The 62,418-nt window shown below is 36.3% G+C and overlaps 5 protein-coding genes across 6 annotated transcripts; 3 read left to right on the top strand and 2 right to left on the bottom strand.

The window, feature by feature from the left end:
• The first annotated feature begins 11,589 nt into the window (after positions 1–11,589).
• On the top strand, positions 11,590–24,759 carry LOC109010941 (kinesin-like protein KIN-UA). 2 transcript variants are annotated; one of them, XM_035687461.1, is made up of 19 exons: positions 11,590–12,119; positions 12,890–12,990; positions 13,081–13,203; positions 13,739–13,924; positions 14,072–14,293; positions 14,422–14,575; positions 15,496–15,645; positions 16,532–16,620; positions 16,868–17,071; positions 17,863–18,009; positions 19,011–19,145; positions 19,270–19,401; positions 20,438–20,573; positions 20,673–20,765; positions 22,842–22,967; positions 23,072–23,197; positions 23,915–24,058; positions 24,302–24,430; positions 24,512–24,759. In XM_035687461.1, the coding sequence occupies exons 1-19, from the start codon at positions 11,927–11,929 to the stop codon at positions 24,658–24,660; spliced, it is 2,739 nt and encodes a 912-aa protein (XP_035543354.1). In that variant the 5' UTR covers positions 11,590–11,926; the 3' UTR covers positions 24,661–24,759. The 2 variants fall into 2 exon arrangements, with proteins under 2 accessions (XP_035543354.1, XP_018847470.1); XM_018991925.2 differs by lacking the exon at positions 17,863–18,009 and having other exon boundaries at positions 11,591–12,119.
• Positions 24,760–27,803: 3,044 nt separating this feature from the next.
• LOC109010953 (AT-hook motif nuclear-localized protein 24) lies at positions 27,804–29,666 on the bottom strand. The gene is made up of 2 exons (XM_018991937.2): positions 29,441–29,666; positions 27,804–29,165 (listed from the first exon to the last, which is right to left on the bottom strand). Exon 2 carries the CDS (start codon positions 29,103–29,105, stop codon positions 28,191–28,193), a length of 915 nt encoding a protein of 304 aa, XP_018847482.1. The 5' UTR covers positions 29,106–29,165; positions 29,441–29,666; the 3' UTR covers positions 27,804–28,190.
• Positions 29,667–34,786: 5,120 nt separating this feature from the next.
• On the top strand, positions 34,787–38,168 carry LOC118347704 (protein FAR-RED ELONGATED HYPOCOTYL 3-like). The gene is made up of 8 exons (XM_035687741.1): positions 34,787–35,096; positions 35,199–35,431; positions 35,594–36,283; positions 36,350–36,662; positions 36,793–36,980; positions 37,102–37,203; positions 37,311–37,385; positions 38,076–38,168. The coding sequence occupies exons 1-8, from the start codon at positions 34,787–34,789 to the stop codon at positions 38,166–38,168; spliced, it is 2,004 nt and encodes a 667-aa protein (XP_035543634.1).
• A 15,695-nt stretch (positions 38,169–53,863) lies between these two features.
• Positions 53,864–55,858, top strand: LOC109010960 (protein DETOXIFICATION 56-like). Its single transcript, XM_018991942.2, has one exon. The coding sequence runs from the start codon at positions 53,897–53,899 to the stop codon at positions 55,412–55,414; it is 1,518 nt and encodes a 505-aa protein (XP_018847487.2). The 5' UTR covers positions 53,864–53,896; the 3' UTR covers positions 55,415–55,858.
• On the bottom strand, positions 55,503–60,358 carry LOC109010968 (ATP-dependent Clp protease ATP-binding subunit CLPT2, chloroplastic). The gene is made up of 5 exons (XM_018991954.2): positions 60,024–60,358; positions 59,913–59,951; positions 59,688–59,797; positions 56,974–57,153; positions 55,503–56,052 (listed from the first exon to the last, which is right to left on the bottom strand). Exons 1-5 carry the CDS (start codon positions 60,263–60,265, stop codon positions 55,895–55,897), a joined length of 729 nt encoding a protein of 242 aa, XP_018847499.2. The 5' UTR covers positions 60,266–60,358; the 3' UTR covers positions 55,503–55,894.
• Between the last annotated feature and the right edge of the window lie 2,060 nt (positions 60,359–62,418).

Raw genomic sequence — 62,418 nt, forward strand, 5'->3', positions numbered from 1 at the left:
CTGTAGTAATGATAGAAGATATCTGGACTGATGTAAAAATAAATCCTCACTAGTGCGATTTACCTGAACCCCGAGAAAATAATGTAAATTACCGAGATCCTTCATATGGAAACCAACTAATAAAGTTTGAACTAATGCAGCCATGGAAGAAGGAGAACTGCCGGTGATGATTATGTCATCCACATAAATCAGGAGCATGAGTACTTCAGTTTTATCATGCCGAAAAAATAAGGAATTATCATACGGACACATTTGAAAACCCAATTGCAGAAGAAAATTGCTAAATTTGAGGTACCATGCGCGAGGGGCTTGTTTAAGCCCATACAAAGCCTTGTGCAATTTACAAACATATTCTGGATATTGAGGATCTACAAATCCTTGTGGCTGAGTTAAGTACACTGTTTCTTGCAACTCACCATGTAGAAAAGCATTACTAACGTCGAGTTGTTTGAGAGGCCACCCTTGAGATAAAGCCAAGTGAAGAATGAGTCGAATGGTGGCAGGTCGAACAACAGGACTAAAAGTTTCATCATAGTCCAAACCGTGAAACTGTGAAAAACCACGAGCTACAAGTCGTGCTTTGTAGCGTTCGACAGAACCATCAGCTTTTGTTTTAACCTTAAAGACCCATTTGCTTGTGACTAAATTCATGTCGGGAGAAGGGGGTACTAGACTCCAAGTTTTATTCTCATGGAGAGCATCAATCTCGGACTGCATTGCCTGATGCCAGTTGGGATCATGCTCAGCTTGTCTAAAGGTTTTGGGTTCCAAAGGTGTTGTTGCTAAATCAACTGCAAAGCAAACTGGAACTGGATGCCGAGTAGAGAAAAATATTTTTGGCCTTCTCGTACCATCTTGGGTACGTGTTATCATTGTATGGGTCCTTGTAGGTGCAGTTTCACCAGCAGATGGTATATTTGATGCAAGAACATCTGGAGATTGTTCGTCTATAGGCAATGGAGCAGAGTCAAGAATTGGACTTGTGGTTTCAATAGGTGGTGCCGAGGATTCAATTTGTGACTCTCGTATGATGGCTTTAGGTAAAGATCTATTAGTAAACCACGTTGGTTTCAAAGGAATAGGATCCTGCTGAGAAAAAGGAAAATTTTCCTCATTGAAAACCACATGTCTAGAAACATAGATGCGTCCCGTGACTAAATCCATGCACTTATACCCCTTATATTGAGACATGTATCCGAGAAAAACACAAGGGGTAGACTTATTTTGCAGTTTGAGCCGGCCAAAAGGAGATAGAAGAGGATAACACATGCAACCAAAAACTCGAAGTGACTCATACGATGGAGGAACTTTAAAGACTAATTGATAAGGAGTAGTTCCCTTAAGGACTGAAGTTGGCAACCTATTAATAAGAAAAACAGCTGTGTTAAAAGCTGCAGACCAAAACTTTGTAGGAGTGGAAGAGTGATCCATGAGGGCAAGAGCAGTCTCAACTATATGGCGATGGCGCCTTTCAGCTAGACCATTTTGCTCGGGAGTGCCAGGACAAGAGAATTTTTGAACAATACCACGAGATGCAAAATAATTCTTTAAGGTATGGTTGACAAATTCTCCACCACCATCACTTTGAATGCATTTGATTGTAGTATTAAACTGATTTTCAACCATCTTAATGAAGTTTGGAAATATGGAAAGAACGTCGGATTTATGTGCTAAAAGAAATAACCATATGTATCGAGAAAATTCATCAATTATCACTAGATAATAACCATAGCCATCAAATGACGTTATAGGAGCCGGCCCCCATACATCAGTGTGAAGAGTGTGAAGAAATATGGGAACATGGGAACTACGATTTTGAAATGGTAATTTGGAAGACTTTCCCATAACACAACTTTCACAAAAATCCACTTGTTTATTTGTAAGAGAAAGACATGGAAACAAAGCATGAAGAGTTCGAATGTTGCGATGTCCAAGGCGAGTATGCCATGTATTTCCTGAAGCTTTATTGGTGAGGAGAGCCATTGGATTTATACTCTTAATGGATGAAGACAAGGGGTATAAGCCATCATGCACGGGTCCTTTAAGCATCACTTGGTTCGTCCGCAGGTCCTTGATCAAAAAACCCCAAGGATAAAACATGAAACAACAATGATTGTCAGTGGTAAACTTTGAAACCGAAAGCAGCTTTTTCTGTAAAGTTGGCACAATCAGAGTATTTTTCAACTGCATTGAGGAATTAGGAAGAGTAAAGTTTGCAGTTTCAGATATAGGTAAACTAGACCCATTTCCAACCATTACCATATCAGTTCCTATATATGGTTTAATACCTTGAGCTTCATTTGTTGTCGGGGCCATATGATGATTTGCACCAGTATCTGGAAGCCATGAGTCATCAACCTGATCACCAGTTTGAACAGCAAGGAAGGCGTGGTACTGATCAGCCTCTTCATCTGAGGCACAACATGCATCAGCTTTGTGATTTGGGCTACCACAACGAAAACATGTAATGCGCGAACTTCGACCACCTCGGACAACATGTCTATCATTGTGTCCTCGGTGTGAAGGTTGTGAAACACGACCGCCATTCGAGCGTTCATTTGAACGTTGACCCCCACGATAACCTCGTCCACGATTGTAGGAAGTTCTGCCACGATTATATTTATTCCCAGTGGACTTGGGTCCAGAGGATCTATTTGTATACAAAGCAACATGGGAGGAATTTGTGTGAGAAACAGAGGAAATGCGCAACTCAAAGTCTCAGAGCTTACCAATGACATTTTCCAGAGAGGGAAAATTATCTCTAGCATTTATAGCTGCCACAATAGGATCAAATTCGGATCCAAGGCCACGAAGAAGACAGTTGATGAATTCATCATCATCCATTGGTTTGCCAGCACCACGGAGAGAAAGCGCCAATGACTTGGCCTTGTGTAGGTACTCCTCCATAGACGAGGAACCTTTGGTGAGAACTTGCAGCTCTCCACGCATCTGTTGAACACGATCACGAGTATGTCGACCATACAATGTTTCAAGAACTTCCCAAGCTTCATGCGACGTCTCACAATTAATCACTTGTGAGAGAGGTGCTTCGGATAGGGAGCTGTTGATCCAACTGAGGATCAACTGATCCAAACGCAACCATTTCGTTGCTGCTGGATTGGATACTAACTGATGAGTAGCATCAGAAACCATTGTGGGTGGGCAAGGCAATTCATTTGTGAGATAGCCTAAGAGACCATGGCCTCTTAAAACAGGAAGGACCTGGGCTTTCCATAATAAGTAATTGGTGGATGCAAGCTTGGTTGGTATATCGGGTAGGTGTGTTTTGGTGAAAAAGAAGTCAAGAGAGTCCAAGGATGGAGCTTGCGAGGTAGAAGACGACGACATTATTCAGGAAATTTCCCTTGGCTCTTGATACCATATAAATGTGTAAAATGCCCACACATTCTTGGCTTGTGTATTGACATATATATAATCTTTACAGAGTAAAAGATAGGAATAAACATCTAAGGAAATATACAATTGGAAAGGAAACTAAAGACTGAAATGGAAACTAACGTAAACTAACATAAATACAATTGAGGGAATACGGGAGGGAAAACAATTAAATGCTTGGCGTGAATATTCTCGTGATGCTTGGCGTGAATATGGGATGTTATCCCTATCAAAATGATTTAAATGAAACAAAAGAATGTATGCATGAAGACATAAATGAGGCGCCAAGTGAATGTTATGAAGTTTTGGTACCAAATAAATTGGTAGATTGCAACAACGGGATGACTCACAAGGTGATTCATTTGGTTTCAATAAGCGGGCTTGCAATAATAGTATCACAATTTTGATTAAGTCAATTATAAAAAGGAAAATTTCAGAATATGTTACTACTACAACAAATTTCATCCATAAAGTAAAATAAGGAAATTCCTGGAAATATATGATAAATGTATTTGAATTAATAAATAAAATGCTTAAGATCCACCAACATGCATGCTAGCAAATTGCAAAACTAGCTAGAGTTCTACTTGAGCTTGACTCTAGTATAATCAAACCGAGCTTGAATCATCAAATATTAAATTGATACTCAACTTGTTTACATCTCTAAACAAGCAGTCAATCTCTCGGTCCATCCTTATTAACGTGTCCCAATCTTACTCCCACTTTCCTTTTTTTATCATGTTTGATTGCAATTTGCTAGTAAATTCAATCATACTTTATGCTCCTAATATTTGACAGATCAGCAAAACGTAAATTCAAAAAAAAAAAAAAAAAGCTCCGAGTCCTACCTTTCATTACTTGACAATGCATGTGAGTGATAAAAGTTGCATCTTTTACAATATTAATTTACCTCAAGTCAAGTACTTCATGTATGCATTTTATGGTTGCAACTTAAATAAAGAATCCAAAATCTACAGTAACACCTGCTGTTTTGTAGCTCCTTTGGCATCATAACTATGATTTAACCATCCATCATTTATGAGTTTGAAAGCTTCATCATGGGACAGAAAAGAAGCAAAGTACTGGGTCATATGGCTACATTTGCTTGTAAGCACCACTAGTCTATGGCTACATTTAATTGAATATATTTTCAAATGATTTATTGTTTTGCAGGAGATGACTGGAAAATATAAAAAAGAAAAAGAGAGTAGAAAGAGAGGAGATGAACACCATGTCAGTTCACACTACTTCTATGTGACAAACCAAATAAATCACAACATGGAAAGTTATAGAAATGCTAAGCATATTCCTTAAAATAATAAAAAAGAAAAACCTAAAATCAAGATTAATCTCTAACCAAAAACCAAATGCAATAAAAAATAAAAAAGAACCTAAAATTATCAACGAGACACCAACCAACACTACAATCCACTGGTACAAACCCTAATTCTCTGTTTTCATGAAACTCTATCAAAAAAAATTTCCCAAACATGCTAAATCAATATAGTCATTGTATAAGCATTTCTATTGTATAAAATCAGATTGATAAATACAAGAATTCATGAAAAATAAACTTAAAAGGATAAGTACTATAGAGAGACGAACAGAGAGAGACAGTGAGACTAATGGAGAGAGAGAGAGAGAGAGAGAGAGAGTCACCTGCTAGGCGAGGCGGCAACAACGTCGTAGGGCACAGTGTGGGAAGGGGTGGCAGTACACAGCACAAGGGAGAGAGAGAGACATGAATGCGCGGATACAAAACACAAAGTATTGGGATGAGAGAGAAGAAATATAAGGGGAAATTTTGAAATCATTACCTTTTGCAGCGATTATAGTTGACACAAAAGATTTCCATCCCTTATCAGCAGGTGCTGTTGTGGCGACAAAACAATCATTGCAAAAACTCATAGCTGTGGTATTTTTCCTTTATTGCCGCAAAGAAAACCCACATATAGTAAAATTCGCTTTTTTGCGACTAAATTTACATCACTAGAAATGAATTTAACCGTAAATACTCTAAAATCGTCATAAAGATAAAAATATTGCCGCAAAAAGTTTAGAAGCTGCTCATAATGAAATAAAAACCAAATTTGCTACGGCAACTTTGCTTGCGCCGTAATAAAGTATTATTAGCAACGATTTCTTTTACAATGAATATAAAATCACTGGAAAAGAGCCTTTTTCTTGTAGTGTGGGATGGGAGTTTGCACATCGCATTGAGCCAAGGTGGGGATGGACTTCTTTTGGGTGCGAGGAAAAAATGCTGCTTAAATAAAGCAGGTGATTTGAATATAGAAGCTTCATATCTCAGAGGAACAAAAAGTTTCTGGCAGAGCAGACAGTCAAATCTCTGATATATGAGTAGAGTTAACAATAATAGGCAGAAGGAAGGGACGCATGCGTATATATTTAAAAATGCTAAAATCCTCAATTGGTGAACATCGAGGATTTTAGCATTTTTAAATATATATGCACATGTATGGGGTAAATGAAAAGGAAAATGAGCGGGGCTTTTAATTTAATTAGCTTTTTGCAGCGAGTGTACATCGCCGCTAATAATACTTTAAGTTGCTGTAAATGTTTTACGGCGACAATTTTGCCGCAATAATTATCTATTGTGGTCCTTTTTGCATTCGATGGAAAATAAATTTCACTACAGTAAAAAGTCGCCGCAATAGATAATCACATCTCCGCAAAACGTAACAGGTAATTTCTCCCTCTGTGTTTTCCAAACTCGTGTTTTAGTGACATGGGCGAAATTTAAATCGCCGAGAATAAGTATTACTTTCGTTAATTTTTTTTTTGCAAAAATTAAAAAATCGTTGAAAATAATTTTTTCAGCAATTTTTCAAGTTAAAAAATTGCTGCAAAAGTCCACATTCGCAATTGCAGCAATTAACGAACCGTCGTAACAAGGTTTTTAATATACCAGCGAATTTTTTTCGTTGTAAAAAATGAAGAATCACTGCAAAAGACCAATTTAATATTTGTGGCGAATATTATCGTCGCAAAAAGTGAAATAATCACTGCAAAAGGCCAATTCCAAAATTTTACGTAAAAAGATTACGACGGTATAAAAATCGTCACAATTAAATGCTTTTTATAGCGATTTTATTTCTCACAGACATAAAATTACAGTAAAAAACCTTATTTCTTGTAATGGCATGAAAAGAAAAGAAAAAAAAAATCTATGTAGCAAACGGATAGTCTCAAGTGGTAATGATATCATTACCCTTAATTTACATGCCAAATTATAAGTAGGAGGTCGGGAGGAGAGAGGGATGATCCTTTTTAAAATGAAAATAAAAAAACGAAATAGTATGTCGTGTTCTGTATTGATATGTGGACAATTCATTGGGCTTGACGTGGGTTTATACGCATGTGATATTAGTTCAAGGAAAACAAAATAATGAGACGTAGATATATAGAACGGATAAGGTGACAATCTCACTGAGCAATGGCATAAAATTTAAATTAATGACGAGACAAGTTTGACGATGAGCTGAAATTAGAGAATTTTATTGGAGTAAATATTTTCTCAAAACTTAAGCTTGATATACTTTTAGGGTAAATTACCCTAAATGCGAATATATACTTTGGGAGCGGTGGCAGACAGGAGGATGCCCAAAAGTTTGAAAATAAAAAAAATTTGTATTAGTCTTTTTATGATTTAATAGAATTATATTATCTCATATTGTGTTGGTTTTCTCTCTAAAACGTTATCTTAACCTCCTCTATAAAATTATTTTGATCTTATAAATTATTTTGACTCAAAAATAGAATAAAAAATATTTTATTATAATTTTAGCTTTGCTCGGCCCCCCTATAACAAATTTCTGGTTCTGCTACTGTTTGGGAGCCGATTGCATGACTCTTCCATGCAATAGTCCCATGCATTTAGGGCTGGTTTAGTTACATAAAAACAAACTATCTTATCTTATCTTATATAATTATTATAATTTTCTCAAGCCCCACACAAAATATAATAGACAATTCAACTTTTTTAAATTTCAAAATAAAAATTATATTACAATAATATTTTATTTAACTTTTAACAAAATATTTCATCTCATCTCATCTGAACTGCGTAACTAAACGAGGCATAGTCAAGAAAGTCACTGCCATCTCATTACTTGATTTCTATGATCAAGGCAATCCGGCCCTAGCTTCTTTGATAGGCAGGATGAACCTTCTCCATCGCTTAGGCCAATGAGGATTAATTGCTATAAATAATACGTACCCTACCTCAATATCATAATATCATTCATTTGAATAATTTCAATGGAGAAGAGAACAATTATCATATACAGGCAAACATTGATCTTTGTCCACATGATCATCATCATCATGTGGAGTGCCAAGAGTTACTATTTTAGGAGTGCATGGTTCAAGGGTGGCCGGGCCCTCGCATGCACATATGGGCAACAAAATTTGGAGCGACACCCAAATTTGCAGAAAGATGGTCTACTGCATGCCAAATTGCTGTTTGCAGTTCACCTGATTGTTATGTTTATAGAATCTTCCTAAATAATTTTCCTTTAATTTCTCTCAATCACATGATGTAGAGTGATCAATTGGTATGTATGATATAGACAGCACTCGTGAATCACTGCCTACACTTCATGATGCAGCTAGCTAGCATGCAAGGGGGAAACCATGTGACAATAATATTGCTGAGGTATTTGACATGTACTGGTAGCACGATTACTTGGACAAGTTGCTTGAGCTTGGAACTTTTTAATGCTGATTGGTCTAATGGAACCTGGATCTTAGAACAATAAAAAGTGATAAATTGTGATTCACTTGGGGTTGAAACAAACCACAAGTTTTACATTCTCTTGATGATTCAAAATAAACTACAGACCCTAGTATTTATAGCCTGCATGCACTCCTGACCATGCACAAAAACTCACTCATATTCTAATAAAAATAACAATCTTAACTGACATGAATTAGTTTAAAGTAATAAAACAACTGACAGACATAATAACCTTTCATACTCTAATTAAATAATAACTCTTCTAGAATAAAACACAACTTCAACCCATTTCGTGTTCTACTCCACTACGGCTTCTCCACTTCGTAGTAGACTTCCAAGTTCGGTTTCCATCCGTCTTAATTTGTTGAACAAATTAGTAAACTGAGGGGAAAAAATGATAATAAAGATAGCTCATATATGGCTTGAGAGAGTGGATCCAGCTCCCCATGCATATTGATGGAAGTCTCTATCAAACCAAGGGAACCCTTTCTCCCTTTCAGCTCTTAGGCTAGCTCCCACGCTTTAGAACTAAGAGGGTAAAGAATAATTTACTTTATATATAGTACATTCCAATCTCATGATGGGAAAATTCGACTGCTCAATAAATACTGATCATCATGGCGGCCATGATCTCCTTGGACCATATATATAGGACAATGAGCACTCGCAAAATTCTTGGTCCATTTTCCTCTTTGTTCATTTGGATGTCACATAATTTCTTTTTTGGACAAAAATTCCTAGTTATTCCATGTAATAGTATATGCCTGAGAGGGGTTTGATTAGGTTGCAAGTTTTGTATAGTACTCCTATAAGGGCTTCATCAGTCTGCTTTCATATGTCAAGTGGCCCTGCAAAAATGGACATCTTAACCACTAATATGGGTAGATCCGACTGAACAACCTCCGACCATCCGATGTTGCACATCAGTCTTCTGGACTTGATGTAGGCTCCTTATCTTCGATGGTTGGCTTCAGTTAAATGAGTGTATACAAACTGAATGTCAATATAAGTTACCAATAGCATGACCTACCACGTGATTAGTAGGATGGATATATGATGGATTAGAGTGATGATCATTTAAACCACTAACTTAAGGGTTGAAAACTATTATGGCGTATGTGTCATTAGGTGGGGGCACCCATGACTCTTGCAGAATTGGACTTCTGTCCTTTTGTTTGTCCCTCAGTGAGTCAGCATTCGTCTGTCAAACGAACTCCTTATTGGGTGCCCATTGCCCTTTTATTGACCCCACAACTTCTATCATGGGAGATTTGAATGAAAGAGTGACGAATGGGGTCATTTACAGATGTGTCAGTTTGGTTTTAGATGGCTTTTAAAGAGATTATAAGACCTATTTCAAAATGTAATCAAAGAAATACGCATCAGCTTAAGGTTTAAAAGTTTGAAATTGTCTTTTATTTTAAAAGTTTAAACTGATAAAAAAATATAAATTTAATTATTATATTTTATCTTAATAATCTCTTATATGTGTGGGTCAAACTTCATCCTCTTCTATGAGCTCAACAAGTATAGTGTTTAGTTAAAAGAAATGTTATAAAAAACCACACACATCTACCTAACTAATATCTGATTTATCATTTTTATCATTCTATTTAAACACGCATATTTAAACATTAATAGAAAATGACAAAAATGATAAATTACATGTTGATTAGGTGAAGGTGTATGGTGCAAGACTTTTATGTAGAATTTTCCTTTAGTTAAATGGGAATAGAATAATTTAAAGTTAAGGGTTCGAACTCAAGACCTCTTCTAACTCTAGTATCATATAAAATCACCATATATCCTTAATGGCTATAAATTGAATAAAATAGATAGATTTAATCATTATATTTTATCTTAATATAGAGCATATCTTATTCATGCGCGCATATCGTGATTCCATATTTATTCGTTATATTGTCCCTATAAAAGTTGGCTAACAAAATACTTTGATTCAACTTAAATAGATTATAAATTGACTCGATTTTAGCGCATCTTTTTATTAAGCTATGTACTTATAATTGGTTCAATTTGAATCGGCCAATTTTAGTGTATTTTTTTTTTCTATTCAGCCACATATATATTTTGTTCATATAAAATGGCTTTAATTGGCCGATTCAAAATTATGTTTATATTTTAGATTATATCTCATATATAAATATATATATACACATACACGCACACACAATCTTATTGAAAACATTTATTAACATGTTATCCATTAATAATTTGTTATTATCCAATTAAGTATGATTTTTTTTAAACCTTGACATAAAATCACGAGTGGATATTTTCTTCCAAGCCATCTTGTGATTGATGTGAATAAGAAATATATAGCCGTGTGGGCCTTAATTCCATTATGGACACAAACTATTATATATAATTGAATTAACCACGTTAATTAATCTTCTATATATATATATATATTTATGTCCTTCATCATGCATGTCTCTTCTCTCTCTTTCTTTTTCCATCTTCCTTTATCTCAACTTGAAATGGTACGTAGGAGAGCTTAGGTTATCTTTGGCTCCATAGTTTGAATTCAAATATTTCTGTGTCACTAATAATAGATTCCGAGTACAATGAGTACTACTCCATCTTTACTCACTTTAGTTCTTCTTTATGCAAAAGCTCTCTCTCTCTCTCTCTCTCTCAGATAAGACTGCCCGTCTAGCATCTGAACTTCGCCCAAACATCGCTCAAGGTTGTCTGATCATGATGTCTTGGTCTGGTTTTAATAATGGTAGTTAATACATTAATTGATGAGGAGTGATAACGAATGATATGAACTATATATGTGCGTGCTATTATTCTTTTTCCCATACTGCACTGAAACAGTAGTCATGAGTTTATTGCATCAAATATCCAATCAATTGAATGGACGTTCCTTGTTAATTAGCCTCTTCTGTATTGTCGACATTGATCACGATAGAGATCAATGGATTGTAAGATTGTCAAGTGGGAAAATGATTCTAATTGAAATTGAGGATAATTTTATAAATTTGAGATTTTTTTTTTAATGAAGTGTCACGATTGTATTAGTTAATTATAAAATAATTGTAAGATAATTATAAAAAAATTGTAAATATACCGTGTAGATGTATTTTCTTTTTTTTTCTAGATTAGGTTTCATACATATATATATATATATTATTATGTCACGTGTAAATACATCCATACATGATGTCTCTGTACAGTTTACACAGTACAAGAATTAACTCAACAAACTCGGCGGTTGGAAACTTGGAAGTTGGAATTGATTGCGAAGCCACGTTTTGACACCTTGAAACCCAAAACCGTGAACCAAAAAAAGGTTCCTATTTCCAGCTCTACCCTAAAGAAAAGTGAACAGATGTTTAAATCTGCAATGGCCGGTAAGTACTTTTACGTCAGAAAAAAGAAAGAAGATGGGAAAAAAGGCCCACTTTTTTGAGTAATATCAGAAATAGTCAAATATTCTTTGAGTCTCGTCTCTGTCTCTCTGCCCTCCCCTCCACGCTTCAACTGAGGAAGCAAATCAAAGCAAAGTCCGGTTTTCTCTGAGTCACATCCTACACGATTTAGGTCCACCTTCCACTAAAATCTACCTTTCCCAACTTCGATTTCACACTTGGGTCTTGTTGGGTCTCTCTCTCATATTCTTCATTTTCTCTAGAAATTTTCCATTTTTGCGCTACATTTTTTTTCCCTGTACAACCAAGCAGGAGCTATTCTTCAATGGTCCGAGTAGGAAGACCCAATTTGAAGCTTTACTAGTTCTCGTTGACAATGGCCACTTCAGGTGGTGGTAGTTACAGAAATGGGACTCACAGGAGCTCTCTGAAGGTGGATAGGCCTCTCTCTATGAACTCGAACCCCAAGACCTCTGTCAAGTCCAAGCCTTTGTCTTCTTCTGGGCCCCGCCGGAGCAGCACTGGCTCTATCGGTGCCGCCACCGGAGCCGCCAAGGACGATGCTGGAGGTGAGTTCTTGCGGTTTTTTCTATCTTTGCTGCTGGAAGAATTTGAAATTTTTGTACTTGGTGATTGAGATCTTGGGCTACCAATTCTCTTGTTTGGGTGCGTATAGGTTTTGTATCTAAGAAATGTGACTTATGCACAATTCAATGGGAGGTACTGGCATTACGGGTTTTGCATTTCGAGTTACTTCTCTTGTTTTTGAAAGCAAAATTGCACAAGGAAAGTACTTTCTAGATACTAAGCAGATGGGACCGAAGATTGAATTCTAATTTTTGTTAATCTTCCGAGTATTGATTACCTTCTGAGCAGTTATGGACGAAAGTCCTTTACCTGTTAATAAGTTATTGATGGACTGCCAGACTGGGATAAAACAAAAATTTGTTAAATACTCGGCATTATGTCTACCGTTATTTTTAATTGGATTTTGCGATCATCTACTTTCTTTGCGCTTATCAATGAAGAATTACTACTATTAAAAGATAATTTTTTTGATTGGTTGATTGTTCATTTATACCCTCTGCGTCCTTTTAGAGCTCTGAGGTTACTTCGCCTACTTCATTCTTTCATTTTACTTACCAAAAAAAAAAAAAGAGCTCTGAGGTTAGGTGAGTAAGAGGTCGGTCCTGGTAAGGAAAAGAGATTATGCCTTTTTCTCTTTGTTACTATTAAAAAAGATTGGCTAGTAAGATTTCCTATTTGAAGAAACTGTGTTTTTTTAATTCGTCAGACAGTCTTTTTATTATTAATTACATATTTTCTATATTGAGAGTAGTTCCTGGAAGAGTTCGAGTAGCTGTGAGATTGCGACCACGTAATGCAGAGGAATCAGTGGCAGATGCTGACTTTGCTGATTGTGTAGAATTACAGCCAGAGGTACTACTCAACTGATATTAATACTTATTCTATGTGGTTTCATTACCTGTTTATGGCACAGTAATTCGTATTTTGTGTGATCCTTTTCAGCTTAAGAGGTTAAAACTTCGAAAGAACAATTGGGACTCGGACACTTATGAGTTTGATGAAGTGCTCACTGAGTTTGCATCCCAAAAACGTGTTTATGAAGTTGTGGCAAAGCCCGTTGTTGAGGTGTGCATTACGTGTGATGGACTGCCATTAATCTTATATGCATTTGAAATCTGGTTTTTTATTCTGAAATATCATATTGCATATTTTGAATTTGAGAAATCCAAGCTTAGAAAAAAAAAAAAAAATTGTAAAAGCCAAGAGTAAAGAATGTTCTAGAGAAATGAGGAAAAAACTATTGGATCATGTAGGATTCTGATTAAGTGAAGGGTCAAGTTAGAAGCACCTGAAGGTATTATCGAGTTGAGTGTCCTTTTTTCTTTTTACCTAAATCTTGTGTTTGTTGTTCCTTACATCTAAAACTATCATTTACTTATTTGAATTATGCATATGAAATCTGCAATTGTTATCAACTGCTTGCCTTTCTAGTGCTTCTTGTTTTTAAAGTACTTTTGTTTTCACCTGTCATATGCCTTGTAGCCGGGAAAGTATGCAGGAGCTGTGTTATATTCTTCATTATGAATTTGAACAAGTTTGTTTCTTGTTCCTTTTTTTTTCTCTATGTAACTCCTCCAAGTGACATTCCTTTTTGTATTAGAGTGTCCTGGATGGTTACAATGGGACCATCATGGCATATGGGCAGACTGGTACTGGTAAAACGTATACTCTTGGACGACTTGGAGAGGAAGACACAGCTGCTCGTGGAATAATGGTGCGTGCTATGGAGGATATTCTGGCAGATGTTTCTTTGGAGACCGATACTGTCTCTGTCTCATATCTTCAGGTTGTTGTTTAATTTTTATTTTCTAGTTTATCAATGTTTGACTTCATTATCATTTTAAATGTATCTCATGTGCTGAATTATACATTAAACATTCTGCCAACACTGCTAGAAGTTCATGCTTAACATTTTGGTTACATATACATGCAGCTTTATATGGAGACTATACAGGACCTTCTTGATCCTGCTAACGATAACATTCCTATTGTGGAAGACCCCAAAACTGGCGATGTTTCACTGCCTGGGGCTAACCTAGTGGAAATCAGGGACCAGAAAAGTTTTGTAGAACTGCTACGATTAGGGGAAGCTCACCGCTTTGCTGCAAACACTAAATTGAATACAGAATCTTCTCGTAGTCACGCAATACTGATGGTAGATAAATGCACTTTTCTTGTTTTGTGATGCTTGTGCTCTTGAAATTTCTCGGAGCTTATTGACACTTATATGAAAAATCTTCTACTATATTAATTGAGCATTAACAGAGAACTCTAATACTGCAGGTACATGTAAAGAGGTCTGTCAAGGGAAAACATTCAGCTCTTTCAAGTGAAAATGGTAACAACCCCCACATGAAAACGTTAAAGCCTGCCATTGTTCGGAAGGGAAAACTAGTTGTGGTTGATCTTGCTGGTTCAGAGCGTATTGATAAGTCAGGTATGTGAGCACAACAATAGGACTTGATTAGTGCTCTTCCCTTCTAATAACTTGGAACTTCTTTATTCTTGTTTGTTTTATGTTCCTATTCTTCATTCATGAATTAACAACTTCCTTATGGTTCTTAAATTTTTGCTAGATCATGTTACAATCTGTATCTTTATACTGGGTAGTTTTCCCTCTCCCTTAGTTTATAGTAGGGATTGCTCACGATGACATGTGGGCTTGCAAGTGTCAAATTTTTGTATATCTCTATGACAAGCTAATAGTTATAATTCAATATTTTGCTTTCAAAGTGATCTTTTGGTCAGCCCAGTTGAGAATTTTTTTTTTTGCTAAGTAATGACACCGAATTTTATTAAAGAACTTTTAGAAAAAAGAATTTTATTTAAAAAGCAGGGAGTGCTACCCAAGTACACTGGAAGTATACATAGGAGAACTAAATATGGTATTCGTGTGGACAGTGACCATTCATGCAAAATAAAGGTTTTTGGCTCCGGTGGTGTTCTCTTGTGGTGTTTAAAATTGCAAACAAATCACTTGTAATGATGATTAGTTGGGAACAAACTGGGAGCACACTTAACTCTACTAGAATGGGAGTTGTTCCAAGTTTCTGAATATGATTTATATTCTGTGAGTGTGAGTTTGCACCTGTGCTTTGTTGAGGATAAAGTCCTCTTGTAAGATTTTCACCATACTTTTTTCAGCCAGTGGAATAACAACTATATGCCAGTTTTAGATGTCATATTTATGGATTCTGGGAAATGAAGCGCACAGAACAAATTAATTCCTTTTGCTTCTTCTTTTCTTTCTTTCTTTTTTTTTTTTTTTTGGGGTGGGTGGGGGGGGTGTCTCTCTATGTGTTAACCAATCTATCACATATTGAAGTTCTTTGTTTCGATAAATATATTCTGTGGCAGGAAGCGAGGGACACACACTAGAGGAAGCGAAATCTATTAATCTCTCTTTGAGTGCATTGGGAAAGTGCATTAATGCACTGGCTGAGAATAGTGTGCATGTTCCTGTTCGTGATTCAAAGCTTACAAGATTGCTTAGGGATTCCTTTGGCGGTATGATCACATGTATATGAAGTCTTTTGCCTTTTGTGTATTGGGTGAACTCAATTCTTGAGCAAATGATTTTGGGACATGTTTCCTTCCTTAAGATATGTAGAAATTAAGGGGGTGTTTGGATGTTGAGATGGTTTCATCTCATCCCATCGCATCACATCTCAACATCCAAACACCACTCAAACACACACTTGTCAATTTCAAATTTTCAAAATTTTCATCTAATCAATTACCTAATCATTACAATTTTCTCAAACTTCCAAACAAAACAAAAAACAATTCAGTTTTTTCAAATCCCGAAATAAAAATAATATTAAAAAATAATATTCTAATAATATTTTAACTTTATAATATTGTTATTCAACTTTTTCTTTCTCATTTCCCAAAACCCAATAAAACATCTTAACTCAAACTATTTCACTACTATTCACCAATCATTTCACTACTAGTATCTCATCTCATTCCCCAAGCATCCCCTAAATGACTGAATGAGATGTGGCTGATCTCTAGAGGTTCAAAATGTTGCTACAGATTCTGAGTCATCAGTTCTTGCTGATTCTCTATGTACTGAATCACTTAAGATTGGATTCACTAGCTCAATATGTAATTATTATAATACACCCAAAAAATATATAATCATTATACTTAAGAAACCTTGTTTAAGGCATGAGATTTATAAAAAAAACAGTGATTTTATTCCTACAACTGTACATACAGTTTCGGGAAACCTTTTTCTTTTGGCAGATTATTCCATTTTTGGCAGTGCCATTGTACCATGCAAATGTCCAGTATGCTTATTTTTTTTACTCCCAATTCTATGAAGTACCATTTGGTACATAATTTGGTATTGCTATATATGTGACCTAAAATCGAATAATTTTAACAGGCACAGCAAGAACTTCGCTGGTTATTACTATTGGTCCATCCCCACGCCATCGGGGAGAGACAGCAAGTACCATAATGTTCGGACAGAGGGTGGGTTCCAAAATCAGTGCTTTTTCCTCTCACATTCTAAAATTCTATTCTTACTAGTTCACTTCTCTATGGACATCATTATAACAGACCACTAGCATATTCTGCATGATGTTCCTGTGTGCTGGGACCTCAATTGTGTGATTCAGGGCAGAAATCAGTTATGGGGGACTTCAGACCACATAATGTTTGTTTTGACTTGATGCTTTCCTGTATTGTTTGAAGGTGCTAATGTATTGTTATCTCATAGGCAATGAAGGTGGAAAATATGCTGAAATTAAAGGAGGAATTTGATTACAAAAGTTTATCTAGAAGGCTAGACATACAATTGGACAAACTTATTGCAGAACATGAAAGGCAGCAGAAAGCTTTTGAGAATGAAATTGAAAGAATTACTACAGAAGCGCAAAATCGTATTTCTGAGGTCGAAAGAAACTACGAAGATGCACTGGAGGTAATCACTTAATTTACTTATCTATATCTTCAATCTCGTATGTGCCAACATCTGCAAATGCACGTGTGGATACATGTGGGAGGGAGGGAGGTTCTTTGTTACATGATTGTAGCTTATGGTGGAATATGTATATAGGGTTATATCTTGATGTTCTAATCCACTTGAGATTTACTTGCAATAGCTTGTCCTGGTACCTTGGCTCGTATCTTAAGTATGAGGGGATAACTATAGGCATTTTTTTTTATTGGCACCGGGTGTCCAGGAACAGCGTCCTGACTAATCCTGGGGGTGGACAAGTCCTTGGCAATGAGTTTCCCGCAAGTGCACTTTGGGTAAATTCAAGGGAAAAATAGTCCGATGGCTCCTAGAGATTGTTTGCACCCAAGGGGATTTGAACCTTAGACCTGGGGGGAGCATACCCCCCAAGCCCAAGGCCTTTACCCCTATAGTTTCCCGCATAACTGTAGGCATTGTCATTGGTATCTCTGGGTGCTTCTCTAAAGACAAATGCACAATAGCCTCTTTAAAAGTTATATTTATTTTCAATTATACATGTATCTATTCTGTTCCCTCAAGAAAGCTGTTGGATTTTGACTTGACTTTGTAACTTGGAGAAAACTAAACTATTTACTTCCACTTCCAGAGATTTTTAAATCTCTTAATGGGAATAGTTGTTGTAAGTGGAAACTTTGTGCTATCTGTGAGTTTAATTGCCACTTGAACTTCATTTAGCAACTATCATGCTTTTCCAATTGCATATTGAAATCCATGCATGCCTTCTCTTTTTGAAGGGTGAAAGAGTAAAATATCAGAGGGACTATATGGAATCAATAAAGAAACTTGAAGAGCAATTGGTGAAGAATCAGCAAAAACATGGCTTTGAAAAAGTTCCAGTTGGAAGTGAGAATGATTGCTCTGCTTTGACATCTAACACAGAGGCAATCTTATTTTAAACTCAATATCTTTTCATTTATCATTGAACAAACTGTAGGTACATGCATGGTATTTTTACTAATGCTATTTTCATTGTCTTGTTTAGTTTATGGTGTTATTAGTTATATGCTAGATATAATCATCTTAGAAGCCAAAAATGGCGTATATAACATGTCTTACAATTTTTGTCTCTTCCCCTTTTCACACCAGGATATATGTCTTCCTTATCCTTTCTTTGATCAATAGTATTTTATCTTCATTATCCTTTGTGACCTTTACACTAGCTGCAATTTGCCCCAAGTTTCATTTCCCTTAATGAAAAAATGATTTTAGGGTTCAACTCGAGTTGGAAATTTTGAAGAATAGCTGAAACTGAAGCTTTATTTGAACTGCATACAGAGATTACGCATTATATGGCTCTTACATATCTTGAAGATGTTTGCTTTCTGCATTTTAACTGTTAATCATGTCAAACAAAAGCCCCATAACTAAATTGATGGAAACTTGCTGTGTATGAAGAGGCTTATGAAGGTTTATGTTAGAAGGATGGGATGGTTGAGGGGAGGCACTTGTTGAAGGCAAAAGGGGCATACTTAGTATGGTCCTGGAATATGAGCAGTCTTGAAAATGTTCATTCAGTTGTAGCCTATGCTGGAGTGTGTTTTATGACATGATTTTTTTTTTTTTGGGGGGGGGCTATAAATATGCCATTCTTGGCCATATCATCCATTGCAGTAGTAAGAACTAAAAATTATTTAGTAGAGTAGGAGAGTAAAATCATTAGTTTCAAAGGTTTGAAATTTTTGTCCGTATCATCAGATTCAGAATGCTCTTTAACGGTTTGAATTAGCCTTGTCCATTGCTGTGGGGTCTTCCAAATTGTGAGTGTTAAATTCTGGAATTCACAAATACAAATGGTTTGATCATTTTGGTCCCCTTCTCCCTATAAATGGTGCACATGTGAAACCTTCTCTTAAGATATTCCTCCATTTTCAAATTGGTTCAGAGTTCCAAGATCTCTGCCATTGAGGAAGTTTCTGAGCTGAAAAAACTACTTCAAAAAGAAAGTCTTCTTAGGAAGGCTGCTGAGGAGGAAGTTAATAGTCTTAAAAGTCAACTAGCTCAATGGAAAAGGTCAGAGGTATGTTTTATGTATCTCTAAACAATTATTTTCTCAGCTTTGTCTATGGTCGTCATACTCTCTCCCCGTTTCCCCAATCTTTGGTATCTTAATCTTACGTAGAATGCTACTTTTGGTATGATAGGCATCAGGGAACTCAGAGATCATAAAGCTTCGTAAGATGCTGGAAGATGAGGCACGCCAGAAAGAGAAACTTGAAGGAGAAATAGCAATACTGCATAGTCAGTTGCTTCAAATAAGTTTTGAAGCTGACGAGGTATGCTCTATTTGGAACTTACAAGGCTGTGGCTTAGTTTGAATTTAACTTTTTGTCTGGATGATATCCATTGACGTCCTCCCTTGGAATTTTGTATCATAGTCCTTGCCTTGTTCTCTCATCTGGTAGAAATGAAGTATGGGTTGATAAGATAGTCTTGCCAGAAATCCTTTAATACTTGGGTAATGTGATCACAGATCATAAATTTTGTGGGTTTGTTCATTGTTTATTAATTGGACTCTGAATGTAAAACTTTTGAAGATTTTTTGAAAGTTGGTTTTCATTAAGTCAGTGTTGGGATTCTTAGTTCCTAAGGCACCTCAATTCCTGCAAAAGGTGGGATTTAAAATCTTACTACTTGAGGAAGAATATTTCTTCTCTATTCCAAGTAATTGTTTGAGATAAAAACACGAACTGTGTTTAAGATGTGCTATTTAAAGCATGTTCTTGGTTTTTGTTCCTTGGTTGCACCACGCATTCAAGGCTCAAGCCAACCACTGCAGCCATCACATGAAGCAAAAAAAGGTGGTTTGGGGCAACCAGCATGGTGGGCAGACACTTTGAGCCTTCCATACCGTGGTTTCCTTGATTTTGCAAGCCTGGGCAGCAGCAAGCCATGCCTTAATTTTGCTGTCATTCACGAGCAGAAGATTAGGAGGCCTGTAAAGGAAATTTTGAATTGAAATGAAGCAGCGACAATTTCCTAGTGCTAATTGTTGGTTGGAAGCCTAAGCATAGCGTATTGAAAGTCTAGTGCAAATTGATTACTTAAGCTATTTGGGGTATCTACAGACAACACAGTGATTTCATTTTGATCTTTTTGAAAATCTATTGCAATTTGAATCTTATCTTGACACTTTCTGGACTGATTTACTCTCATGATGAGAGCTTGCAATTTATGGGAATTACTCATGATATTTTGTGTCACTCTCTCTCTCTCTCTCTCCATGGCACTAGAGTATGTTCTTGGTACATATCTCCGTCTACAAAAGTAGCATTTTAAATTTGAGTTATAAATTAAATACTTGATCTGTAGACAAGAAGAAGACTTGATAGAGGTGGGTCTGGTAAAGTTCCTGGTGATCTAGATTCTCTCTTCTCTCAAGTTAAACTTCAACAGCAAGAGCCGGGAAATGGAGAAAAGGCCTCAATAGCCAAACTCTTTGAACAAGGTAAATTCAGTGCCTAATCTGACATCTATTTTTCATTTGAAATCATTCTCTGTTTACTTTCTTGGTGTTTCTTCCTGATAAAGTTCAATATTCTTATAGTGGGATTGCAGAAGATTTTGTCATTGCTTGAATCAGAAGATGCTGACTTGCGAATTCACGCTGTGAAAGTGGTTGCAAATCTAGCTGCTGAAGGTGCCTGTATTTCCTTGCATTATTTTCTAATTTATCACCTGATCATTCTGATATCCGCTATCATAATATGCTTGCAATATGGTCTTACATTATCGTCACATTTTCAGTTGATAGTTATTCTTATTTCTCTAGTTCTTGCATTATGTAGGCAATATAACGTGTTTTACTTTTGTCGGGCTTTAGTGTTTTCAATTCAACTAAAATGGGGAGACTGTGGGTTAGTTACTGAGACCTGAGTTTGTAACACGTCATGTAGGTTAGAGTTGATTTATCTCGTTTGGACACAGTTTTTGAATTCTGAATCATTTCACTACTATTCTGAGAATTCTGATTCGTGAGATGGGTTTTTCTAGGAAGAGCCACACTTTTAATGATGATTCAAATTAGGGGAATCAATGGCAAAGTGTCTAGGGCTTTTGAGCTGCTTGGTTTGGCCCTTCTGGACCTAGGTGACATAATCCCTTGAGTAGGGAAATGAATGGCTTTATCTCTATAGAAAATGAGGTCACCGTCTTGAAATGTCTGGCATGATTTTTGCCAGGTTTATTGATTCTTCATTTCAGTGAAATGTGTGGAAAAAGCAAGCGCAACGTCCAGAATTTTATAAGCTTGCAAGCTAAGGTTGAGCTATACTAATTTTGAGATATAGAAAGACAAACTACCTATAAAGTCATCGATTTCGAACTAAAATAAGCTTGAGCTCCAGTGGAAGCTTGTTTGACTTTAGTTAGCTAGCCAAGACAATGTCAAACACGTTAAGTAGCTCTTTGAACCTTGTTCAATCAAAGTAACCATTCAACAATTGATTTAAGCTTTGGGTCAAGCCCAAGCTGTTTTTCATTTATCAGGCCAAAGCTTAAGTATCCCATAGCCCAGTTTGTTTACAATGCTAGAAAGTGCATTGTTGGTATTGTTATTGTTGCTATTTTGTCATTTGGCCATCGGTGGAATTCTGGTTGCTAGAAGTATTGGTGCCAACAATGCACAAGTTCTTGGTTTAACTGGTTAAGGTGATAAATTTTTGTGTAAAGGTAATGTGATAACTATGAGTTGAATTGAACCCCTAGGAGTTGGCTCAAGTGGTAAAGGCCTTGGTCTTGGTGGTATACTCCCTCCAAGGTCCAAGGTTTGAATCCCATTGGGTGCAAACAATCTCTAGGGGCTATCTGACTGGAGGATTTTTCCCTTGAATTATCCGAAGTGCACTTACAGAAAACTCCTTGCCGAGGGTCTGTGCACTCCTGAGATTAGTCTGGACGCTGTTCCTGGACACCTAGTGCCAACAATAAAAAAAAAGAGTTGAATTGGGACAGAGATAAAAGATAAAAACTATTCTTGAGAAGGTAGAAAAATTTATCCGTTGCAGTTGTTAATGAAGACAAGTGTTATGGCAAGGTGGACTAGGTGTTGATATCAGTAAGCGAGGAAAGGCCGGGTTCTCCTTTGTTATAATTTTATTCGAGTATTTTCTTGTTTCAATTGAATTTAGGGTCTGTTCTTCCGCAGAGGTTCCTCTTTGGAATGTGAAGTGTTATAGGAGGTTTAGGGGTGATTTCCTTGGTGATCTATTGGAAGGCAAAAGTTCAGGAAGGTGATTTTTGTCATGCATTTTGACTTTGTTTATGATGCTTTGCTGAAACTGAAGTAGAACTTTGTTCTTTCAAATCATAATGAGTAATGCTACATACAGTCGTGGAGTACAGTCGTGGAGTGCGCAAGCGCCGTGCAGTCGCTTTGAAAAAGAGTGGGGTCCACTATTAAAAAATTAATTTCTTTTCATGTGAGTTCCATATTTATTCACTTTTTTCAAAGCGACTGCACGGCGCTTGCACACTCACGACTGCAAGTATCATTTCTCGATCATAATACATGCTTGACATTGTGTATGATATGGTTTTGTATTGAACCAAGTTCTCTTTCTGTACATATGGTTCTCACTTCAATATCACTTAATATTTACTACAATATTGTTTTTGCCAGCAATGATAAAGCTTTCCCTTTTTTTTTTAACTTAATCAGTCAAAATTTAAGTTCAAAAATAATGATAAAGCTTTCCCTATTCCATCCAATATGCAGAAACAAATCAGGAAAAGATTGTAGAAGCTGGTGGTCTTACTTCCTTGTTGATGCTTCTTAGGAGCTCTGAAAACGAGACCATACATAGAGTGGCAGCAGGTGCAATCGCCAATCTTGCCATGAATGGTAAACTTTTCAAGTACATTACTATGAATATATATCACTCTTGGCTGATAATATTACTTTGTTTTGGCCATGATTTTCCTCATATGTGCTCTGTGTCATATCAGAAACCAATCAGGAGCTCATCATGGGTCAAGGGGGTATTGGTCTGTTGTCGATAACAGCAGCCAATGCTGAGGATCCTCAAACTCTTCGGATGGTTGCTGGAGCCATTGCAAATCTTTGTGGGAATGGTAAACTATCTAATCTCTTCCAATGTGGATTAATGGAAAAATTTTTTAGATTGTGCCACAAGGTATGAAGGAGATCTCACAAGTTCAAATTTTTATATTGGATCAAGGTTAATGGATTGTGCGGGAAACTGGAGCAAATTAGATAACCTATTTAAAAGAACTATAGTTTATGGATACATGAGATCAGCTATATATATGTTTCATTAAGGTCAGATGCAAAGATAACTTTATTTGAAAATAAGTTGAAATAGAGAAGGTAACTGCTTCTTCCTTCTACAAAATGTGGACATACTTAAATTTTTCATTTTGTTTCCCCTTTTTTCTCATGCTATGAGGATAATATTGATGCATTTTCCTTAAATTTGGTCATCGATGATGGGCTGTATATTTAGAAAATCAGCTTCACCTGACCATTAAAATGTATCCAGTCACTGTTGTGATCTGTTTGCCTAATTTTATTACTCATCCGATCATGGCTTGATAGTCTTCTGAGGTTCTTCTTAAAAAGAGAATGAAATTTAGATTGGGCGTTTCATGTTGCAACTATGGGTAGAGCCATCTTTCTGTGAGGGACATCATGGGTTTGTTGAATGTAAACAAGGGGGCTAGCTTGTTCCTTTGGGATTTGATAGTAGTCCAATTACTCGATGAAAAGTTCATTTCAATTACATCGGTGACTTACTGTCACTAACAAGTACATGCTACTGCATCATCCAGATAAGTTACAGATGAAACTAAGGGGTGAAGGAGGGATCAAAGCATTGCTAGGAATGGTCAGATGCAGACATCCTGATGTTCTTGCACAAGTTGCTCGTGGAATTGCAAATTTTGCAAAATGCGAGTCAAGAGCGTCTATGCAAGGTGAAAAGCTTGTAAAGATTCCTCGTGTTCTAGTTGCTGCTTTGCTTGTCATGTGATACACTGACACACAAGAGAGTTGTCTTTATTCTTAAGAATTACTCGTTAAGTTTTCTTGTACCTTATAGATGAAATTGCACATGTAAAAAGTGTCAAATGATACCTGTTATTTTTTATGAACCACATGTACTTAAATCATCCTTTTCATCCTCTTTCGCAAGTTTAACTGTTTCGTTTATCGTATAGGAACCAAGACTGAAAGGTCTCTTCTGATTGAGGATGGTGCACTTCCATGGATTGTACAGAATGCGAACAATGAAGCCTCACCAATCAGGCGTCATATTGAGCTTGCACTCTGTCACCTAGCACAACATGGTATCTCTCTCTTCTCTTGTCTTTGAACAAGATTTGTGTTACCTTAGAATGTTTTCTGAGAAGTCTTGGATTACATTTCAGAAGCAAATGCAAAAGACATGATCAGCGGAGGTGCCTTGTGGGAGCTGGTTCGTATCTCACGGGACTGTTCTCGGGAGGACATAAGGACTCTTGCACATCGAACTTTAACTTCCAGCCCTGCTTTCCAAGCTGAAATAAGGCGTCTATGAATAATAGATCATTGAAGAACGTGTGAAATAACTGAAGCAGCTGAAGTGTGCATAGACAACCGATCCCAGCTCAAGGATTGATCTTTATCAAGGTGACAAGCAGGATGCTCTGAGTTTGATACTTATAGCTGTATTTGCCAAAGTTTTGTTATTAGTAGGGCGTGCTTCGGTTGTTTTCCTATGAAGTTGATTACACACGATACCTCTACTTAGTAGGGCATGCTTATTAAAAGTGTATCACCCAGGCGTGACCATCTGTGTTAGCCAGTACTTAGCATGTAAATTCGATTTGTAAATGAAATAATTAGGATTTTTTTTTCTTTAAAAAAGAAAAAAAGAAAATGATCTTGTTGTTCTATTAATTAAGATGTGATCGTATAGTCTTTCAAGTATCTCATACTGATTTATTCTGTGGCTATATATGCTTGATTTTCTTTGAATAACATTTTATCCACATTTCTTTCACCGATTCTCTAAAAAGTATCTTCTGTGAGATCCCACTTCAATTCGGCCATGATAAGTTCTGTGTGGATAATGGAACTGTGGTTCACTCCTGACAATTATGATATTCGATATTGGTATTCTAATGTAAACAAAGTAATACGCACATAATTGGATTCTTAATTTCAATTTGTTAAAAAAAAAAAAAGAGAAGGAATACGCAGTCCGTAATGGTATACATTTGGTGTTTAGTTTGGGTAGTAGAGTATTCTGTGAATACTTTACTATTATTTATTATTTTATTATTATTATTTATCATTATTATTTACAGAATATTTGAAATCACCTCACTACTAGCAACCTTAATCAACTGAACGATCATAAGCGTGTAGTTCGACTGATGTTACCTCGACTCAAGGATGATAATTCCTATTCTTACTTGAGATGTAGTGAAATCTGACGTAGACCCGAATAACGGGAATCTTTTTCTGAGTACTAAAGTCTTTATGGGAGACTACGAACTCAGTCTGAAACAGGTACGTACTTTCCTAGTTTCTTTTTCGGTTATGGTGGGAGTCAAAGCCCATGGCACAGATATGTGTTCCAGACCGGCACAATTCGTGCCTTAATTATATGGACATCAATCTTAAAGTAGGAGTACTTCATACTGGGGTATAGTGCAAAATCCACTTTATCATGTTCGTCTTTGATAGATATTGTTCACAACAGGGGATCATCCAGAAGAAACTTGCCTATTTTGGTGAAATTTTTTTCTTTTTTAATCTGTGAGGATATGTACAAACTTGTCCTCTCTCTCTCTCTCTCTCTCTCTCTCTCTCTCTATATATATATATATATATATATGATCCCTACCATGAAATCTCAATTGAACAAGTCTCTTATACAAAACGACAGTTGCTGGGCATCTACGTATTATCCAATAATCCTTAAAAAAAGTATTATACACTTTGAAGTTCTATGTACTTTGACGGTCCTGCATTGGCTCTATGGTATCACCATCTTGCAAAACTTTATGGTCCCCCCCCACCCCCCAAATAAAAAAATAATAAATAAAGGCAAATACGTGCGATTTCTGTGCTCTCCCCAAGATAAGTAACAATCAAAGACAAGCGATTTCTAGATTCTATGTTCATAAAATTTGGAACTTGTTTGTTAACCATCATGAAGGAATCTCGATTGATATTAGATTCTGCAATTGATCCTGAAGATCATGCCACTGATGCAATCACCAATTGTGCCATTCCAGAAGAAGATCATGCTGTTGCCTACACGGACTCAAGGAGAAGATCATGCCCTTCATTCACAAAGGGGAGATCATACTCATGTAATTGATGATTTATTTAATTTTGTGAAGCAAGAACATGCACTTGCAAAAGAGCTTGATTCTAAAAGATAGATCAGTAGAACCAATATGAGCTATAGTACTAAAGTAAAACAGTATAACACGGGAAAAAATATCCAAATATGAGATTATTCTGAACGAAGAAGAGATCTACAGGCTGTGATACGCAACAGCGACAAAAAAGAAAACAATTAACAACAAAGAAAAGGCTGGGAACCAAACCACAAAGGTAAAACCGAGAAAATGCCTCTCTTAATTATACAGTACTAGAACGAAGCATGATAATTGACTTAATCCAGAACTTATCTCTATATACACAAAATCCATTGAGAGAAAAAGGTAATGAAACTTGATTGTGCAACAGAAACAATAGTTGAACGTAGAGATCATCTGTTCAAAGATGAATGGTTACGTTTTTTATGGCTGTAAGAGCAAGCTTTTGGAGAAAAAGAATATAGCAATGTTTTCAAAAGGGAGTTTCAATACATGCAGAGAATCTGAACCCGGTTCGGCTTGAACCATTTAAACTTCGAAGACTTAGCGAATCCCCGATTCCCTAAAACAGAGAGAGAGAGAGAGTGAGAGAGGCTATAACGCTCGAGGGCACTTTGTTGTCGTGGTTGTTGTTGCCTGCCTTGTAATGGAAGTGTTTTGGTGGTGTTATTTGCCTCGAAAAGGAGCTTCATGAATATCAAAACAGTGCACGTGTAAACCAGCACCCCAATATTTTCATGTCCCCATATATCGGAAACCCCTCAGTACAACTCTCTAAAAAGAAAGCAACTTTTATGTGTAAACTCTATGTCCATAAGAAACTTTTATGTGTAAACTCTATGCCCATACCTCATTTCCTTCTCGTAAACAGTTTGGCAATGTCACCCCCATTTAAACCGTCGGGTTCAATGAACCCTCCTTTGTTCTAAAGAAATACTTTAATCAAAAATGAATTGCATAAAAATAATTCAACAAATTGATGTGGCTTCACGTGGTTCATCAGACTGTAAAATTACTTTTATTATAAAGTAAATCTAACGGATCACATGAAACCACATTACTTTGTGTGATTACTTTTGTATAATCTCTTTGTGGCTATAGCAATCCTCTTGTTCTTATCCGTATCTCAGCAGATATATCATTCATAATAATGAGGCTACAAAAGCATACATATTGTGATATAATACCTTTCTCTTTCTCGCTAAATGCTGCATAAAATATATAGTACTTGCCTTTTTTTTTTTTTTGCATAAAATAGTCCTAGAGAAGTGGTTTATATATGTATCGGACAAGTGATCGATAACTTGAGGAATTTTCACTAGCGTATCGAAGGGACTTTTGTAATTGAGTGGCTACTCAATGTGTGAAGGGACAATTGTTATTGTAGCTAGATGCAAGCTGTGAGTACTTGGGTGAGAATGAGAGATAATAGCTACTACATTTTTCTGGCTGCTCTTTTTCTTATGCTTCTATCTTTTTCTACTACACTAAACAAAGTACTGCAGCTGCTATTTCAATAGCATCAAACTCACTCCAGGAATCCATGAGTCTACATGAGTCCTTGATCAGTCATGTAAACACATAATCTATTCATCAATTGCGAGACAAAAACTAAACAGACGAAACAATAAAGACCTGCAAATCTCGACAACCAAACATTCCTAACTACGATGTTGCAGGTGATATCTCGGTAAAGCTGAATGAAAAACCTGGTAGGGCCTTCAATAACACTTCAGTATGGAGGGCGACCAGTTGCCCAGTATGCCTCAGCTGGCAATTGAATGGAGTTGAGAAGATTAGGCTGTAAGCCATGAAAGAGAGGCACATTAGCATCTCCCAAAAGCTGCTGCTGCTGAGGTTGCTGCTGCTGCTGTAGCTGACCAACCGCACCTGGGGACCCAATTGTACCATCTTGCATTGGCACCTGAGTTTCCTCCTCTTCTAGAGGAAGCCTTTCATATGCAGCGTTACTAAAGGAGGCTGCCATGACCACAACCGGTCCAGATGCAATTAGCATCCCAACAACACTACCCCCCACCACCTGGCCTTGTCCTCCTGCCAAATATATAGTCAATCCTGTCGCAGCAGGTGGTGCTGGTGGTGGTAAGAACGACCCGGCTAGAGATAAGATCTCGAACCGACCGTGTAAAGTCACGATTGCACCGGGTGAGGCCGGCTGCCTGAGTGTCACATTAGTCACTGTGCCGGTCCCACTCATTATGCAGACCCCTCTCTGGCGTCTCCTTGCAAAGGTAGCGACACTCTCAACAATATCACACCCATCACCGATTTCCATTACATGGGTGCGTAGAGCATTGGCGCTGTCGCGTGTGATGATGATCGGTGGCTTGGGCTTGTTCTTGGATCCGGATGGCCTTCCACGAGGTCTCCTTGTGATCTCTCCTTCTCCAGGGGCCATGACGAGTTCGTTGCCTTCACTGGTATTGATGTCGTTGTTGCTGCTGCTGTTGTTTTCATCACGATCTCGTTTCTGGGGCCGGTTTAGGCCACTGCTTCCGCTTTGCTCATCTTCTGAATTTTGTTGTTGTTGGTGATGAAATTGCTGTTGTTGATGGTGGTGTAGATGAAGATCTCTTGTGTGGAAAGGAGGGGGAAGAGAATGGCCATGTGCTGAAACTGGATCCATTAGTTATTAAGTACTTTCTACCTTCTATTCTTATCTCAAAACCCTGATCACTTCCTTAATCTAGATAGAAACTAAGCACAATTAGACCAAGAAATGGAAAAAACAAGGAGTAAATTAAGGTTCTACAATTTCAAAAAGAAGAAAGAAAGTGGGAGCACAAGGGAATAAATAATAAGATGACTTCTGGGTGTTCCCCTTTAATTTTCTCGCTTTGTTGCTTGCTTTCTTGTTTCTTTATCTAGTTTAATGAACTATAAGTATTGCTAGCGCTTCAACGGAAAGGAGAGAACGAGTGGATTATTGGTGTCATCCACCGAATTCTCAGCGGAACTTACCATCTTTTAGGGGAGCTTTTGTGCGTGTGGCTTTAGTTTCACCTGGTGGTCTTGTTGAGAGTTTTGGGAGAGATGAAGATCGGGAAAAGGATAAGTTTGGGGTTCTGATCTTGTTCTAGGGGATAGTGTTGGGTTAGGGTTAGATTGACAAAATAGATCAGAGATGGGTTTGGTTTCGGTAAGACTGCGTGCTCATGGGCGGTGGATGGGTCCCCACATCTCTCTCTCTCTCTCTCTCTCTCTCTCTCCTTTGTCTGATCTTTAATTCAACACTCCACGTTCTCTCTCTTTCTTGCATATATATCAGATCCAGCGAGAGGAAATTAATTTTTTAAGCTTTCTTAACTTCGCATGGTCCTAATTAAGTCAAGTCCCAATTACAATCTCCAAGCTCATTTGAACTTCAGCTTATAAATCTCCTGCTTCGATCTTACAAATATGGTCACAATATTTTCTCACTATAACAAAATTATTTATTTACGATTAATTAATTTTAACGAAATAATTATTTATAATTAAAATTAATTACGAATAATCTTTTAATTATAATAAATTAATTACATAATTCTATTTTTCTTGAAGCGATCTATGCTCGCGCGCTAAGTTCCAAATCTCATCATCCTAATTCCCCCTCCTCTTTACCTCGTTAATTTGTTTTTTGTTATCCACGTAGGATTCTATGTTTTAAGATATGTACAAATGCTTTGTTCCAAAAACTCATAAACGAGCTATATATTTAATGCATGTTTGCAACAACTCTTAGATTAATTATTGTTTAATTAATTATAACATGAGTACTGATCAAGAACTTTTAACAACATATGAAAAATCTGCCTAGCTGTAACCTTATAATTAGGACCACATGATGATCACTTAGCTAGTAATTTACAAAGCAAAAGTACTAATATTAATGAAGAGATCAAAACAGTAGAATTGAAACAGGTTTTAAAAACGTACGTACGTACGTACATAGGAAACACATGATATATACAGTGGTCGTTAGGTAATTTAAACAGGAACATTGCTACACAACCTCCACCACACTCTATACTTCATATTTTTTTAAATTTTTAATATTTTTTTTAATATTTTTTTTGAGTTTATTGTTTTTAAATTATTTCAAATTTTTTATTCATTATTCATATAATAAATATTTAATAAAAGAAAAAAATAATAAAAATTAAAAATAATGTGAAATATGGAGTGTTAAGAGGTTGTGAAGATTTTTTGTTTAAACAGGGTAGAAGTGCGTGCTTCAATTTTCTGGATGCCCCCACATGCTGATCCACTTGTGTCTTAAACCTCAACGTTATGGTCCACATGCTTTTGTAAGCAAAGAGACACGTGTTTGTCCCCCCGCTCTTTTCGGGTCTATTCCTGATCTATATATATATATCTTGGGTTCGGTTGCCCTCGGTTAGAGTTATACTAGTCATGGTCCATGGACCCCCAAGTACTGAAATTCTCGTCGGCTATTGGTTGGTAGCTAGCTAGGGCAATGCATCATGGTATACGGAGCGTACATGACCAAAGGGGCGGGAAGAGCTAGCGAATCTAGGTCAGTCAGTCAGTCATGACCTTGTCGCCTTTAATTTGTAGTACTTAAAGTTCACACAACGGGTCATCCAAGGGGGCCAAAATTGCGTTCTTTGAATTGGTCCATTTTATAATAAAGAGAAATGAGATTTTCAATTTTTTTAAATTTTTATGTAAAATATAATAAATAATTTATTTTTTTAATTTTAAAATAATAATAATATTAAAAAATAATATTATAATAATATTTTATTCTATTTTCAATTTTTAACTTTTATCTCAATTTATTTTATTTCAACTTATTATCCAAACGTACCTTAAAGTATTGGAGTATGCAAATGTTACATAATTTTATTTTTAAAATTAAGTAAATATGAGATTTACGTAAAAAGATTAATTTTTTAATAATGATCTTGATCTACTTTTTTTTAAAAAAAGATTGCACAGTAATTACACACTCTACGACTATATCTAGCATTATTCAAAACTGTATTTATTGAAACAACCCCAAAAATGTTGGTATCTTATAATTATAAAGAGTTATATATGCTATCCAGCAGCCTATATTGCACACCACATCTATTTTAATTTTTTTTAATTTTTGTTTAACTAATTGAGTTCTTTTACTCATCATTCATACAATATATACTTGTTAAGGAAAAATAAATAAAAGTATGTGTGTGGTGTAAAAATGATTAGTAGAATTTTTCTATAAATATTATTAAACAAATTGTTATCACTACATATTCACATTTCTTGAGCGATTATATATTCACATTTAATTATGTCCCCTCCAGTCGTGTGTTGCCACGCGAGCCACAAAAATAAGCATTAATATTCGTCATCGTAGGCATTGGGATTAAGAATAATAATACGGACACGTACATGAACTATTTTACAATCAGCCAAAATCATGATCATAGTATTATTTTATTAAAAAATACAGATTGAGATTTTTTTTTCTTAATTTCTAGTTTTTTATATGATTAAAAATTCAAATTTGGCAAAGCCGATTCTATTTTGTAAAATAGTTCCCATATATGATCCCTAGTATCGTCTCTAATTTGGAAAACGATCATAATTTGTTTCCAAATGATTACGTACTCTTGTCATGTACTTCACCCAAAGAGACATTATATATATTTTTTATGTCGTTAACCATATCGATCTGCAATCGTTAACTCATGTCATTAACGTTACTCATGATCAGCAACATCTAGTGCTACCATGCACAAGGCCGTGCTATCCCTTTTGGGGTTCAGTAAGAGTTGTTTGGTACGGGGGCGGGCCGGGCACCTTGACTTAAGCCTGTGTCTCACTTAACAGGATCAATCTGCCTCAAGCCTAAGTACATTGATCTTCAAAAGAATCAAAACTGAATGTCGATTAAAAACCTATATATATATATATCTGAATGATGATGCCAAATGTAGCTTAAAACCACTTATAGAGAGAGGGAGAGCATATGAAATATACATCAATAGTTCTATATACAGTCGCCTCGCGTAGTCGGCTGTGCAGTCGTCTGACGTGGCGTCATGCCACGTCAGCCTTTAAAAAAATTAAAAAAAAAAAAAAAACGAAATGAAACGAAAATGAAAAGCGGAGCTGGGTCAGTTCATTTCGTTTCCCGCTCGTGGTTCTTCGTGTATGCGCCGGGCGATTTGGAGAAACAGAAGCCATTGATTCTTCGTGTATGCTGGAGCGAGTTTGGTCTGCAGATTGAAACCCAGAGATCGTCGGTGGGTGCGTTGGGCTGGGTCACGGCCGGTCTGCGTTGGGCTGGGTCAGGTTCGTGGGCTTCGTTTGGGTCCGTTTCGTGGGCTTCAGCGGGTCAGTTTCGTGGGCTTCGACGGGTCAGGTTCGTGGGCTTTGGCGGGTCAGGTTCGTGGGCCATCATCTCGGGTCAGCTGTGGGCGAGCGTTTCGGGTCAGCGACGTGGGTCGGTTTGACGGTCATCTTCGTCCCCATTCCGTCGCACTGTGGGTCAACTTCATCTCTACTTTGATCTGGAATTCTGCCATTTATTTGATTAAATGTTGTGGTCACTGACATGAAGCAAGGATTTAGTTTGCTTATTTTTTTTCTTCTGTGATTTAGGTGATTTTTTTCTTCCATAGATTAGTTTTTTTGTTCACAGCACGTTATGATTTAGGTGATTTTTTTCTTCCATAAATTAGTTTTTTTGTTCACAGCACGTTATGATTTAGGTGATTTTTTTCTGTTGTAATTTAGTTAATTTTTTCCTTACACAACCTGTTATGATTTAGATTTGATATTGTTAAATTCAAAATTTTTGCATTGCATAGAGTTGTTTATGTGAAAATTTGTTAGCTGAACAATTAATTTAGTGGTTAAATATTAATATTGTGGTTTAAATATTATGGTTTAGTTGTCGTTAAATATACAACAGGAAACATCAATAATTTTGTGTATGAAATTGTTTTCTGCATTTTACTTGGGGATTATATTTTCTATAGAAAAATCTAAATTAAAGCATCATGCAAAAGAAACAAAACCAACTCTATCATAATATGAGCTGGAGATGAAATACACTGATAATAAATGCCGGAAAAAGGAGGCCCAGATTTATTTTTGGAGGAGCTTAAGATTATTAATTAAGGAGATGGAAATAGAATAACTAATCACTGATCCCAATTTGGAGAGAAAAGTCAATGAGTGGCTGTGACTACCTTTGGGAGTCAAATGATATCTTTGAATTTAATGTTTCCTTAATGGATTATGAGACGAGATTTTGGATGTTCGTGTTATACGAGTCAAATTTGTCCCTCCATTGATTCCCACGTGTGCAACTCCATCATCCATACATATAATTTGTGTTGCAGAATTCCAATGGTCAATGTAATTGTTATTAAAAAAATTATAATGTGGTACGTTAAATTCTAAAATTGATTTTACAACTTCTCAAAATTTAGTTGAGAAGAAAGGCATCAATCATCTCCATCATGTATAAACAGTATTTGATGCTAATATTGAACAACTTAGTCTTTTGGTTGATGCTAATATTGATGATAAAAATATTTCATGCTAATATTTTTATCATTTTTTTTTTTGTTGAAAGCAGTATGTACAATATTAGTCTTCTGGTTGATTGAAGTAATTTTCTTGATAACTTATCAAAGACTGATCTTGGATATTGAACAACTTGTATAGGGCATGGGAAAAGGAGAAGAACACCAATTTCCGCTAACACCATCTAACTCAAATCCGTCAAATTCAGTATGTTGTTTCATAATTAAGAAAATTAATTGTTACTTTATGTTTAACATTATAATTATTAATATTATTATTATTTTGTTAGGACATCCCTCAAACTGGTATACTAAACTATCAAAATTACATGCACGGTTATTTTGGACCAGTGCCTGCATGGCCACCAGCTTTCTTGCCATATCCAGATAGGACCAATAATCCAAGCAACATGCAGGTGATTTTTCAACTCCTTTATTGTTTTTTAGTTATAAGATAATAATTTCTTAAACAAATTAAATGTTTTAGTTTTTTTGTTTTAAGCTAAACGTTGGTTACCCATTTCAATTTGGGATGGGACCTCCGAGGCCATTTATCGGTACAAGCTCTGGAACGAGCGCAGAAGTTGGTACTGTTGGTACTGAAGAAGATAGACCCGATTGTCTGCAAACTGAAGCGCCATGTACTTCTGCTAGACCAGATGAACGGGAAACTGACGATGGCACTACTGGTACACCAACTGACGATGGCACTACTGGTACACCTTAGGTAGTGCCATCGTCGGATGGTGATGATATCGTTGAGGAACCAAAGTCGGGGATGGAGTTCAATTCATTTGAAGAGTTGTTCAGCTATTATAAGCATTATGGTAAAAAATGTGGGTTTGGGGTGATGACACAAAGGAGTGAGAGGTCAGAGGATCAGAGTGTCAGATATGTCACCCTTGGTTGTGCACGGGGAGGGAAGGCCCGAAATAAGAGTTCTAATCTCGCCAACCCACGTCCGACGGGAAAAACGGACTGTAAGGCAAGGATTAATGCCTTAAGAGTTGAGGGAAAGATGCGGTTGACAACAGTCCATAATACACATAATCACGGTCTGAGCCCAATGAAATCCCGCTTCTTTCGATGTAACAGAGAAGTGAGTGACTCTGTTAAAAGAGTCCTAGACACAAACGATTTAGCTGGGATCTGACTGAATAAGAGTTACGGCTCTCTTGTCGTTGGCGCAGGTGGCTTTGAGAACTTGCCATTTTTAGAAAAGGATTGTCGCAATTACATCGACAAAGCACGACATCTACGACTTGGCGCAGGTGGTGCTGGAGCACTTCAAGATTATTTTATGAGGATGCAGTACAAGAGTAATGGATTTTTTTCATTGATGGATTTAGACGATGAAGGAAGGTTAAAAAATGTTTTTTGGGCAGATCCACGTAGTCGGGCAGCCTACCAGTATTTTGGTGACGTAGTTACATTCGACACCACATACCTGACGAATAGGTATGGGATGCCATTTGCACCATTTGTTGGTGTAAACCATCACGGGCAGTCGATTCTTTTGGGAGCTGGGTTAATTTCCAGTGAGGACACTGAGACTTTTACATGGTTATTTCAAACCTGGTTGCAGTGTATGGACGGTATAGCTCCAAAGGCTATTATTACTGATCAAGACAGAGCAATGAAAAATGCAATTGCTACTGTCTTTCCAGAAACTCGACATAGATTATGCCTATGGCATATACTGAAGAAAGTACCTGAGAAGCTTGGGTCATATGCTGCATACAGAAGTGGGCTGAAAACTCAACTAATGAAATGTGTGTACGACACACAAACTATTGAGGAGTTTGAGAAATGTTGGGCCGAGTTTCTTAACACATATGACTTACATGAGAATCCATGGTTGAAAAGTTTATATGTAGAACGTGAGCATTGGGTACCGGTTTTCCTGAAAGAGCACTTTTGGGCTGGAATGAGTACAACCCAACGCAGCGAGAGTATGAATGCTTTTTTTGATGGTTATGTGCATTCAAAAACAAACTTGAAGGAGTTTGTCGACCAGTTTGACAGTGCGCTGAAGAAGAAAATTGAGAATGAAAATCATGCAGAATTCCAATCACTTAGCCAGGTCATTCCCTGTGTATCGAGATCTCCAATTGAAAAGAAATTCCAAGAGTTGTATACTAACGCTAAATTTAGAGAAGTGCAGCAGCAAGTAATAGGTGTGCTTGATTTGGATCCATGTCTACGTACATCAGATGGTGTAATGAAGAGTTATTTGGTAGAAGACGAAATTCGTATTGAGGAGTTCAGTAAAATGGTTACATATTCAGTGGACTTTAATGAATAAGACTGCAATGCTAAGTGTTCATGTGGGTTGTTTCAGATGAGGGGGATACTGTGTAGGCATATTTTGGCTGTATTCAAATGTAACGGTATAAAATCATTGCCAAATCGGTACATTTTAGACCGATGGAAAAAGGACATTAAGAGGCGATACACGTTAATCCGCAGTAGCTATGACGCAGGGGATCAGAGGCCTAATGGTAATAGATATTCCATTTTGTTGAATATGTGTTATGGGATGATTACATATGCGGCGGATTCTAAAGAGCAATTCGATGATGCAAAGAAGAGGATACATGAGATGACTGAATGTTATCGCGAGCAAACACGCAACAGATCTTTGACCCAAACAGGTTTAAAGTCTATTTATCTTGTTTACTTCTTTATAAGTACTTAATTCCTACTTATGAATGAAGAAAGAAAATTACTTAATTTTTTGTTGTTTAATGATGTCATATTTAATTAGTTCTTTGCCCATAACAGACTCGAATGCTGGTTACATGACACTGGACACAACTGCAATTGCTGGTTCACAACAAGTCAAGAGTCCACTTGTTGTCAAAGGGAAAGGAAGACCCCCATCTCTGAGAAGAGCATCCAGGATGGAGACAGACATACGAAAGGTGAAAGCCAAACAGAAGAAAGCCCAAGCCAGAGGGAAAGCCAAACAGGTGAATGTTTTAACATTGGGAGAATTAAAAATATTTATTTGATTCCTTTAACGTGTGAATGTCTTGTACTTTTATAATGTAAACTTAGAAAAAGTTTCTTTAATTGTTACGTTATTGTTAGGGAGATGTGAGTTCCAATGTTGGAGATACACTAGCCATTGGCACGCGTAGGAATTTATTTGGGCAATCAGAAGTGGATATCACCTACCCTGGAGAAGTGCAGGTATCAAAAATACCTCTATTTATAAGCCAAACAATTATTTTCGTAAGTTGAAATGGTAACTTTTCATTCCTTTACAATTTACTAAGTATTTTGTTATTTATAAACAGACTGTTATAGACAGCTCAGTAGTTCACAGTAGTGGAATCGAACACAGAGAAACAGTGATGGGTAGCCAAGAAAGTGTAATGTTTCTAAACTCTACACAATTTAATTGTAATATTTAAATGACATTCATATTTTCATATTGATCGTAACAGATTTTTTTGGGTTCAATGGCGCACGACCGGACCTCCCTGGATTGTGATGGATCACAACCAGCGCAAGAAGTTGACCATTAGTGACTCTGCAAGCTTTATAAGATACACAAGGTATTACAATGTAATTTATGAGCCATATCAAAAATCAATTGCTCTTGATTGTTGCTTGGTGTAGTGTAGTAGTTATTAAAAAGAATTTTAATAACTTCATAGAGGCTTCTGAGTGTAATAACTTGGTGCCGTAGGATTTTTAAAAAAGAATTTTAAAAAGAATTGTTGTGATACCATCTGGATTGTTGCTTGGTGTAGGCTCAGTAGTCATGCTTTTTTATCAAGATTTTCTCTTCTTGATCCAAGACTATATAGTATATTTTCCAGTAGGAGTGCTTTTGATGGTGTAGAGAATCCATGAGTGAACTCAAGCGATGGACTTGGTTACTTTGAGTTTCTCCACGTAGGCATTTTATGTAATTTGATTTTGGTGGAGTGTTAGCATTAATTACTCCAAGTTACATTAAGTTGATCAATTCATGTTCTGTACAACGCAGCCTTAGTTTTTGGTGCTAAAAAGAAGTCAATAATTTTATTTTATGATGATAAATGGCTTGATTGCAGAAATGCCTTGGAAAAGGATTGAGTTTGCTAGATGTGATCCTAATTCTAGATGGGGTTCTATGCGAGCTGCAATGGGACATCCAGAACTTTTGAGTTGAGTCATGTTGCTCTTGGGAATGAGGATTGCGGGAATAAGAATAATCAAGGTTTCCCACGTGTGTCTTATGGTGGCATCGACTTGTATTTATTTTGTAAGAAGAAATGTAGGTTGGTGTTATTTGATGAGTTTTTGTAAGTATTTTGTAAGAAGGAAGGTATAAATGTATTGACTAAGTATTTTGATTTTTATCTTGTAAGTATGAAGGTTGGTGATTAAATTTTGTGTAATTTTGTTATATTCACATAGCTTAAGAGGTGATACTATTTCACATTATTTTTGGATGGATGTGCAGATTTTTATCTTGTAAGTATGAAGGTTGGTGATTAAATTTTGTGTAATCTTGTTATATTCACATAGCTTCAAAAGTGATACTATTTCACATTATTTTTGGATGGGTGTGCAGATTTTTATTGTTACTTATATTAATATTAGTAGAGTTCCAAGATTTGAGCAAGTCCCTAATTGCCAAATGGTCAATTGGAGAACTTTCTTTAGTTGCTGCAGATTTGCGTTGGTTGTATTTATTTAGTAGTTGGCCAACCAGTGCAGGTGGCATTTTCAATTGGCAAATGGTCATTCACGTACATTGCTAATGAAGTGTAAGGATTGTTTTAGGTATTCTTCACTTTTTCTCAAATGACGTGAATGAAATTGCTATCATTCTTCACTTTTGAATGTCCTTGCCATGGAGCTTGATCTATCTATGCAAACTCACTGTCTATGCAAACTCACTGTCATGAGCATGGATCTCCAAGACAAGAGAAGCGGGAAATAATTACAGTTCTTTAAATAATATAAAAAAAAACAACTAAATTTGAGAATAATTTAACTTCAAAAAAATTAAATAACTTATAACACCTTATATTAATTATACAAATCTAATTATACAAATTAAATAACTTATAACACCTTAAATAATACTTAACTAATAAATCAGTTTTGTAGATAACTAATAACAGTTAACAACTAATAACACTTAAACTAAAGATTTAAACTAAAGATTTACAGCACTAAATAAGTAATATATAACACTAAATAACTAATAACACTTAACCTACAACTTCCGAATATTTAAATGTAACATAAACCACTACCAAAGGTATAAATAGCAAAAAATAATTACAAAAACACCAAAGTACAGACGGGATAACATGCGTGAACGCCTTAGGGCAGCTTCTCTCTCAAGAAGCACCGACTCCGGATCTCCTCCGATATACTATATAGCACCAACTCTATCTTCTTGATGTCATCCACTATCTTAAGGAGCTCAGTTACTTTATTTTCGATATCGCTGAGTCTCTTTTGGAGCTCTTCCTCGGTTTTCCTTGACACTAAATTTTTTCTTTCTTCTAGCTTTATGTCTTGCTCACTATCTACCCACTTGAAATAATTACAGTGTGGTAATCCCTAATATTTGCACAGAAAATCAATTCAAATGTTAGATACGTAATATTACTCAATTCATTGTACTTATATCAAAAAGTAAGTCCTGTAGCTACCTTCGTGTTGTACTTTGAACACCCTAAGAAGGGTCGTCCAGGATTTGCCTTAGTATTTGAGTATCTCAAATTAGCTTCAACGTCACAGAAGCACAAGGGCTTTGCCGCAGTACGTTTGCCAACGGATGAAGAAGACAGTGATGATGACGACATTCTAACATGAACCTAAATAACTAATTACAGAAAGCCACACATATAAAAAAGACACACATACAGGGAAGCACTGAAAAAAAAGCACGACCCTTCTTATTTGAAATAAAATTCCCTCCATTCTGTCACACGACTTTTATGGAGTTCTTAACCATTCAATGGATTCTTGTTTCTAAAAGCAGTGGCAACAAGTCAAACAAAGTCTTTTCCAACACTAAAACAAGAGGCAAAAGGACAGAGATTCCCCTCATGCACTGATTGTAAAAGCATACCAAATAAAATAAAATTTGAATGCCTTAAGAGTGGTTTGAGGGTCTAGTATCATAGCAACCAGCAATCATGCCTCTAGTCTTTTCCTACAACCAAAACTGAAAAAGTTTCTCAAACCACTCTGCACCTGCAGAAGAATCTAATTGTGCAGATGCAGAGTGCTGAACAACCCATGAACATATTCAATTTCTAGTTGACAAACATCTAAAACTAAACAATTCATAATACATGCAGTATTTTGCTCAAAACTTTATAAATCAAATTCCCATCAACTAGGTAAAAGTCATCCATATATTTGAAATCTAACTTGTAAGTACAATTGCAGCTATGTATCGGCAAGCAAACATTCCATGGAAACTTTTTTTTTTTTTAATATGAGGCCATGACATCTTCTTGAAGCAAATTCGGTTAGGTATACTTTCCAATGTAGTCTGATGAACAGATTTGTTTCTCAACTTCTTCAAATGTGAATTCCACTTCAAAGGGAACCTTTGGTAGATCATATTCTCACATAAAAAGTATCACATGTTAAGAATGGTGTTCCACGAGAATGCAACCAGTGATTTACAGTGTGCTACTCAAAGTCTTGTTAAACTGGAAACACATTATTGCCACAGCTTAGTGCTCAAAACCAATAGTATGATTGGTGCTAGAGATGTTTTGCAGTTAGAAAATATGGTTCTCTACTTGCTAATATTAAACATGTAAATCTGCATGGTCCCTGAAGGTGATAACCCCACTTTGAACAGAACACTATTGTTTCCAACTTCAAATTGGCGTTTCTTAACATCACACACACACACACACACACACACACAAAAAAACATACCTGTTTTAGCTACCTTGGGAGTTTTTGTTTACAATGAGAATATATCAAAAGGCCAGAACAAATTTGAACCTGCCTTCAACCTGGACCGGACAGGGGCGACTCTCTTCCTTCTTTCTTAATGAGCTGGGTCACGGCTAGGGTTTCGGGATGAGGGAAAGGGGCTGGTTAGGGTTAGGGTTAGGGTTCAGGTTGGCTGGGTTAGGGCTAGGGTTTCGAGATGAGGGATATTGGCTGGTTAGGGTTAGTGTTTCGGGATGAAGGAGATGGGCTGGGTTTGGGTTAGGGTTTCGGGATGAAGGGGATGGGCTTCCGCGTCGCGACACAGAGGAATGGGATAGAGTGGAAGGGCGCGGGTGGGATTCTGGAGCTGGATCTTCGCCTCGCCGCGACACAGAGACGATGGGCTAGAGTTTTTGTGCGCCGGTGGGCTTCGACTGGTGGGGTGAGAAACAGAGAGGAAGGGCATCGGTGGTCTTCGATTGGTGGGGTGAGAAACGGAGATGGAAGGGTCTTCGATTGCTGCGGTGAGAAACGGAAATGGAAGGGTCTTCGATTGCTGCGGTGAGAAACGGAGATGGAAAGGGGGATTGGGGATCTCAGACTCGAAAGCGGGAAGGAGGGAGAAATGGGGAATGGGGGGAAAACGAAAATGCAAACGGCGAAAACGTGGAAAATTGAAAACGACGCCGTTTTCAATTTTCCACGTCAGCCGTTTGCATGGCGACTGCACCACCCCGTTTGCATATAGAGTTTTTGAATATACATATATAAGTGAAAGAATGATGAAGGCCGAAACATATATACAGGTTGTAAGGTTGGTACTTGTGGGCATGGTTTGACTGCATAATCCAGAGTGTTTGTTTGGGGGGGGGGGGGCTTGGGAATGAGAGTAAAATTAGACGCGTAAGAGGCGCTGACACGCACCCGCATGCACGCAGAAAGCGCCAGTATTACAGGAGGCTGGAGAGTTTGCTGATTCTGAAACTGAAAGAAAGACTATTGTATGACCCGCGAGTGCAAACAAACCCATGCATTAAAAGATGCTCTTTGTCGGGCTCTCTCATGGCGGGCCCCCTCTCCACACACCTCTTAGATCGATCTCTTGCACCACTCTTCAACCTCCAAGTCTCTGTCCTCAAAGGAGCTCTTGTTAGAAGCCAATAAATAAGAACCCAGACTCGGATACAGCCCTCCAAAAGGCAACTAAGGATAAAAGACAGCTGGATTAATGGACTTAATTTTATGGTTAAGCATCCTAGCTAGCTGATCTTTCTTGGGCACCGCTGGTTTTCTGTCATTTTAATACATGAATAGGGTTACTATTTACTCGTACTCAAGTGATCTAATGTACATGATAAATAAATAAATAAATAAAGGTTTCTATCTTTCATTTTCTGCATGGCCTACGTGATCTTGGGATTGATTGTCCTCATCAGTGAATACGATTAATTTGGTCGTATGATCACAACGAAATATCAATAAAAGCTCAGAAAAATATGAAGTAATGAACCTTTTAGAAAAGGATGGATCCATATCTCAAAGAAAAAGATTGCATGAATTTTGAGGCCTAAAGTGAAAGATCAGAGAGTAAATAAATGCATGAAGTGGTTCCTAAAATATTTATAATAATTAACTGTATAATTTTTTTGGAGATATAATCCAATATTTCACGTATTTATAATTAGTTTGAGTAATAACTTCAAGAACTCTTATTCCAAAACTATATGATACACTCAATGTGAAAGAAATTAACCAATTATTATTACTTCTAAGAGTACTAGTAGTGGACTCAACAAATTTTGGCCAAGATTTGAATAAGAAATTTACTTTTACAAATTTAGCCAGCCAATTTTCAATAACATCAAATAACAGGTTTAACAAATCTTTTATTATTCTATTAAAATATTGATTTTGAATTTTTTATTTATTTTACTTGTAATTGTAATTTATAATTGTAAATTTTTTATTTTAATTCTAGTGGATATTCTTTATTTATTTTACTTATAAATTTTTGCTTTTTAGAAAACTAATAGGAACTTTACCTCTAGCATATATTCTATTGTATTCGTTGAGCTAGCAAGTGTTGCAAAACTGGGAATCTTAGTTAAGATTTTAATATATATATATATAATATATATATAGAGAGAGAAATTATCTTGAAAGTTCATATTCAAAAAGTCATTATGATGGCCTGGCGGAAGAGGCAAGCAGCGGAAAATAATGCATTTCTACTTGCACGGGAGAGAAGCAAGTAGCGAAAACATAATATTTTAGTCCAAAAATAATATTTGGCCAATCCCTTCGGCTCAACAAATTTAACTAGTGATATAATTTGAAGTTAAAATTACTGTTCATTTCTTGAGCCCATTGTTGCACTTTAGCTATTGTTTGGCTAAAATTTAACTTTGTTGAGCCCACTACTAATGCTCTAACTACCATTAGATATATTTGGTAATTAGGCTTCTATTGAGTATTATTCTTTTGAGATGAGGTTATGCTTATATTTAGAGGATTTTATACATGACTCCACTTCTTTCGCTCCTCTTATTAAAATAATAAAACTAAAAATAATAATAATTAATTGGTAATTAGCTGACCAATGATCGATCTCCACTCACAGTCCATTTACTTTTGCCCAGATGATGATGATGATGATGATGGGGCATTTCAAATGGTTTGGCGCACAATGTTGGCACATGGTGACCTTTTATATGTTAATGGGGAGATCGATCAAAAAATGGACTAGCTAGAACTATATATTTAATTTGCCAGTCTTCGATTGCGGCCTTCTCTGGTTTTATCCTTTCAGTGACAACTACTACATGACTAGCTGGCTATTTTTTCTGTGTTTTTTCATTCCTTTTTTTTTAAAAAAAAAATACATTTTGGCTAAGAAGATGATCACGGAAATATATATATATATATATATATATTTATAATATTGACAGTTGGAAAACGGTAGATCACTAGTACCGGGATCAGAGTCTACCCATTTTTTGTATGAAGTGTATTGTTTATTTTTAAGTATTAATATGTTTGTGCTCAAACTATATTACTGATGATTATAATGGCGCTGATCATATCCTATTATATATTAATTAATTCTGGCCTTTTATTATAATCAACTCCTTGATGAAATATGATGGCATCATCAATTAATGTAAGGTATTGTCATTGTTTATTGCCAATTGAACGAATTAAATTCTAGCTAGTGGCGCCAGCTTTGTCTCAGAAAAAGTTGAAAAATTAAAGGATATTATCGCAGGACGTACCTTTCACATTCAATACCTTTGGGGATGGCTAGCTAGCTAGAAAATTAATAGCAATGTCGTTATACATACATATATATATATATATATTTATATAATAAGGACAGTTCTATTCAGCCGCCCTAGTGCATTTATTCTTTTTTTTCTTTCAAATAATTTTTATTATTTAAATATTTTCCTTTTTAAAAAAAGACACTAATTCACTAATAATTATTTTCTTAATTATTAAGTTTCACGAGTGGTAAAAATGAGAGGATAAACATGGGACAAAGTAAAACCATGGGTCAAAATAGGCTTGTTTAGAACATTGTTCATGAATTTTGTGAAAGGAAAATACTTTAGTTATAAAATAATTATATAAAAATAAACATATAAATTAATGTAACTTGATATCGTATGTTAATTTGTAAATTTAATTTTATTATAAAATAAATCTAACAAATTTTATAAAATTACATCAATTTATAAATTTATTTTATATAATATAACTGTTTTTTTTTTCGTAAAACCACGTAAAATGTATGAATTTCTCTGTTCGCAAAAGAAAAATAATATGAAAAAGTTAATTGTGCATGCCTGGTACTGATGCTTGGGGAAACTAACGCCACTGGGCCGGATTGTTCAACGTTAATTAATATATGTTTTTACTTTCTTTCTTTTTTTTCCTTTCTTATTGGATCCAGCCAATCCTTGATCTCCCTTCTGCCCTCTCTCTCTCTCTCTCAAAATAATAAACAAACTCATAATTGAACCGATCGACAACTGAAAGGCCATGATCAGTCACAAATTAATTAAGATGAACTCCTATGCTTAAATTCTTAATTAGATCATTCGATCGATAACAAAATTATTGTTATTATAATTAATAGTAAGTCAGACCCAACGCCAGTCTTCTTGAAGAAGATAGAACGTCATCACTCTGGAAATTAATTTATATATCGGCCATGATAATGATATTAGATCAGTATTCCCTTTAGAAAAGAAAAGATCTCTTGCATGCCATGTTGGGTTAGAAGTTTTGTGAAATATTTAACCATGGAAACATTAGTCTCATGTGATCTTCTGCTCATGTTTCAAATAGCAATATCCATGCATTATCAAGATCACTTTCGGGTTCACATGAACGGATAATTAATATTGGTAATACAGCTATATATATAAACCAGCTTTTCACCCATCATTAATGTCGTAGCTACGAGGAGGAGGAGGCCGAGGAGTCACGGGTTGAGACCTCGGAACCTGCAGATCGAACAGCATGATCATGATCTGCATTGAATACCATATATTACCAGACCTATTAATATTTGAGAATTTTCCATGCATGCCAGCACAGTCCTGATATGTAGATGTCGTACTTGAATTTACATGAAAGTTCTATCAGTTTCAGGGCGGGATACTATATTAACAATCCTGCATGCGTCTTTTTAAGGTTGAAATTTATAATGAAGTTTATCATCAGGTCTTCCATGGAAGGAAGGCATGACTCTACCTTGAGAGAGAATGGGTGTAGTATCCTAGACCATAATTAACATAGTTAATTAAGGCATTAATATATCTTAATCTAATTCATCATCTCATAATTAATAAAAAATCAACCCGGCCGTCACCATCTCCATGATATAAACAATTAAATGCAATGAAGCAAGTCCATGCATGGGAGGCTAAATCAAGATGGAATAGAGGAATTATGGGGGGAAATATAATTAATTAAGTAATTCAAGTCCATCCCATGTGAAAGGCATCTATGACCTCAAATCTGTCTCGGAGTTGCATGCATGTGTCATTATCATCGGCCCTTTATTTCCGGCAGTACTGGACTACTAGTGTTGCATTATATCAACATAGTACATGAATATCCGTATATGGGAAGACCAAATGATCCTTTCACATGTGGGAGTTAATTAATTGTCATATATTGACAGAGTGTGTGTGTGTATATATATATATATATATATATATATATATATATATATATATATATATTGGAGCTAATTCTTAATTTTAGAGTCTACATAAGCAAACGATAAACCGGGACATGACCTGCATGATTAATGGCAGTATGTGCGTAGTTTATCAAATTGGAATCTTTCAGCATGCCCTAGGCTAGGTCATTGCGTGAAATAACATGCAATATTACCCAGTTTTCCTGCATTAATGTAAGTGTCAAATTAAGTCCCGGCCTTTCACTTTGAAGGTTAGATAGATGTGAATTAGACGGCCTAGCTAGAATTAAGCAGTATCTTAATTTGTGTTAAAGTGGTTGTTAAAGAACTAAAATCCATATATATTGATCATGTCAACTAGCTAGCTAGCTTTATAGCTAGGCAATTAGGCTGTTATTGAAATTAGCATGCTGCATGTCATGTTATTAAATTAGCTAGGTGTTGTTATTGAAATTTGACTTAGAATTATCCCCAAGAGTAAATCGCTTGATTTCTACTACTCCACATTAAGTACTCTAGAACTCCAGAATTATTCATCTACAACATTAATTACCTCATGAACAAATTTATCTGGAATTGGAAATATTATATAGGGATTAATCATCATGGACATCCCACCTTGCAAATAACTCTTAATTTTTGCCAAAGACACATAGAGATCATCTAACTCCCTCAGGCCAGCAACAATTAAGTAAAGATCAGTAAACAAAGTCCGACAGTAATAACAAGTACGTAGTACTTGTGAGGGGGGCCCCTTCGGAGAGTGGCCCAGGCCTAAAGAGATCAAGTTGTAGAGACCCCAGGCCCCTTAGGAAGAGACCCAAAGCAGACCAGAAGCCCAAGCCAGGAACGAGTCCACGACCTGGCTGCCCATCCGGAAAAGCCTTGGCATTAAGCTCGACCCGATCAAAAAGCCCACCATAAGGCAGTTATTGCCTGGGAACTCAATGGGCTTCCAAGCCCTGCAATAGGGTACATAGCAGACAACTGTAGCAAGGCGCAAGCGATTGGGAGTGTCCAATCGTGGGCGCGCCAGGCCAAAGACACACCGCATTCAATGCTTGTTAGGTAACCCAGCACACAACGACATTTTGCCAAAGGTTTCGTAGGACGGCTCAACCATGACCTGACACACTACCACGACAAGAGGGTGGTAACAGGTCTGACCCGAGTATGACCTGACACCCTACGATCTCCCTCGGTAGTCGAGTCCAAGTTAGGTATAAATAACAATCATCCCTCCCAAGAGAAGGCTCTCTGATCTCTTCTACTACTCGAATCTCTTAGCTTTCTTTATCACTCGAATAGTCTCTATTGACTTTGGCATCAGAGTGACCCAAAACTTCACCAAAGCTCCTTCTTCTTCCTCGTTGCAGGTATTAAAAGTTTGGTTGTTGTGATACTGCTCAGGCTATGAAACACAACATCAACAGTACTTGCCTGGCTACATGATGTCGATTTGTAGGATATATATATATATATATATATATTGAAGCACGTTATAATTTTCTAGACGACATGCAATTTCGTGAGTGAGTTCGATTACAATTAAAATGTATAACTTTCATTGTCATAACTATTAATTTTCTCACTCTTCTTTTTCTCATTAGCAACTGCTTTGGTTGATTTTAATTACAAGATTTTGCGCCAAATTCAGCAAGCTGGAGTTTCCGCAAGAGTGGAGGATCTCAAACTCATTATGTTAATTTGAGTGCTGCTAACTGCCACGTACCAGAGAATATGACTATATATACTGGGCCTGCCTTATTTCATTATCCCCAAATGCACGTACTAAGGCCCATTCGGCGTCATTACTTCTCTCTGAGCCCAAGTAAATGACAGGAGAAAGCAAGCCCGAGGTGCCGCCGACTCGGAAGAACAACGAAAGCCAGAGATCATACGACTTCTCGATGTGCTACAGTCTACGTGTTAAAGTTTCTTCCAAATTAGAATGAACTTTCTCGTTACAAGAAGAATATTAAACGAGAGATCATCACAAACTTAGAAAAAACTTTCACTTTCTAAAAATTAAAATTTCTTCCTAACATGTCAAATTTAGAAAATTATATTATATCAAGTTATGTCAGCATGCAATACAAAAAGTATATAGAACATCCATATCAGCCCGTTTACAAAGAGAATTACTTGTTAAAATTATCTTAATTTGCTTAATGAGTTTTGCTACAAATCAGTTACTATTCACATCACACAACTCATATCTATAATTTTTCATAAGGTGTGAGGTATTTTTCATTTGATGTATAGAAATTTTTCATAAAGTATAAGATGTAAGATGATAAATAGTGACTGATGAGAAAAAATTTTATTATTCAATTGATATTAACATAAGGATCAGCTCATTGTCGCCACATATTCAAGTATATATATACACACCCATGCAGTTGGTGCGTGGGTGGGTGGGTCATAAAAGCGTTAATTTGTAGATATTACAGAGATTTATATATATATAGGACGAACATCAATTTTCTAGCTAGATCGTGACTCGATTAATACTATAACTATCATTCATTCTCGTTTTACACGAATCAATTAGAACTGAAAAAGATATAAGCTGTTCATAACCAATATTAATGCATTACGTACACTACAAGAAAACTTATCTTTACCGGCGCTACAATTTCACCGGGAAAATAAATACAATCGTTGCCGTATATCTATGCCAGCGATTTCAAATTCGCTGCTCAATCGCCGCTATTATAGCCCCACTTTAGACCTACTACAACGTATCGAAAAAATCGCTGGCAAATTTTTATTTCACAGCAAAAAAACGTCGCCGTTATATACAAATAAAATCGCCGTGATAGACGGGAGGAACCAGTTGAAACTCGTTGGGATATCATTTTGCCAGCGAGTTTTCGTCTGCCACAAAATGCGTCAAACTCGCCGGGAAACATATTTCTTGGCGATATATCTCAATAGCCGCTAAATACTTAACAGTCTTTAATGAACAATCGTACGTACGTACATCTACCATATTATCATTTTTAATTGCTTCGGATTTGATAGGTTCCGTTTAAATGTTGAGTCGCGTTGAGATGAATTGAATTTTTTATGAATAGTAATAAGTTGAGATGATGGAGTGAGTTTTGTGGAGATCACCTAAGATTAGTTTAAATATATTTGGATGTTAAGATGAGTTTAAATGTATTTATGAGAAGTTAAAAAAAGTTTATGGATCCTGAATGTAAAGAAGTTTTGAGTTAAAAAATATTATAAGTCTCTTATACCTATAAATAAGTTTTTAATTGAAATGAATTTAATATTTAGATGTTAAACTCGGACTAAAATTAGACTAAACTAATTTAATCAATCTAAATTCTAAACGGGATCTTAATTTGCATGAAAGGAAATTGCTAATAATTAATAATCTTTGTAGTCGGTTGACGTACATGCATCGCCAAAGAGTCCTCAAAGTAGGATAGACAATTTACGTAAACGTAAACTTCTTTAATTAAGGGTACGTTTGGATTGGTAGGACATCTCAACTCATCTCAGCTCATCTCAACTCATCTCAACTCATCTCACTACTATTCATTACTATTCAGCAACTTTAACTTACAAATCTCACTACTATTCACAACTCATCTCATTACTATTCACAATCCATCTCAACTCATCTCAACTCATCTCAAGTCATCTTCGAATCCAAACGTCTCCTAATTTCTAGCTAGAACCCTTAAGATTATCTGCATAAATTAATACATCGTGTGGCATATATATATATATATATATATATATATATAAGCCAATTAATTATTATTGGAACACACACATATTTTGAGCACGACTACTTTCGATATTTTTCACATTTCTTTTTATGTACGTGCGAAACTGGATCAACATAATCCCACTATGATCAGTCTGGAGGAGAAAATTCAGAAATTTTTTGGCGGGAAAAGCTTCTCGAAGATCGTGTGGTAGCTGCTCATGATTACGTAGGTAATCAAGCAATATCTTATTGATTGTAATATTAGAGTGAGTTTAGATGTTGAAGTGAGTTGAATTGAGTTGAGTTGAGATGATAAAATATTATTAGAATATTATTTTTTAATATTATTATTATTTTGAGATTTGAAAAAATTGAATTATTTATTATATTTTATGTTGAGATTTGAAAAAATTAGAATGATGAGTTGAAATGAGTTGAGAGGAGTTTATGTTCCAGACGCACCCTTAATGTAATGATGACCAGGTGGGGCTGGAAAATTACCAGATATGTTCTTAAAATTATCTAGTTGTCTTATCTATGATAAAAATGAATGAATTATTTAGGATTATAATGATTATTTATGATGAAATTAATAGATTTATTTTAATATAAAATAATTATTTTTATAAAAAATAATTGATTATAAATAAATAATGTATTTATAGTGATTAATTACGTGTGTACATACGTCACTTTTATGTATATATATATGTACTGGTCTTTATAATATTATATATGTGTCGTGTTCGATATTCATTAATTAAGCACCCATCTAGCTAGCTTTATTGGCGGGACAAAGTAAAGAGGAACACTATGATATTCCACTAAAAGTACTTTATAATGGCATTCATTATGATAGAGATTTGAAAAAACAAATTCAAAAGTCGATTCCTTGTGAAAACTATGGGAAAATTCCGACGGAATTCAGATTAATTTAAAGAAGGGAAATAGAGCTGCATGCGGAAATTATATATCTATATATAGAATCTTATCTATATAGTTGTTAATATATATATATGTAGGATGCTAGGATGGTGATGAGACCAATGTTTTGAATACCGTACCGGATGTTGTACCGGTCAAGGCACTGAAACGAAATATTTCGATACTAGTACCGTTTCGAAATAGCGTTTCGGGATAACATTTCGAAATAGTCGATATATAAATAAATTATATATAAAAATTATATTCTAAAATAATAGTCTATATATAAATAAATTATATATAAATACATATATATAAATTATAAATAGTCTAGTCTGAATTTGGGGTTAAAAAATAAACTTGTAGTTTGAAAAAAAATGGCAAAAATATCGGCTGGTACAAGCTGAAATTGAGGCCAGTACGAAACAGATATAATACCTGCGGTTGGTACGAAATTCACAATACTGGATGAGAAATAAAAAATATTACAATCATAAAAAAATTTAATAAAAATAAATTTATAAATCAACATGATTTTATATGATAAATTAATTAGATCTATTTTATAATCTAATATATAACTCCATCAAATTATGATAATATATACTTGACTAACTAATGTATTTTAACGAAATACTATCATGTATCAAGATTTCTATTAGATTTTTCATATTATCATGAATAAAATTATATACATATTGATTAGATGAAATATGTGTAGTGTAAGCGTTCTGGATGCATATAGTTCTCATAATTTTATATTATAGGCCCTAGTGGGCATTTGGAGTCTGGACCGATCTATCTCGCCCAACGTTATCACTGTCGACTGCCACTTCCACTTTACACCGCGTATAGAGAGTACTGGTGGGAGGCGTCGACCTTTTTTTATTGAAAAGTGATCGTGGATTAAAAACAGGGTGCGGCTACTATGCGGTAACATCTTGACCGCCGAGCGTAAATTTTTTTTTTCTTTTTTTTTTCATATTTTTTTAACATAAAATGAAAAAATATATTTATAATCCTAAATTATACGATCGTTATATAATTATTTTAAAAAATAAAATAAAATATAATATTTATATAAAAAAATTAATTTTTTAATAATAAATTCTATTATTTTTTAAAGTGATTATGCGACGTTTATATATTTCATAATTATACGTAAAATTACTCACCACCACCTAACAGATGAATATCATGTTTATGTTAAAGTTGCACTTAATTTGTTGTAACAATATTCATATATTATATATATAATTCTACATACAATCGTGAAATATGTAAATGTCGCGTAATTATTTTGAAAAAGAGTAGAGTTCACTATTAAAAATGAGTAATTTTATATATAACCATGAAGTGCGTAAATACTGCATAATCGCTTTGAAAATGAGTGAGATCTACTATTAAGAAATTAAATTTTTTTCATGTAGATCTCATATTTTATTTACTTTTTTCGAAACGATTACGTAGCAGTTATACAATTCATAGTTGCAAATATTTTTTTTCTTAAAAAATTAATTTTTTTCATATGAAATATCTCATATTTTATTCATTTTTTTCAAAACGATTATTCAGCAGTTGCATATCTCACGATAGCAAATATCTTTTCTATATATATATATAGTATATCTCTTCATCATACACGGTACATTCTCAAACCTTGCAAGAACGTTGCACTTAAAATACTCTTTATATATATATATATATATATATATGTTTTCTCGGATTGATACTAATTCCCCCCATCTATATCGCTAGAAATTTGGATCCTCAATTATTTCAAAGATTAGATTCTTATTCATCATGGTCATCATCAACTAATTAACATCATGTACCAAATCTGCATAAAGAATGCAATACGAGAAGCTCTTGCAACTTCATCATAATGAACACGTGTACAAGAAACTAAGTTCAATCAGAGTCGATGTAATAGATCAGGCGCATGACTCAAGGTTGATAATTCCTCGATCGGCACTTATATTCTTGATCGGCATCCAACGGGACCAAGCCTGAGTACGTCCTAGCAATCAGTCCTGATCTCGATCATGTCTCTCCACCGATCGATGATGGTCATGAGGTACATTGGCCGATTTGTCATGGCTCAGAAGCTGCATGCCGGACATGCAACAGCATCATTAGCTGATCATATCATTCATGCATTCTAAATCAAATCCAGCCACCCCATATTCTATCGTGGCAAAAGGTATCTGGAAAGGGAATTTTAGGCCATTCGTATCTTCTTATAACATGAATAATAAATAGAGAATGAGACGATCGAACCGGAGAATTAATTAAAGGGGAAGCGAAGAGCATTAGCATCCGGTTCTTCAATATTCGATCTTTAATTTCAAATTTTGCATAAAAGTCTCGCGTTTTCTATTTTATTCACCTCTTAAAAACACTTGCATCTTGTATATATTATATATAAATATATATTTACTTCTCTATATTATTTATATGAGTAATGTTACATACAGTCTTGAAGTGCGCAAGTGTTGTGCAGTCGTTTTGAAAAAAAGTAGAGTTCATTATTAAAAAAATAATTTATTTTCATGTGAGTTTTATATTTATTCATTTTTTTTAAAATAATTACACGATGCTTACATACTCACAATTATAACTATCATTTCTCTAGCTATTTATATTCACTCATTCTCAAATATTCAATAAATGGAGAGAGACACGTACAGATCGAATGCGCTACGCCCAGTTTCTTTTTTATTCTCTGTACTTTTTCCAAGGCCAAAACGATACCAAAATGGGGGCAACATCGGAGTCTGGATGGGATTTATAAGCATGAAATGGCTCTCTTGTTTTTAAATAGGCAAACATCAATTTGCCCTTGCATTCTCATCACGCACTATGAAAATCCACCACCCGCCCTCTCTCTTCCTTGATTGGCCGTTACAAAAGCCCACCAATCTGCTCCTTTAGAGAACAAACTCCTCACGAAACTCATGCACTCAAACATAACTAATCTTTTGCTTATAATAATAACCCAAGTTCTCATCTTTCACCAATATATAAAATATATGTATAAATATATATATATATATATATATATATATGTCTGGAGCAAACCCACCAAGCCATTCTGCCGAGCAATAATGTCTGCAATCCTGAAATTGGAAGAGGGAGTACCAAGTGAGAAAACTTTTCAGCCAACTTCATCTCCACCACCTCCAGTTCAAAAATGGGCAGCCAGCTTTGCAGGGATTATGCTTTTGGAGCTAAAAGTGCAGAGGAAAATTGCCCTTCCCTTGGTAGCGATGAATTTAGCATGGTTTGCAAAGCTAGCGATCACAACAGCATTTTTAGGCAGGCTTGGGGAGCTCAGACTAGCAGGTGGAGCACTAGGGTTTACATTCGCTAATGTCACAGGTTTCTCTGTCATGAACGGGCTCTGTGGCGCCATGGAACCCATATGTGGTCAAGCTTACGGAGCCAAAAACTTTAAACTCCTTCACAAGATCCTTCTCATGGCAATCTTCTTGTTACTACTAGCAACTCTACCCATAGCGTTCTTCTGGCTCAACGTTGATAAGCTTCTCATTTATTTTGGCCAACAAAAAGACATTTCACTTGTCGCAAAGACCTATCTGTTGTATCTCCTCCCTGACTTGGTAATAACTTCATTTCTCTGTCCGCTCAAAGCCTACTTGAGCTCACAGGGCATAACGGTTCCTATAATGTTTAGCTCGGTTCTAGCGTTATGTTTTCACGTACCCATCAACATATTACTTGCAAAAGCCAAGGGTCTTGAAGGAGTTTCGATGTCGGTTTGGATCACTGATCTCCTGGTGGTGATTCCACTTGCCTTGTATGTGTTTATGATTGAAAATAGTAAAGAGAGGTGGAAGGAAGGAGGATGGTGGGACCAAGGCATTAGTGACTGGCTCAGGTTGCTCAAGCTCTGCGGGCCATGCTGCCTCACTACCTGCTTTGAATGGTGGTGTTATGAGATTTTAGTCTTGCTCACTGGACGGCTAGCAAATGCCAAGCAGGCAGTTGGAGTGCTAGCTATCGTGCTGAACTTCGACTATTTGCTATACTCTGTGATGCTATCACTAGCCACCTCTGTATCCACCCGTGTGTCAAATGAGCTTGGTGCAAACCAAGCCGCCACTGCTTACCGGTCAGCCTATGTGTCTCTAGCAGTGAGCATCGTCTCAGGTTGCATAGGTGGCGTGGTGATGGTTGCAGCGAGGGGAATCTGGGGGCCCCTGTTTAGCCATGATCAGGGGATTATAAGAGGTGTAAAGAAGTCCATGCCGCTTATGGCTTTGGCGGAAGTTGTGAATTTCCCATTAGCAGTATGTGGCGGAATTGTCCGTGGAACAGCTAGGCCATGTTTGGGACTGTATGCCAATCTTGGTGGATTCTACCTTCTTGCCCTGCCTTTGGGTGTGGTTTTAGCTTTCAAGGCCGCACTTGGACTTGGTGGGTTGTTGATAGGATTCTTGGTCGGGATGGTAACCTGTTTGGTTTTGCTGTTGATCTTTGTGACAAGGATTGACTGGGGCGAAGAAGCGGGCAAGGCACAAACACTTGCATGCGATAGGGACATTGTTAGGGTAGATGGAAATCACAGAAGCATGGAAACTACAAGTAATGCTCAAGTATGAGAACAACGTTAAAAAGTATTTGTATTATGATTTATGAACGTTTCTACCATCAGACATGCTGGAATGTACCAGTTGAATAGGTTCAATGTGAAAAAGTACAAGTTAAATAATTTCCTTTAAGGAAGCACATTTAGAAATGAAACTTCGGGCCAGCAAGCGACCACAACCAAAAACGTTGATTATCATAACAATCTAGCTGGCAAGGATGAGCACCACAACATGCTCTAAGCAACTTGTCACCTAACTCCTTGGCTTGCAATTTAGGACATTGGAGACAATCACTCAATTAAATCGTATCAATAGGGAGGACAACTTACATAGGCATGCTCAACAGGGAAGCAATCTGTGAAGTCCTAACTTAATGAATATGTATTCATGAAAGAACTCGCAACTTCAAAGGACATGCGGTATCACTGATCCACCATTGATAAAACAGAATTACATTAATAGTAACAACAAGAAGCGTGTCAAATAAGTGTATCAATCATCAACAGGTCCAGGTTCAGAACTTAAAGACTTTAGTTCTTTGGCTTTCTCATCATTGAAGCCAAGGGTAGCCATGATCTTATGACCTGGCGATTCAACTTCAGACCATATGCCAAGAAGCAGATGAGATGTCGTAACTTCCCCACTATCACCTGCATATCATGATTAATCAAGCAGCATGTTTCGAGAACTATGATTTGGGAAAATAAGAATCATCATGTGATGCAGCACTTGAACAAGGAATTCCGAAAAAATATGTGGCACACAAAGCTGTATGCAATACAAAGAACTGTAATGTATACTAGTTAGGGACGTCATAATTTTTTTTTTTTTTTTATCGGCACCGGTTGTCTGGAAAAAAATCCCAACTAATCCCAGAGGTGCACAGTCCCTCTGCAAGATGTTATAATTATTATATATCAGTATGAGTTATTGTTGTATAAACAAGATAACGCGGCAGCTATCTCACAAACGACGGTAAAACTTAGAAGTCTTAGTTAAAAGACCTCTTAATGACACTCGCTTGGTAATCAAATCCCAGTCTCTACATTGTCCATTACATGTAAAACGTTATTATCCTCGATTTCTTATAAAATTCAATGGAGTCATTTGGAACAATGATGCATACTCGTGTTTTTGTCTCTTTTCTCAATACACACACACACACACACATATATACATCCATCATTTCATGGAAACAACTATGATGTTGCTTTCAAATTAATAAAACTAAGATTTATAAAGAATAGGTCTAAAATGATGCTGAATCAGAAATAGTCCTAAACTAGAAGTGTCCCATGATTGATACTTCATATGGCAAACTAGCTTGAAACATAAAAACCAAATAAGCTCCAATGACATGAATATGATAGTAATGACATTAGTAGTTAATGACCCCAAAATTATATAAAGATTTTCCAACCTACAGTGTTGTCAAAGGCAACAAAAGCCTCAAGGTGCCAAGTCCTAGTATCGCCCTAACACCTTGAATAAAAGGTTTTTTTATGTTCTTAACTACAGCATATAGAAATTACAAAACTAACTAAAAGAACATTCAATCAGCAGGAACTTACCAGATTTTAGCTTCTGATCAATAGCCCAGTCAAGGGCCCTTAGAGCTGCTTCAGTTAGTGGAGGATGCTCAGGACTGAAAAAATACATGTCAGCTTTCCCAAGTAACTTGATTGTTTCTTCACGAACCTTGAAAAGTGTAATTCCATTTGCCCGCAAAAACTTTGAAGCCAAACTAGTTCCTGTTAGCACAAAGGAAAGGGTTCAATGCAGTGCATAATAACCACAGAATTATTGTATTTATAGGAGACAATACATGGTGGTAATGTCTAAGGACTAAGATAGCAGCAGTCCCATCAATGAAAGAGGTGTGGATCCAGTCGTAAAACAGGAGGAAAGAAAGGTAAGTGAAAAGGCCCAAGATGAATTGAAAATGTGAGGCAGGAGAAAAGCTTTTTTTCTCTTGAGTAATGACACAGACAACCCTTTTTAACAAAAGTACCCTCGATTTAAAACAGAGTTGCAAAAAGAATTTTAAAATGGTTGTATGTGTATAATTTTCATTTTCTTTCTCTTGTATCAATGTTGTGAGCCTGGGAGATTTTCATGAATTCCTTCATATATTCATTAGTGAGGTTTGGTGTATTTATACACATACAGAGGAGAATCAAATCTGTTACAAAAGGTAGGGGTATTCTCGACAATAAACAAATCCTAACTTCTAGAGTATTCTGAGCATATTTACAGTAAATGAATAAATGATTAAGTAATAAAATGTTATATGCTAATACGCCCCCTCGAGTCCAAGGGGGTGTCAACTATATTGAGACTCGAACGAAAAGAAAAGAATTTATCAGAGACTAATGGCTTAGTAAACACATCAGCCAGTTGGTCCTTGGAGCTGCAAAAAGAAATTTTCAGAATTTGTGCAGCAACTCTATCACGTACAAAGTGATAGTCAATGTCCATGTGCTTGGTCCGTGAATGGTAAACTGGATTGGCAGTTAGGTACGTAGCTCCTAAGTTGTCACACCAAAGTGTAGGAACTGTAGATAAGGAGATCCCCAACTCTTTCAGCATGGTTTGTAGCCATATAAGCTTAGCTACAGTGGATGAAAGTGATTTATATTCGGCTTCCGTGCTGGATCTTGCTACAGTCTTTTGCTTCTTGGAGCTCCAAGAGATGAGATGAGTGCCAGAAAAACAGCAAAGCCTCCTGTGGAACGTCTGTCATCAGGGCACCCTACCCAATCTGCATCCGTGTAGGCTTGAAGAGAGACACAAGATTGAGATTTAAAAAATAAACCATAATTAAGAGTGGCCTTAAGGTACCGAAGAATTCTCTTGACAACAGTCCAATGCGGAACTTTGGGACAGTGCATAAACTGACAAACTTTTTTAACTGCAAAGGCTATGTCAGGTCGTGTGAGAGATAAGTACTATAAACCTCCTACAGTACTGCGAAATAGTGTACTATCCTCAAACTCTGGTGAGTCATATTAAGATAGTTTAACTGAGGACACATTTTAATTCTCTGTAGTAAGTTTAAGGGTGACTACGTGTGAAAAAGAGGAAATGATGGAAGCAGAAGGAGAGGGAAGGGAGGCCATGGATCACAAGACTGCTAGTCGAGCAGCTCTGATACCATGTGAGCCTGGGAGATTTTCATGAATTCCTTCATATATTCATTAGTGAGGTTTGGTGTATTTATACACATACAAAGGAGAATCAAATATGTTACAAAAGGTAGGGGTATTCTCGACAATAAACAAAACCTAACTTCTAGAGTATTCTGAGCCTATTTACAGTAAATGAATAAATGATTAAGTAATAAAATGTTATATGCTAATAAATGTAAGACATCCCATTTCAACATGGGGGAAGGTACCACTTGGCTAAATGGGCAGGTCTCAGACCTGCTTTGTATCTAATAGGTGCTCCCACATTATGATAAAGCCAAAGAACTTGAGCTCAAATAGCACTGTCTACTCTCGTAAGGCTAGAGGGCAAGGCACTAATAACCTTTAGAAAAACATGCATTAGATTGTGACTCAGAAAGGCTCTAGTTCACCTAAAATATGATAGGACTAGAGGGAATGGCATCTAGCATACCATTCCAACTTCTCACACCTCATTAGTCTCAGGACAACATCATAATATAATTGGCAAAATCATCTCAGAATCATCAAGTACTCTAACTCAATTCATCACAAGATTCACGACGCCTTTATGTTTCCAGTTTAACTACAATTTCTTTATCTATATAAATTTTGGAAATACTGGAAGCATGTTATGAACCCACTAGGTAGAACTCACCTTTAAAACCGGCTTACAAGGGAAGAGTGTCTAGGGGCTTATAAATCATCAACCAATCTCATACTTAGTCGATGTGGGATCGTAACAACTACCAAGCTTCGTAGCCAACGTCCACAGCAGTCCCGGCGCTCACACGGGCTGGCTGTGCACTAGGTCTTTCCTAACCCTGGATGAGCATTGTCATGCCGGCATCACATCCAATGCCACACAATTACAAATATCGCAACATGGTCGTAGACGTGGGATGGCTCTATACGATTTATTAGGAACACACTAGGTAGGCTCATCCTTGGAAACCGGCTTATAAGGAAAGTGCGCCTAGAGATTTATAAATCACCAATTAATTTCATACTTAGTCGACGTGGTGAGATTGTAACAAAGCATCATTATAGTTTATGCTATTAGCAATATTAGAGAAAGACGAAAAACAAAAACCACTAAGATGAATGGAGCTCCGTACCCTCGATGAGAATCCCCATGAGAAGGGCTTCAGTCCCGGTAGTTGGGTACTTGAGCTTCCTTGCTTCCAACTCCCCCATAGCAAATGACTTGATTGCCCTCCTAGACCATCTGCTCCATTCACCCACTCAAGCGTTCAATCCCCACCAAGCCACCAACGAATAAAAAGCGGGAGAAAAGAAAACCCCAAAATCTAAAATCCAAAGAAAATTTTAACTAAACTCACTTGGGAACTTTTTCAGTCGAGGAAAGTCTCTCTGGGTTTCTGCAAAATCAGAAGAATCTGAAACAACAGTTTGGGTCATCCAAAACCGGGAAAATTTTTCCAAAGACTTACGCAGTGGGGAGGCTGAACGATACCGTGGCAGAGACGGGTCGGCGTTTTAGTACGGAGGGTCTGATATTGGGGGACTGAAGCGAGAGAGAGTTGGTGCCGAGCCATGGGTGAGGCAGACCCTGTTTTCTGAGCCTGAGGGCCCGAACCAGACGCGAGGGATGAAGGTCAAATCGTCTACTGCTATCGGAGTCTGAGAATTGAGCTGTAGTTACTGGGAACTTCGAGATGGTGCGAGCAGCCATTTTGACAAGAACACTGCGAGTCGCGAGATGGTGCGAGCAGCTACCGAATCGTGGATAGAGTAGAGAATTGGGTCGAATAGAAAACGACGACGTGTTAGTGGATTTCGTGACTCGTCCAGCAATATTTGTACTTGGTCATTCAGTTTGGGCTGAGTGGGCTCGAAGCAAATCTGCATGGGACTGTTTCGAGGGCTGGACAAAAGGAGTTCCAACAATCTGACACGCATGGGCCTGGGCCTGGGATTGCTTAGGACAAGAAGAGAAGACCAAATAATCCAATATAAATTATCCTGGTCAAGTATACGAGTAATAGCTGTGTAATTTCGTCAAGATCTCTGTATCTATTGACAACATATTGATTTTTTATTAAAAGAATTAAGGATCGAATCTCTCTTTCTATGTATAAAAAAAATAACTGTGTAATTTCAGGACGTGAAGTCATTTAAAAAAAAAAAAATTTTGAGATTTCTTAAAAAAATTCAAGTTTTTAAGTTGATTCTTACTTTTTTTTCAAAAGATTTACATGGAGTTTGACAAGTCATTTTTTTTTATAATGAGATTGTACATTTTATGTGATTTCAGAAATCAAATATATTAAATGAAAAGCTACTTAAAATGTGACACGTCAATTAGTGCGAGGAATGATAAAATATTTTTAAGTTAAAAGGGTAGCATTTATAATCTTTGTCACGCAAGGGAAATTCCTATTATCTGTTTTTAGTTTTCAGAACAAATTAAGTTATATGCATGCAGGCATCCTCCGAGAACGTCAAATAATGATATATACTTCATTTTATTTCAGATACGGACACTCAGATGGTGAAGGAAATAATGCGTCCCTATTAGATTCATTCACAGAGTCGTATAGCTGATCCCTTGGCGCTCCCCCGGCCCCTTCTTTGGAATTCCTTCAAATGTAACAACAATTCTATGGATCATGAAAACGAAAAGGGCCGATTAAAGTAGTTAGAGTCTCTCAACTCATCTCATCCTATATCATCTAATCTTTATAATTTTTTCACAGTATTCTCACATAAAATATAATAAATAATTTAATTTTTTCAAATTTTAAAATAAAAATAATGTTAAAAAGTTATATTCTAATAATATTTTATTGAAATTTTAAGTTTAATCTCATCTCAACACAGGCTACGTTTGGTTCATTGAGAGTTCGGTTCAGATTTAGACATCTTCTAACATCCAAATACACAACTCTCAAATAACTAAATTCATCTCAACTCAAAATCTCTTTACATGTTACATGTGAGACTCACAACTTTTTTAACTTAGCACCTATTTACATACGAGACCTATAACATTTTTCAATTTTTCATAAATACATTTAAATTCATCTTAATATTTAAACACATAAATTCATCTTAAGTGGACTTCACATAACTTATTTTATCATCTCAACTCATTACTATTTATAAAAAATTCAACTCAATTCAACATTCAAATGTATTCCTATCCAAACCTTCCCTGAGTTTAAAAGCCAGGACCTCAAATTTACACCATTAAGCTAAGTAGCTAACCCAACTGGGTCTTCAGCTAGCCATGCCGGCCAACATCCAGAAAATTAGTCAGGGACGAACTTTACTGCATGATCATGTGGTATCATGTGAGCAGGCATGGAAATCAAACATTGTGGGACACTTTGAACCTCTTAGGCGAAGGCAGGAGTCAACACCAAGTAGAAGAAATTCTTCACAAAATGGTATCTGGTACGTCGTAGTACCCCACTGCACATGATTATAACCATCAGCCGACCGGCTGTGGAAGGTCGGCTGAAAGATCACCCCCTCCGCAACATCTTGCAGCAGATTGAGGAGGCTTAACGCAGAGAATGAGATGTCTGAATGGTCAAATTAGATCTTTGACATCTTTAATGCATCGATCCCAGTGGTCAAAGTCAGCAGGAAGAAAGATATGTTAAAGTAGAGGAACTTCGAAAATCTATGCATCATATGCAGCTGCGCCAAGCAAAACTCCAATCTTGTGCATGGCATGGGTCCCAAATACAAGCTTCGCATGTGCCCTTGTGCAGTAAGCGAGGCTCATGATAAATGATGTCCCCTTTTTGACTTTTTAACGATCCTTTTTTTCTTTTTCTTATTTTCATCTTTTGGGTTAGCAGGGTGAGTAATTTTTTG

Source organism: Juglans regia, chromosome 2 (assembly GCF_001411555.2).
Source record: "Juglans regia cultivar Chandler chromosome 2, Walnut 2.0, whole genome shotgun sequence".
Lineage (NCBI taxonomy): Eukaryota > Viridiplantae > Streptophyta > Magnoliopsida > Fagales > Juglandaceae > Juglans > Juglans regia.

Bases quoted from the DNA above. Each gene is read 5' to 3' on its own strand.
- LOC109010941 (XM_035687461.1), top strand. From the start codon at position 11,927: ATGGCCACTTCAGGTGGTGGTAGTTACAGAAATGGGACTCACAGGAGC. The intron at 16,621-16,867 runs GTGGGTTCCAAA...GTTATCTCATAG, and splicing joins CCATAATGTTCGGACAGAGG to GCAATGAAGGTGGAAAATAT. The intron at 23,198-23,914 runs GTAAACTATCTA...TGCATCATCCAG, and splicing joins TGCAAATCTTTGTGGGAATG to ATAAGTTACAGATGAAACTA.
- LOC109010953 (XM_018991937.2), bottom strand. From the start codon at position 29,105: ATGGATCCAGTTTCAGCACATGGCCATTCTCTTCCCCCTCCTTTCCAC.
- LOC118347704 (XM_035687741.1), top strand. From the start codon at position 34,787: ATGGAGTTCAATTCATTTGAAGAGTTGTTCAGCTATTATAAGCATTAT. The intron at 35,097-35,198 runs GTAACAGAGAAG...TCGTTGGCGCAG, and splicing joins GAAATCCCGCTTCTTTCGAT to GTGGCTTTGAGAACTTGCCA. The intron at 37,386-38,075 runs GTAATGTTTCTA...GCTTGATTGCAG, and splicing joins TGATGGGTAGCCAAGAAAGT to AAATGCCTTGGAAAAGGATT.
- LOC109010960 (XM_018991942.2), top strand. From the start codon at position 53,897: ATGTCTGCAATCCTGAAATTGGAAGAGGGAGTACCAAGTGAGAAAACT.
- LOC109010968 (XM_018991954.2), bottom strand. From the start codon at position 60,265: ATGGCTGCTCGCACCATCTCGAAGTTCCCAGTAACTACAGCTCAATTC. The intron at 59,952-60,023 runs GTAAGTCTTTGG...CTGATTTTGCAG, and splicing joins TCGTTCAGCCTCCCCACTGC to AAACCCAGAGAGACTTTCCT. The intron at 57,154-59,687 runs GTACGGAGCTCC...TTGTGCTAACAG, and splicing joins CATGGGGATTCTCATCGAGG to GAACTAGTTTGGCTTCAAAG.